At 46.2% G+C, this 71,654-nt stretch overlaps 1 protein-coding gene across 1 annotated transcript; it reads right to left on the bottom strand.

Moving 5' to 3' along the window:
• Window positions 1–24,092: 24,092 nt before the first annotated feature.
• TTC9 (tetratricopeptide repeat domain 9) lies at window positions 24,093–54,771 on the bottom strand. The gene is made up of 3 exons (XM_042987765.1): window positions 54,351–54,771; window positions 27,568–27,750; window positions 24,093–25,583 (listed from the first exon to the last, which is right to left on the bottom strand). Exons 1-3 carry the CDS (start codon window positions 54,769–54,771, stop codon window positions 25,504–25,506), a joined length of 684 nt encoding a protein of 227 aa, XP_042843699.1. The 3' UTR covers window positions 24,093–25,503.
• Window positions 54,772–71,654: the final 16,883 nt, after the last annotated feature.

The following is a 71,654-nucleotide window of genomic DNA, read 5'->3' as shown; positions in this document are numbered from 1 at the left end:
GGCCCCTATTAGCCCTCTCTTAAATGTCAAGGAAATTAAGTTTCAGAGAAGCTACATCACTGACCCAAGGGAACACAGTAAGTGACAGAGTCAGGATTTGAATCTGGGTCAGTGGTTCTTAACCAGAGGCAATTTTGTCCCTCAGGAGACATTTGGCTGCAGAAATGTTTGATTGTCACAAGTGGTGGAGGAGGGCGGGTAGGGATGTGATACTGGGTAGCAGGAATGCTGCTAAATATCCAACAACGCACAGGACAGGTCCTCCCCCTCCAAATAAAGAATTATCTGCCTCAAATGTTGATAGTGCTGAGGTTGAGAACCCCGGAGGTCTATTCTACAAAGGCTCACATTCCTTCCATTACACCAAACTGGGGAGGCGGGGAGGGGAGGGGAGGTTGAAGAGGGGTTTATGAAGCATGTCATGAAAACATTGTTTTGGGGATGTAAACCTAGAGTGGTGAAAAGAGTTGGAAAAACTGAGAACACCTGAGATGGGAGAAACTGAAGCTAAGAGACGAATGGACACCACTGACATGGTCCAGATGAGAGGGAGGGCTTGAGGGGCTGGGATGGGGGGGGGGGTGGCCAAAAAAGGGAAGAGAATTGAAGTGTCAGGGCAAGAACTTGTTGACCGGGAGTGTCTAGAGAATGGAAGAGTCAGGGAGAAGTGAAGACAGACTAGTCGACGGATGATTCCATTTCTCCCCATCTCTTTCCCTCTCCCCACACCCTCCCCTCCCCGTCTCCTGCTTCCTTACCCATCTCACCCTCTTCCTCTCTTTTCCCTGCAGTCTCCTCCCCTGTCTGCCTCTGCTTCTCTCCACCTTCCTTCCTACTAACCCCTTTCTCTACGGGTGTACTCTGTTTTCCTCTGAAGCCCAGTTCTAAGCCGTGGGTCTAAGCTCCCCCATCCAGTGCAATGCGGAAAGATCTGTGTTTCCTCAGCTTCTCCCCTTGACAAGAACCGGCAAGCTCCTGCAGTGACAGCAACAGATTCTGACGTGTCTTTTCAGTCTTGCTTCCTTCACCATTTCCTGTTTGCAGGGAGGATTAAAAACTTTGACCAGTGTCTAGGATTGTTGTAAGGACAGACACATGGCTCCTGAAAGATGCCCCGAAGGAATTTCTGACATGCCAAAGGAGGAAGGAAATCCTTTGTCTCATTTTTGCTGTTTTTTCTGGAGTGGTTTCCAAAAACAACTGGCCTGCTGACAAGATCTTCTGAGGGACCTGGGTGACCTTCCTCCTTTACCTCACCCCTGGCCCGTGCCTGTCATGGCATCGCCTGGCAGGCCCTGAGCCCTGCTGGCAGAAGCTTTAGTGTTTGGCCTCTGGGTCTGCTTCCCTGGCCCTTTCCTCCCCAGCACTTGGGGAGCCCTAGGGAGAGGCCACTGACATCTCATGCCTTTGGAAAAACTTGGTCAATGAGAAGGCTGCCATGACAAACAGAATGCTTTCACACCTTACAACTAAAGTCAGAGGCTGCACGGGCTGGCCCTGAATCAGGCATCGTCCAGAGGGGTCAGCACCTAGGGGGATGCCAGTCCTCCAGCCCCCGCTCCCATCATGCTTCTGTGGGACGACCCTTGGTTCAGCCTGCGTGCATCCCTCGCCCTTAGGCCCCCTCTGCTCACTCGCCTTCCGCTTCCTTGGTTTCCTCTCCTTCTTACTCCCACCCCACGCAGTACCTTCTGCCAGGAGAACCAGGTCAGAAAACAGGGAGAGGGAAGCCCCTTTCTTCTGTGGCCTTAGGCCCCAGTCACCTCTCCTCCTACCCACCCATCACATCACCGCCTGACCCTCTGAGGAAAGGACTGGGTGTCGGTTGTCTATACCATTGGTGGCCTCATGGCGTGACGGTTTTGATCATGCGTCCACCCCGCAGTTGGACATGTGGGCTGGAACTCAGGTTCTGTTCCCCACATGCAGGGTATGTGACCAAACCTTTACGTTCCCATTTCTTCCCGTTTCTTCAGTCCAGAAGTCAGGGATAACGGTAGCACTGACCTCGAGCCGTTGTGAGGGTTCAATAAGCGATGTGTGTAAACACTTTGGACGGCGCCTGGCACCTGAGAAGTTCTATAAAAAGTAGATGCTTTGGGGATGCCGAGGTGGCTCAGTCAGTTCTTCGGCTCAGGTCGTGATCTTGAGGTTTCTGAGTTCGAGCCCCACATCAGGCTCTGCTGACGGTGTGGAGCCTGCTTGGGATTCTCTCTCTCCCTCTCTTTCTGCCCCTCCTCCCCTCACATGTGTGCTCTCTCTCCCCCTGTCTCTCTCAAAAATAAATAAATACTTTTTTAAAAATTAAGTGTTCTCTTCACAAATATAGATTGATGTTCTATAGCTCAGTAAAAGCTCCATGTATAGGTCAGACCCCCTTCCAGCCATGAAGGGCCAGGGCCATCATGGGGTGACCGGGCTTATTGGAATGGCCAGGCCAACACTGGTGATGCCCAGGATGGGCTGAGCCACATCCCCTGTCAGTACAGTGGGCTTGAGACTTGGCAGGCCTTATGGAGAAGAGGAGAGGAGGGAGGGAATGGAAAATGGTGGGATTACATCATGCTAACAGTCACTGGACTCGGGGGTAAGCATCAGGCCAGCGGTGGTCAGAACAGGGAGCATCTGCCACTGCAGCAGGGAGACTCGAATGGCTAAAATGAAACTGTTTCCCTAGGATCTCTCTGGGGACAAGTAGGCGGGACCCACTGCATGGGGAAGGTTGAGGGCTGATGGCCAGTAAAGAGCCCCTCGCTCCATTTCCTGTGCCCTTTCTCCCTTGTTCCAGTCCTCGGTGCCATTCGTGGTCTCTCCTTTCTCTCCTGGGAGAGGCCCCTTGGAAAAAGCTTCTGATAGCAGCCACCCCTGAGGGTGAATGAGTTAAGGTTGTCTATGTGGCAGGCCCTGACTTTTATTAAAGAAAAAATATCAGGGGCGCCTGGGTGGCTCAGTCAGTTAAGCATCCGTTGGTTCATTAGGAAGAGAAATGACTGAGCCAAAGCTGCCAAGAGGCAACTCTTTAGAATTGTTTTTTTCTGGCACCTTCCACGGCATTGCCAAACTCATGGAGGGATCAGGGATATCCGATGCTGGGAGCAACAGGAAAACTGGGAGCCCTCAAGGCAAACGGACATGTGTGTGCCTGTGTGGTGGCAGTGTTCTATGTCCCGATGAGGTCCCCTGTGGTCTCCCTGAACTCAGGAAGGGGCTCTTATAGGGTCAGTACCTCCAGACTCCCAAATCACACGCAGCCGCGTGGCCGGGCAGGGCTGCTGCCCCATGACTCAGCAGGAAGAGAGTTCCAGGCAATGCTTACTCTCTTCTGCAGGGATCTTGCCCTGAGGAATATCTTAGGCCAGTGTCCAGTGGTCGGGTTGGCTGGCTTTTCAACACTCTCCAACAACCGCCCTGCCTACCACCCCCCCGCCCCCATTCACTGATACAATTTTGTTGTGTTTTTCCATCTAAAGAAAAATGTTGTGCAAGAGCATCTTCGAGCCAAGTCCCCCAGCCCCAGGGGTGATTTTCAAGAGTGCCAGACATTAGTCCTTTTATAGCATGTCAGGGAGGTTCAGGGGTTCAGGCAAAGGAGCCTTGAGTGGCTCAGAGCAGTGCCACTTACCAGCTGGAAGGAAAGCACTTTATTATATTTGGGGGTGGGGGGTGATATTCTTTTTTTTTTTTTTTTTTACTTTACTATAAAAAACATGTAACATTAAATTTACCATCTTAACCTTTTTTAAGAGTACAGTTCAGGGGTGCCTGGGTGTCTCAGTTGGTGAAGCGTTCGACTTTGGCTCAGGTCATGATCTTGTGGTTCGCCAGTCTGAGCCCCGCATCAGGCTCTGTGCTGGTAGCTTGGAGCTTGGAGCCTGCTTCGGATTCTGTGTCTCCCTCTCTCTGCCCCTCCCCTGCTTACGCTCTGACTCTGTCTCTCTCAAAAATAAATAGACATTAAAAATAAATTTTAAAAAAAGAGCACAGTTCAGTAGTGTTAAGTTTATTCACATTGTTGTATAACAGATCTCTAGAACTTTCTCATCTTGCAAAACTGAGACTCTATTCCCACTAAACACTAATTCCCTTCTTACCCTCCCCTCAGCCCTTGGCAACCACCTTTCTGCTTTCTACTTGTATGATTTTGATTACTTTAGATGCTTTATAGGAGTGGAATCATCCAGTATTTGTCCTTTTGTGACTGGCTTATTTCGCTCAGCACAATGTCCTCAAGGTTCAAAACCCTTTAATATTTTAACAACCTGTATTCATGCACTTGCGTTGGCTGAATGTCAGCCCTGCCTCACCTCTATCTCAAACATGGGCCCTATTGTGCAGGAGTTCTGGAAGTTACTCATGCCTGGATATTAAAGAAATCCCATTCCACATCCCCAAATCCTTCCTATGGTTCTTTTCCTAGTGTGAGTTTCAGGAGACTCTCGGAGTGTGAGAAGTCTCTCTGCTTGGGTCGGTTTTTTTGGCCAAGGCCTCATTTGTCAAAGCCCACGTGTCTCCTTCCTTTCTAGTTCATTCCCAAGTACTTCCTCTTATATGCCACACACCACCTCAATGTAACTTAATGCTATTTTTTTCCTAAACACAACCTGAATATCCCCATCTTCATGACTTTGCTTTTCTACTTTTTCCTTGATATAGGGAATCTTTTTCTCTTTTCTCAGCTTGCACCCATCTGCTAAGGCTGCTCGAATGGCACCATCGTCATGAAAGGCTCCAACTATTCCCTTGTTCAGAAGTGATTTCTCTTCCCTCTGTCACCCTAAAACACCCTGTAAGGTGGCAGGAAGGTGGTTGCCAGGGGCTGAGGGGAGGGAGAGAGGGGAATTAGTGTTTAGTGGATATAGTTTCAGTTGTGCAACTTCTTCTGAAACTTCAGGATGGCACTTAATATTTCATCCTCCTTGGAGCGCCTGGGTGGCTCAGGCAGTTAAGCGTCCAGCTTCGGCTCAGGTCATGATCTCGTGGTTCCCGAGCTTGAGCCCCGCATCAGGCTCTCTGCTGTCAGCCCAGAGCCCACTTTGGATCCTCTGTCCCCCTCTCTCTCTGCCCCTTCTCCTCTTATACACACACACATTCTCTCTCTCTCTCTCTCAAAAATAAATAAACATTTAAAAAAATTTTCATCCTCCTCCTCCTCCTCATCTGGTAGCATTTATTGAGAATCTACCGTGCGTCACAAAAATATTCTGTGCTTCACATCAGCATCTGCTTTTCTATCTTGCAAGATAGTCATTTATGCACGTTTTCTTCCTTTCTAGGTTGTAATAATAAAGTAATTGGGATTTGACATCAACTGGACTTGGGCTTGGACCCCTTCTGTTACTGTAGGTAGGACTTTGGGCAAATGACTTGGCCTCTCCAGCTCTCAGCTTTCATGTTGGCGAAACACAGATATTAGAACTTTATATCAGGTAGTTGTATTGCATGAAATAATGCAATGCTATGACTATAGCTAGCATTTACTGAATGCTTATGATGTGCCGGGCAGTGCTCCCAGCACCTTTTCTGTATCATCTTATTTAATAATGTAAACCCTTACAACAACCCCATGAGATACGTTTACAGAGGGAGAATCTAAAGCGAGGAAGGTTTTTTTTTTTCAACGTTTTTTTATTTATTTTTTTTGGGACAGAGAGAGACCGAGCATGAACGGGGGAGGGGCAGAGAGAGGGGAAGACACAGAATCGGAAACAGGCTCCAGGCTCCGAGCCATCAGCCCAGAGCCCGACGCGGGGCTCGAACTCACGGACCGCGAGATCGTGACCTGGCTGAAGTCGGACGCTCAACCGACTGCGCCACCCAGGCGCCCCTAAAGCGAGGAAGGTTTAATCCAGTAGACGGAAGAGCCAGAATAAAGTCTTTGACCTCAGGATCCTTACTCTTCGTTATTACCAACAACTGCCTCCCAAGGGTGGGCGCTGTGCGGCGCAGGCTGGATAATATCTGGATAATTCTTAGCTCAGCCCTGGCAAATGTGTCCAAAGTGGCAGCTGTTATTCTCATTCCCATTCCTGTCGTGGGGGCCTGGGTCTGTCCGTGCGTCTTTGTTTCTCCGGGGCGCCTCCCGGAAGAAATAGATGGCATTTGTTAAGCATTTTCCACGAATTTGCATTTGCCAGGAATTGTGCTAAGTCTCTAGCCCCAGCACAATTAGCGGGTGGGTGATCGAACAGGCGAGTGCATGAAAACTGGGGACACAAGCTCTGGAACAGAGGGCAAAGGCTGTCTGAAGAGAGGGGGGGCCTCCCAGCCAGGTTGTTGGCCGGGCAAGAAGACACTGCCATGAGGAGAGGCCTCCCAGAGTCTGACTCGGGCCCAGGATTCATCAGTGTTTTCATTAACGACTCAAACGATGGAGTGCAGAGAATGCTAATCAAATTGGTGAAGCCTGCGAGGCAGGACAGAAGCTGAGCAGTTAGGAGGCGAGCTCGAGCTTGCAGACAGTACTTGACAAATTAGAGAAATAAACAGAGTCAATAAACAGAGCTCCAGGAGCTGCAGACTTCAAGTGGCACCAAGGGAGCAGCTACCTCTAATGGATCCGCCCAGAGAAGCTTTTGGCCCACTTTTCTTTGGGCCTCACCTGGCTTGATTGCATATTTGGGGCAAGTCTAAATGCAGTCCCTTGATGAGAGATTTGGGCCTGGAGGCCTCATGGACAAAGTCCCTGCTCCAGAGGCTACGCTGTCCCCATACCCCTTCCTGGCCTCCTCCCTCCTCGCCCCAGCCATTGGTTTTGCTGGTGCTCATGGAGGGAAGGACATGGCTCCACCTGCTCCCTCAAAGACCTGAGGCTTGGCAAAAACATAAACTCAGCCACGATGCCCCATCCCTACCCACCAAAATGGTGCTGCCTTTCTCTATTTCCTGCACATTCTCATCACTGAGCTGCTTCTTTTCCCATTGGAGGCTGCCCTGGAGGTTACTGTGACCTCAGTTTTCCGTGGGCAAGTGTACCGGGTGTGAAAGGAGGGACAAGGACACAGCGTGATCTGGTAGGGAGCGCCCTACCTCTTCCCTGCCTGCCTCTGGGAGGAAGATGACGTCTGGGTGGTTTGGCAGAGATGTGCAGGCTTTGGAGCTCCAGCTGCATCCTTCTGGGGCTATGTAGCATCAGTAAGTTATTTACCTTCTCTGAGTCAAGTCCCTTTGGCTATAAATAATTGAAAACCAGTCAGTTTGTCTTCATCAAAATGGAGTACTCAGTGGGAAGAACAGGAGAGAGGCCCAGAAAACCTGGGCACTGATGGAAGAGCCGCTGTGGGACCACGGCGTGACCTCTCTCTTCCTCTTTCTCCTTCTCTGGAGTTGCAAAGTTCTCTGCTCCTGCTTTTCTCAGCACATCTGATCCCTTCCTTCCTTCTTTCCTTCCTTCTTTCCTTCCTTCCTTCCTCCCTCCCTCCCTCCCTCCTTCCCTCCTTCCCTCCCTCCTTCCTTTCCATCCTTCTTCCTTCCTTCCTTCCTTCCTTCCTTCCTTCCTTCCTTCCTTTCTCTTTCTCTTTCTCTTTCTTTCTCTTTCCCTTCCCTTCCTTTCTCTTTCTTTCTCTTTCTCTTTCTCTTTCTCTTTCCCTTCCCTTCCTTTCTCTTTCTTGCTTTTTTTTTAAAAATAATCTCTACACCCAAATGGGGCTTGAACTTACCAACCCTGAGATCAAGAGTTGCATGCTCTACTGACTGAGGCAGCCCAGCGTTCCTCCTTCTTCATTCTTCATTGGCCTTCATGGTACCTGTGAACGCACACTGATTCCCCGGTCCTGGCTTTAGAAGGGCCTGGGAGTGAGGACAAATATCGAATCCTCATTTCTAGGGAAAAGAAACTAACCTGCCCCACTAGGGTCAAGTTTCTACCCTTGCCCAAGGAGTTGCTGGGGTTTTCTTGGTATCAACATGCCGGTAGGAGTCCACACTTGTGGGTAGGTAGAAGGCTCTCAAAGAAGAGAAAAAGGGAGGGTGTGCAGTCTCTCAGCTTCATTTTTCTCATGTGAAAATGGAAATAATATTGCCGACCTCCTAAGGATGAAGTGCTCTACATAAAACACTTAGCATCATGGCTGACACATGGTAAGTTCTGTCACTTGTTGAACAATTGCTTTTATTCAAGGTAGGTTCTCTGGACTTGGCAGGAGGGTCTCTGAGCTGGGATGGGCCTGGATGGGGAAGGATGCTCAGAAGGGACAGGCTGAGGAGGAGTGAGTATGGGGAATGTATCTCCGTTCACCCTCTATTTGGGGAGACAGAATTGCAAAAAGCTGAGGAGGCGGATGCTTAAATGTTCTTGTTTCAGGAGGCCCGACTCCTAATTCCCAGCTGGAAGGCAAGTCAGCACTACCATGTCATGAGCTTAAGCTCTCAAACCACGCTTTCATTCATTCTCTCATTTAACCGATGTTAGCTGAATACCTACTGTGTGCCAGGTACTGTTCTGTCTGCTGGAGATATAGCAGTGATCCCTCACGGTGTTTGTGTTCTAGTGGGAGAAGACAGGAAAGAAGATAAATGTTATGGGCAAGTGTTAAAGAGAAGAAATAAAACGGGAAAGAGATATGTGAAATGTCAGGTAGGTGGAGTGAGAGTTAACGTTTTAAATGGAAGTAGTCAGGGAGGGCCTCACTCAGAAGGTATCTTTTGATTAAAGACCTTGAAAGAAGTGATAGAGCTAGCCATGTTATGGGATGGGGGACAGGATCCCAGATAGAGGGTACAGCCACTGCAAAGGCCCTGAGGTGGGAGTCTGCCTGCTATATTTATACTGTAATTAATACTTTAATTAAAGTATTACAGGACCAGATCTTGTCGATCATGTAGTTCATAGTAAGGACTTGAGCTTTTACTCTGAGTGAGAGGGAAGCCATCGGAGGGATGTAAGCAGAGGAGTAACATGATCATAACCAAGTTTTAGCAGAATCACTTTGGAAAAGACTGAGGAGGTCTAGGATAGAAGTAGTGAATCTAGTTAGAGTATTGCTAGGAGAGCTAGAGCTGATATCTTAGACTAGAGTGGTCACAGTAGGAGTGGAAAGAAGTGGTCAGATTCCAGATATATTTTGAAAGTAACACTGATAGGATTTACCCAGCTTAACTACTGCTTTGTTCTGCAGTGACGTAAATTCCAGGTCTGAGCCCCCAAATATAACTTAGCACATGGTCCTTCTTCCTGACAGCCAATCCTTGCAGGGCATGTCTCTGCAGACATGTTCATGGGTCACCCATTTCCATGGAGACCCAAGGCTTAGAGGACCTATTAAGACCTCTACGGTCACAACCATGGCTCCTGAGGTCAGAAAGCTCTAAACCCAAGTCCTCAAAGAGGAGGCATGAAGAATTTTTATTGTGGTGGCAACTTTCTTTCTTTAGTGACGTGACAGGGAAGTCCCAAAAGTCTTCTTCCTTCTCTTGTTAGTTTTGAGGTACACTTTTAGGGATCCCAGAATTGAGTTTCCAACCCTGGAAACAAATTGCCACTTGAGCAAAGCATGGAAGAATTAGTGCCATTCAGAAGTACTGAACTTGAACTCCAAAGGAAATGGATTTGAGTCCCAACCCTGTCACTATGGGCCTCAGTCTCTTTAGAAGGGGGTTCCGTTAGATGAGCTCCTTTCAAGCTCTAAGGGCCCATGAAGTTTGTGCATTTTGTTTGCCTGAGATATTTACTTCTGTGGATTTAGCTTCTTCAGTGTCCTCATCCTTTTAAATTTAACCTTTTCAATTTAACTATAAATCAAGAGAGATAGGTGAATTACATTTTTGAAAAATGGCCTGATGACAGAGAGGATGTCTTTGAGCTAGAGGACCTGGCCCAGGCCTGGAAAGCTCATCACCCTTCTGTCAATGGGCCTCATTCAAGAGCCTGAGCTAAAGATGCTCGGCTCTGAAGGGCGAAGGAGTGAGTCAGCAGAAACGAGGGGTAAGAGAAGGTGACACCTGCAGAGTTTAGTTTCCTTGTTCCCAGTTGTTTTTATTCTCATGTTTCCTGTGAGTTGTCTTTCAGAAAGCAAATGAAACTTCTCTGTAAGCTCCAGGGCTATATGGATGACATATAGGTGACAAAAGGGTAGCTTTTTCTTGCCAAGAAGCAGACCCATCCATTTCTGGGGTGTCACCATGCCCTCACTAGCTCTGTTGGGGGTCATCAGCATTTCAGGAGGGGCTGTAGAGAAAGAATTTAAGCTCTCCTTGCTTTGGACAGGGGGGAATCTCTGTTTTGTGGCAACATAGGGTCTGCCAGCCTGGGAGCTACTCCTTCGAGCCAGTGATGTGAAAGCCCAAATTCTCCCAATGATCTTCCTGAACTGGTCGGCATCACCCTTAAGACTATGTTTCCTAAATGACCCCTGAACAAGTGACACTGATTTGCTCTATGGAGTTATCGGGGAGTCATACACCGTACAGTTGGTTTGTCCCAACTGAGACTCAGTGACCAAACTGTGTTGAGAATTGTAGCTCACTTGGGAATTCTTTGCTTTGGGTGCAAAAGCTGCAATGCTAGGCAACAATGAGATGGGTAAAATGCAAAGCAAGAGCAGCAGAGGCTGAGGAAAAGCTGGATTTTCATCAGGGCAAATGTAGGGCATAGGTCTTCCCTTGCCTTAAACTTTGTGCAGAAGTAGGTATCACAGAAGTAGTTCTATTTAACTTCTTTTTCTTGTCCTTGATCTTTACCGTAGACTGTTTCCCCCAGGCTATTAATCGCTGAGAGGCCAGTGGGTTACCAACACTATTACATGCCTACCACCAAGAATGCAAAAGTAAGCCAGACTCATGGTCTTTACTCTTAAGGAACTTGTGTCTAATAGGAGAGGTAAGCATGGAGACTAATATCTCAGTGATCATTTCACTAAATAGCTGGAGATTGCTTTAAGATATTCAACCTGGCTGTGTCTAGAATAAGCTAGTTCTTTTCCAGGTCACTGTCCAAACATCCTGTGAATGAGAACCTGTCTTTTGTTTTTCTAGCAAGATGCTCTAGTGGTTAAAAGACTTGGTTCAAATACTTACGATGCTCTTGTCTTATACTTGTTCAGACCTTTCCTTCTAAATGTCCATGCTAACACATTCATCTTGCTCTTTGTTCTCATACATAGGCTTTTACTGGTCAAGTGGCCCTGGTTCCCAACCCAAGAGATGGTGGAGATGTTTCAGAGGATGATAAGAAGGGAGCTGGCTATTTGTCTGAGCCCTTATTCCTTGGCCCATACATGTGATCCTAGGGCAGCCCCAAATTCCCATTCCTTACATTTCTATCTTCTATTCTATTCTAGCTTAACACACTTCTACTCAGGGGTGAAAAGGCATTAACTAATCCTGGATCCCTCTAGCTGCCTGAAAGGCACCCCAGGGCTGACTTTGCTACTGTCTTCTTGCTTGCTTCTCTCTTAGAGGAGCAGCCATAGGTCCCCATAACTCAGATAAGTCAAGGGGTTGGACAGTGAAGCCAAGAAAAATGAGGGGGTGCCTGGGTGGCTCTGTCGGTTGAGTGTCCGACTTCGGCTCAGGTCATAATCTCACAGTTCGTGGGTTCGAGCCCCGCACTGGGCTCTGTGCTGACCTCTTGCTCAGAGCCTGGAGCCTGCTTCAGATTCTGTGTCTCCTTCTCTCTCTGCCCCTCCCCCTCTCACGCTTTGTCTCACTCTGTTTCTCAAAAATAAATGTAAAAAAAAATTTTTTTTTAAAAAGGAAAGAAAGAAAAATGAGCCACACAAAGAAAGTGGGTGGTACTCTCAAGTGACACACTGGGTTGATGTGTGGCCTCCCCAGAAGAGCTCTAGGTTCTGGTTCCCATTCCTGACAGGGTCCCAGAGGTCAGAGACCAGACTCCAAATGACTATGCAGCTATCCTAGAAAAAACTATATAGAGCCTTAAATGACTGAATGAGCCACTGGGAGGGTGAGGGAAGCAACACCACCTTGTTCTGTCAAAATAAGTACTTTTCAGTTGGAAGTCATAGATTTCCTCTTCCTTAAGTGGTACCTGGTAGAATTATTATTTTATTTTTGAAATATTCAATTAAGGGAAAAATCAGCCTATATTGCCAGGTGAAGAGGGAAGACACTATTTTTAAGAGGGTTTTTTTTTGTCCAACTCTTCCTCTTAGACTTGGACAAAAGGCCCAGGAGCAGACGCTAGGGTTTTTGCAAGAAGATCTCTCCCTGATCCCAGTGGACAAAAATGTGTCATTTTCTTCCTCAGTGTCTCATCAACAGACATTTATTGAGTAATGACGATATGTAAGAATAGATCATCCTGTCTAGAATGCCTTTCTTTCTTCCATTTTCCTTTCCAGCCAGGGTATAATGGATAATCATTTATCCTTTAGACCTAAGCTCCCCAAGAGTTTTCTCCCTTCATTAAATGATAAGGCTTAAAATGCAGAATGCCTCAAACAACTCATACATGTGGGGTCACTAATAAGTGTTTTCACATCTTTCTCTAAAAGCCACTTTTGAAGTGGAAGGAAAGGAGGGTAGAGAACAAAGGAAGACAGAAGCTCCTGAAGAGAGTGGAGGAGGGGCCACAAGATGGTCCCTTGGAGGATAGTGGGGAGGCTCAGTGAGGGGAGGCTACGGGTCTCAGAGATCACTCTAGCCAACTTCTCATGTGCTGAAGATGCTTGAAGGTTAAGCCAGACCTTTATCCTGGATATTCAGCACCTAATGCCATTTCATTCCAGGCTAAGGCAGGATGAAAGTACCAAAGTGGGTTGGGACCACATACAATCAGGCAGAGAAGAAGATGTGAGAGCCCTTGAGATTCCAGGGAGAATGGACTGTTCACCCTCCCAGGATAACTTCCCACATCACAGTGGCCAAGAACTTGGGCTTTGGAGTCAGAGGGTCAGGTTCACATCTTGGCGCTTATGAATTGCATGACCTTGGCAATTTATTTAACCTGAGACTTTTCTGGGTCTCAAATTCCTCATTAATAAAATGGATGTTGTTATAATCATAACTACCTCATAACTGGGTTACAAACCCAGTAAGGATCGCAAAACACAATTCTGGTGTATAGAGGTCAACCTGTTATTGGGTTGGCTTATTCTGGAGGGAGGAAAATGGGGAGTGTATAGGTTTAGAAGTATAAATTATAAGGGGTGGATTGGGGTGCCTGTGCAAAGAAGGACCTAGGGGTTAGCAGAAGGGGTTGGAGGTAGAGGTGGGGTGTGGGGTTCTTCACCTGATTCCCAAGACGCTCAGAGTGGAGGGAATACTCAAAAGTCTCAGTGACACTCAAGAATACAGTAGTTTTTTTTTTAATAAATAATATGTGGCTAGATAAAGATATGGTCAGAGAGAGTATCTGGATACAGGGTAGGAAACTGGCTTCCTCTGCTCAGGAGTGAGGCTCCTCTGTTCTCTCCCTACTCAGAGTGTGGTCCACACACTGGCTTCATAGCATCACCTGCAATCTTGTTAGAACAGCAGAATCTGGGGCCCTACTCCAGCCCTACTGAATCAGAATCTGCCTTTTAGCAAGATCCCCAGGTGATCTGTGGGCACATTACAGCATGAGAAGCACTAATGTTCGCAATCACCCATTTCCGTCCCAAGCTGTTCTCAGGGGGATATGTGAGCTGCTGGGACTTTTAAACTCCTTGTGACAGGATGCGATGCTAAGACCCAGATTACATTTTATAATTTTTTAAAATATTTATTTAGTTTGGAGAGAGAGAGAGACAGAGAACGAGCAGGGGAGGGTCAGAGAGAGAGGAAGACATAGAATCCAAAGCAAGCTCCAGACTGTCAGAGCCTGTTGCGGGGCTCGAACTCATGAGCTGTGAGATCATGACCTAAACCGAAGCCAGACGCTTAACCAACTGACCCACCTAGGCACCCTGAAACAGATTACCTTTTAAACTTAAATTAACTTTATGCTTTAGTGGGTTCATCTTTAAATGAAGTCTTTCTATATAGACCAACAGCAAGAGGTAACCATACCACCAATATGCCTTGACATATCAAACATTCCTGCCTTGGCATCTATACACAAGTTAACATCAGCAGTGTTCAGTATGAGCTTTTAAAAAAATCACTAGACACAATTTCTCTATTAGTGGATTCATTAGACATTCCCTCATGGATAACTTCTATTAACAGACTTATTTAAAATTCACCTATTGCCACCTGCCAGGGAACACAGGAAATCAATTCAGTCAACCTCCAGCAACCCTGAAGGGAAACCTTGAGGTCTCCATGCAGCGAATCCCTGAAGGAGCAAAGGCCAAGTAGGCAATGTTCTTGCTAGGACACACCCCTGCTCTGTGCCTCAGTTTCTCACCTGCAAAATGATCAACATGATTGACAAAAAGAGCTCAATGAACAGCTCTCAGCTCCTTTCTTCCTTTTTCTGGAGCTCAGGACATGATTCAACTAAGACCTCAGGTTCTTTTAACTAGAAGCTGGTGCAAACCCAAGCAGGGGCAAGATGAGACCCAGGCCAGGACAGCGGGGCTTAGTGGCTCAAAACGAAGCTGTGGTCACAAGGAGTGGAAGGGAAATGGAGGAAGCTAAGGAATTTTGCCCTTCTACAAGCTCAGGGTTAGCTCTGATGGTACCCAAGAGCTCTGAGTTACCTCGAAGTTTACACAGTCCGGTCCATTGGTGATGATGTGTCAGCACCTTGCTTACACTGAATTATGTGCCCAATGGGGGCATTGGCAATGCCTTTTTAATCTCTTCATTTGCTTGCCATAGAAATTTCCATCAACTGTCACTCTACCATGCCTGATGGTCAGTCACCCGTGTCTTTATTTCTACCCCTCTATGTTCTCTCAATCTTCTCTATTAAAAAAAAAAAAAAAAAAAAAAAACGCCTTTCCAATCTTTGATTAACATTCTCATTGATTCAAGCAAATACATGAAATAAATGCATGGATCAGAAAGGACCAATTCTATTTGGGATTAGCTAAGATATCCTACCACAGACTTATAGAATACTAACCCAATGAACCAATATCAGAACTACAGTTTTAAAAAAGTGCAATTTCCTGAACCCCACCATCTATTTTTTTACGCTGACTGGGTGATTCTGAGCCCCAGAGAGATTTCTGACCCACCTCTGCCCATTTATAGATGAGCATGAGGTGGGGAGGCTCCCCTCAGACTCAGGGTCCCATGGCCAGGGATGGCAGAGTGAGTGGGGTGCAGGTTTCCTCAGTCACAGGTCTGTGCTTATCTGCATTTCTAAGCCTACATGTTGTGTGTCAAAGAAACAGGAGGCTTATAATGCTGAACCCAAAGAATGAAAAAGTAAAAAGGCAAGCGACATTTTGGTAAGGGGAGCTTCACTGTGGGAGAGTTGTCCCCTGACTGAAAGATGAAAAGAACCAACACATTCCTCTGTCCTTCCCCCCAGGCCCACCCTCAGCCTGCACAGCCTGTCCCCCAAGCCTCACTCACTGTTTTTCAGTTGAGGGAGTGGGAGAAGAGACCAAGAGCCCTCTGTGATTTAACAATTTCAGCAGATTCCAAATCCAGGAAAATAATTCTCCTTGTAAGCCGCCAGACTCCACTTAGGATTTAACAAAACAAACATAACAAAACTGAAAACCAGAACTACCAATAACTTGAGCTCAGGACTCCTGAGACGCCCATGGAAAACTTCATGGCCCTCTCGCTCCAGGTGACTGACTGGTCCTGGGGTCTCCCCCGCTGGGAGCTCTTTTCCCCCTTCCATTTCAGCACTGTTGGCCAGTGCTTCTATAATGCTTTCCATCTCCTAAGCTTGAAAATTGAAGGGTTTCTAGTTTAGTACTGCTGCACTCTCCGTCTTTGTTCTAGTTTTATTTTGGATTAAGGACAGAAGGAATCATAGTCAAATCTGTAGATGGCACGAAGTTGGGGAAATTAGCAGATATGGGTGTGATGGAATCAAGATGAAAATGCTCACCATAAGCTGTAAAGATCGAAAACAATGTGATTAAATTTAATAGCTGTGCATTAAGGTAAAAATACAATCTTACAATACTGTACTATTCCATTTATATGAATTTCAAAAACAAGTTTTGTTTTTGCAAAACTTAAATGTGGGGCTAGGAATCAGAATAGTGGTCACCTCTAGGGTTTTAGGATGGAAACTGATGGGAAAGAGACATGAGAGAACTTTCCAGGGTGAAGGCAATGTTTTATATTATGACTGTTGTGTTGATTACAGGAGTGTATTCATTTTTAGGACTTATCTATTGACACGAGATCTGCACATTTTATAGTACAGAATTATAACTAAATAATAAATGCTTTGTTTTTTTAAGTGTTTATTTATTTATTTTGAGACAGGGGGAGCATGGAGAGAGAGGGAGAGAGAGAGAATCCCAAGCAGGCTCCACACTGCCAGCGCAGAGCCTGATGTGGGGCTCGAACTCAGGGACCATGAAATCACGACCTGAGCCAAAGCTGGACGTTTAACCGACTGAGCCACCTGAGCACCCCCAAAATAAAAATTTTAACATCAGCGGTATAAGTAGAAGACGGGGCCACACATATACTTCAAGCCAGCTGCGAAATGATCTGATAAAAAAAGCTGGGCACCTTTGCAGTCTGGATGTAGAGAGACAATGAGGGTCTCCTGTTTTCTGTGCTGGCCATTATGGTTCTGTGTGTCACATTTTAAGAGGAACATGAATAGACTGAAAAGCAAGGGCCAGAACTAGAAAACCTGTGAGGGAGGACTAGTTGAAGGAATTGGAACATATAGACCAGAAAATAGAAGACTTTAGAGAGTCCAGACAGGTGAATGTCATGTTGAAGAGAAGACTGGTTGGCCCTGAAGAGGGCCAAAGGCAGGTCATGGATGGAAGCTACTGGAGGATAGGTCCTAGTTCAATTTAAGAAGGCAGATTCTAACAAGTATTACTACCTAAAATGGAATGGGGTATCTTTGATATAGGACTTCTTTTCGAGTACTCAGGCAGAGAACCACCTGTTGGGGATATCATAGCTTCCAGTGTAGACAGCTATGGTTTCCTGAGTATGTGCTGTGTGCCAGGCCCTCTGCTAAATCCTAGAGACAAGATTAAGAATAACAATTTTCCATGGTGCCTGGGTGGCTCAGTCGGTTAAGCGTCTGACTTTGGCTCAGGTCATGATCTCACAGTTCGTGAGTTCCAGCCCCGCATCGGGCTCTGTGCTGACAGCTCAGAGCCTGGAGCCTGCTTCGGATTCTGTGTTTCCCTCTCTCTCTGCCCCTCTCCTACTCATGCTCTGTCTCTGTCTCTCTCTCAAAAATAAATAAAAACATTTTAAAATTTAAGAAAATGTGTATGTCAGTGACTTTTAGTATATTCACAGTGATGTGAATATATATTCTTAATTACAAATACCAGATATATGATTGCAAAAGATGGAAGAGTCTCTCCCATTTTGTGAGTTACCATTTTGCTTGATGGTGTCCTTTGAAGCACAAAAAGTTTTTAATGTTGGTAGATAAAAAGTTCATTTTATCTATTTTTTTTTTCTTTTATTGTTTGTGCTTTCCATGTCCAGGAAAACATCACCTAATCACAGATCAGAAAGATTTACACCTACATCCTCTTCTAAGAGTTTTAAAGTTGTAGCACTTGAATTTAGGTTTTTAATCCATTCGAGTAAATTTTTTTGTGCGTATAATGTAAGCTAGTGGTCCAGCTTCATTCTTTGGCATGTGACTGTCCACTTGTCTCAGCATCATTTGTTGAAAAGACTCTTTTTTTCCTCCGCTGAAATATCTTAGTTTCCTTGTTGGAAATCAATCTGCCACAAATGTGAGGGCCTATTTCTGGACTATCATTTCTATTCCATTGATCTCTTGTCTACCTTTATGCTAGCACAGTCTTGACTATTGCAGTTTTGTTGTGAGTTTTAAACTCTGGAACTGTGGGTCCCCCAACTTTGCTCTTCTTTTTTAAGGTTGTTTTGGCTATTCTGGGTCCCTTGAATTTCCAAATGAAGTTTAAGATCAGTTTGTAGATTTCTGCAAAGAGGTCAGTTGGGGTATTGGTAAAGATTATGTTGAATCTATAGATTAATTTGGGAAGTAGTAACATATTAACATCTTAACAATATTAAATCTTCCAATTCATGAACATGGGCTATCTTTCCATCTATTTAAGTCTTCTTTAATTTCTTTCAATAACGTTTCGTGGTCTTTAGAATTGAAGCTTTGCACTTCTTTCGTTAACTTTACTCCCGAGTATTTTATTCTTTCTGGTTATTTTCTTAACTTTATTTTTATTTAGGATATGTTATTAAAAGTATTTTTTCTGTTTACATTTACTTTTTTGAGTGTGGCTTCTGGAAAATTTTAAATTTTATTTCAAAGAGTGGCACACATTTTATTTCAAATAGTGCTGTTCTAGAATAAAAAGGCTGAGATTAGAGAAAACAAAGGAACAAGAAACATGACTCTGGAGCTACATTTGTGAAACTGGGTACAGAATTTTTGCCTATTAGGGAAATCACAAGTCTGGAAGAGCTTCCGGTTGCCCTCAGAAACAACACATGCAGCCATTTGTCCCTGTTCTACATGGAGGGGATTTAATCAGCTGTAACCTTCAAGGCCTTCTGCGACTTCTCAGCCCATGGGCCTACGCAGGCGGTAAAAGTGACATTGCCTGAGCCCAGGCTTGAAAAACCAGGAAAAGCATAAGCAAAGATAGCTCATGAGGATGGTCTCAAATCCCTTCGTATGATATCCAAGAAAAGGAGCAAGAGAGCCTTGCCATTGACCCTGAAGTTCACTCATCTCTCACCAGTTCTCCTCCACCAGTGGGTACCCACAAAGGAAAATCTTTACTGATCCTCCAGGATTGGTAAAAATGCCCCTTCCGTGCATGCCCTTGGTGTTTTGTAACATTTATTACACAGATTTGAAGTTGCCTGCTTATTTTTCTTTCTTCTCTATAGACTATAAGCTTCTCAAGCAGAGAACATACCTTGTTAATCATTGAACCACTAGAATGAAGTGACTGGAATGATAACTATTGGGTGAGGCACTGGATGAATGAATGTGTACTATGTTCCTTCTTTCTCTAGAAGAGAATTTGGTTTTTGAGTTTATTTATTTTGAAGGAGGAGGGGCAGAAAGAGAGGGAGAGAGAGAAACCCAAGCAGGCTCCATGCTGCCACTGCAGAGCCCAATGTGGGGCTCGATCTCATGACCTGAGCTGAAATCAAGAGTCAGATGCTTAACCCACTGAGCTGCCCAGGCTCCCCTCGAGGAGAATAATTTTACAGCATTACTTTCTTTTTTTTTTTTAAGACAGGTGCTGTCTATATAAGTGCATTTTGGTTCAGTGAACAGAATCTTAAATTTGTTGTCAGAAAACTGACCTAGTTCCAGTTCTGGCTTTGTTACTGACTAGCTGTGTGACCTTGAATAGTCACTTACCTTCCCTGGACTTGATCCGTCGGCTGTCAGATGAAAGGCTAAACTGGTGAGATTTAAGACTACTCCCAGCCCTAATATTCTGTGAGATGTTAGAAAAAAAAGGCTAACCGGCTTTCAGTTGCAGGCTTGCTTCCAGACAAGCAATTCAGTTGAACAGCTGAGATCCCCGACCTTTTGCAGGGGCCTCTGCCTCCTCCCCCTCCTCCATGTCTTAGCAAATATTAATAGCCAAGGGCCTCACTGAGTGTGGTTTTTAATAGAATCCAATTTCAGTCCATTTAGAGTGGGACTTTTCATGCTGACTTGGTAATTTGAACTCTGTCATGCCTGATGGGCTGAATGCACTTTCCCTGTCTGTGCAGGGGGCGGTGGGGGGGGGGGGGTCTCTCCTGCCCTGAGGCATGTGAGTAGGATCCCAGGGCATTGGAAGGAAACAGGCAAGGACTACTCTCTTTCCTGATGGTCGCCATCCTCTTACAGCCCAGAAGCCACTGGCCTCTGGGTGGAACCACAGGGAAAAAACTGGATTGATCTTTGGATGGGACTGGAAGATACTTGGTTCTGAAAACCAGCAGAATTATTCCAACTGATTACTGTGCAGTCTCTGATATTTTGGGAGAGGGCATGTGAGAAAGTAAGTGGCTTCCTCTGCACTCCTCTCTACCCCACCCCCACCCCCACCAAGTACGTGTCCTATTTGATTAGAGAGTAATCTGAGAGCCTATTGGGAGTTCCTTCCTTCTAGAGTGCAGTGTGGGAAAATGGAGGATGAACATACCGGTATTAGCCATACCATAACTGAGGAAACTGGGGCTCACAAGGTGGAGGGAAGAAAATGAATGTTTATTCCACGCTTAGCCTGTACTGGTCACTGGGCTAGGAGACGCCTGCTTCTTAATCCTACTGATAACATTTTAAGGGACATAAAATTATCCCCATATATAGGGGAGGAAAATGAGGATCAGAAAAGTCAAGCAACTGCCCCAAGGTCACACAGCGAGTGGGTGTCAAAACTGGTATTCAAACAAAGCTCCGTGTGTCTGGGTGCTCTGATTTGTCTGCTGGTCTAGCTCACAGCGCTCCTTCACCAGGCTGGTCATTGGAAGCACCTCAGGATATTTTTTAAAAACTATAGTATCCTGAGCATTATCCCCAGGCGTCTGATTCAATGGGTCTAAGGCAGAGGCTGAGATTATGTATTTTTAAAAAGCTACTTCAAGTGATTCTGATGTTTTGGGAAGCACAGCACTGGGGAACGTGGCTTCTCTTCCAACCTGAGCCTCCTACAGTTCCTCAGTTTTCAGAAGCACAGATCCAGTCCAGGCCTGCATTTACCCCAAGTAACATTTGCCACTGAATCCATTAACCGTTCATTCCAGGCTCAGGGCTCAGTATTTATTGAGCACTTACTGTTTGCCAGGCATTGTGCTCAGCATTCTGGCTGCAAAGGTGAATAAACCATAGCACCTGTCTTGAGGAACGTGCAGGGAGTGAGCGAGACAAACATCAGTAGGAAGGTCCAATTCTTTGTAGCAAATGGTACACACAGGTAGGCTTATGTTGCTTTAGAAGTACAGACCACGGGGTCAGGGAAAGCTTTTGAGCAGTGATGCCTTGGTGGAGTCCTATAGGAGTTAGCAAGACAAAGAGGGGATTGGAGGGCTGAGGCGTGGCCAACTAGGCAGAAGGAACAGCATGGAAAGGCCCAGAGACCCAAAGCAGTGAGTTTGGAGAATCACAAGGGGCTGTGTGACTGTGGAACATAGGATACCTTTGGAAGAGGACCGGGGGGGAGCCTGGAAGAGTCAGTGGGAGAAATTACCTAGGGAACCTTGTGTGCTATGCTTAAGATTTTTAAGCTGTGGAATGACATAATCAGACCGTGTTCTGGAAGAGGAACTCTCACAGAAATGACAGGGTGGACCGCAGGCAGAAGGAGGTGGCAACAGAGAAACAAATTAGTTGCAGAATTAAGAATTTATGTGTGTCAAAAAGCACCATAAACAAAATTTGAAAGCAAAGCACTTGGAAAGCCTATTTGGGATGTTTCTTGACAAAAATAACGTTCTTAATAAAATTACAAATTGGTAATAAAGATAAACATAGCAATATCAAATAAATAGAAAAATCACAAAGAAACAAGTACAAATGGTCAGTAGGCATTTGAAGATGTTATTCACTAATGATTGAAGAAGCGTGAGTTCAAATAACACTGACATACCGTTATTTTCCTACCGAACTGGGAAAGGTTTGATAAGCGACAATACCCACTATTAGTGAGGGTGAGGGGAACAGGGCACTCTCAGGTCTGCAGATAGGAGAGTGCAAAGTTTAGTACAAACTTTCTGGAGGGCAGTTGGCAACATATAACAAAATTCTTAAAGGTAGCCAAGCAATTTCCTTCTTGGATTTTATCCCAAGGAAATGGCCATAGGTGTATGCAAAATTTAGCTACAAGAATGTCTGCTGCAACATTTATTTACAGTCAAGATTGAGAACAAATGAAAATAATCGCTATTAGGGGATTGGTTACCAGATGAGAGCCCATCCACATAACGTAGATGCTGTTGAAAAAGTTGGAGAGACGTACAAAAAATGTTTCGTCCATGGTATAGGAAGTGAAGGAGTACAAAGTGCAAAACAGTGTGTCTGATGTGCTACCATTTGTGTGTGACAAAAGAATATATACGCATATATTTGAAAATGCATAAGTGTTTTTGGAAGGATATACAGTACAAGTAATTGGAGGGAACTAGATGCTGGCAGACAGGGTGGAAAGGAGATTTACTTCTTGCTGTAGAGCTTTCTGCCCTTTTTGAATTTTGTATCTGTGCATGTATTACATATTCCGAAATAGAAATACACATTTTGAAAAGTAAGTTACTAAAGAGTATATACACTGTACTCCAGTTTTTGTCTTTAAAAAAAGAAACAACCCTGCACGGGCACGTCTACATTTATACCAAAAAGAACTTAACGATGAGTCCAAAAGGATAGCTATGTTTGTCTTGGGTGGTAGGATGACGGGTTGGAGTTTGTCTCCCCCGCCCTCCCTAAATTTTCCACAATACACACGTGAGGCTTTCCTAGCAATAACAAGAAAAGTACAATTCCCCGCCCCCACCCCCCAAAGAGTCTATCACAAAAGTCCAAGCAGGATGATGAAGCAGGTCAGATCCAGGTTTAGTGCTCCAGGTCTAGTTCAGGGACATCTGCAAACAAAGCATGTGATCACAGTCCCTGCTTGGGGGAGGGATGGGAGAAGGAAGCTGAAGGTCTGCTAAGGTGAATAGACCTGATTTTGCTTACTCGCTCTCTTAAGTCTCTGTTGGACAAAGACACAGCAAACTCAATCCCTCCGCCCCAAACATCAAACAACACCGCCAAGGCAGCTTTTTACTTTGGGATCACTTATCTTTGGGTCACAGTGAATGGACTCCAGTAAGCACGTATGTGTGAATCACCAGACAATCTGGTTTTCCACATTTCTCTTTAGAAGGATGGCAACAGTCTTATCCTCAACTGTCCAGCCCTGCCCCAACTTACTGGATGAGGCAAGACCCTCTCTCCTGCTCCGTGTTGGAGCAGTTAAGTCCAAATCCTTCCTGATGGCACGAGGGAGCAAAGGATGACCGTGCTGCTTGGAACTGGTTCTGCAGTCCACCTCTGACCTCATCCTCAACCTTCAGACCCTGACAAGCAGTTGGCCAACTCACAAGCCTTCTGGGCTGGAAGCTTGGGAACAGGGGAGTTTTACACACGTGCCTATGTTGCGTATGCTGCGGGATGGCTCTGAGCTGAGAACATGTGAGACCACCCTGGAAGAAGAGGGCAGAGGCAAGGATATGGTAGGTGTGGGGGAGAACGTGGCAGCTTCTCCTCTTCCCCAGAGGTGAGCTACCTGCAAGCAACTGCGAACCCCCCTAGAGATTCCTAGCACCTTCTCGAACCCTGGCCGGAAGACTTTCAGGAGCTGTGTGAATATAACCTGGGCTTCTGGCTCCGGGGCCCCTCAGCAGTGATTAGATCCTTTAGTGGTAGAGTCTCTGATTACACAAATAACCCATAATTACCTTTGTGTTTCCTTTCAAGCTCTACCTATAATTGTGAATCTTCCCCGATGGCTGGGGGAATGCTAGGTGGGTTGGGATATGTGCTGACATCAGAAAATAGAATGAACGATACGCAGAAATAACTGCTAGGTCTCAGATGTCTTTTCCTGGCCCGTCCCCGCCCGGACCACTGGGGAGCCTAGTGTTAGGGACCTTTTTTTAACCTTGAGCTAAATACAAGAGGCAGCCCACGTGTGGTACCTACTATACCATTGGCACAGTCAAGGCTTTTCAACCTAATACACACTGTCCTGCTCTCGACTGGTTGTAACCGCTCAATATAATACTTTGTAGAGCACCTACTACCGACTACAGAGTAGTTAGTAGCTAGAGCTCTGGAGTCAGACAGACCTGGTTCAAATCCTAGCTATGCCACTTGAGGCCATGTAACCTTGGGATAGTTACTGTGTCTGGTTTTCAGTTTCCTTCTCCACCTAATGGAAATAGTGTCTCGTGGGGTAACTGCATGAAAGAAATGAGATTATACATGTAAAGATCTGAGGACAGTGCATTTAATAAATGCTAACTATTAACATTATTGCATCTGTATATATTTTAATTTGTACAATGTTGTCTCACTAGTCACACAAAAAAATACACGAAAGTGCTTTGAAAAATTTAAAGCGTCATATAAATGAAAGGTGTCAGTGGTGATCATCTCATAGGAGTATTTCTCAACTCTTCCACCTCCTTAAAGACTGGGACTACATCCTATGTCCCACAGTGTATTGCACGACGATGGGCAAACAGTAAGCCCTCAGTAAATGCTTCTTATTTGACTGGAGCAACATGGCATAGCGTAAAGAGCGTAGATATCGGGAGACTAGGCTGGGATAAAATTCGTTTAAGGCAGGAGGGAGCCAGTCTGCAGTCATAATTTATTCATTCAACAAATATTTGTTGAACACATTCTATGTGCTAGATATTGAGTCCAGATAATTTCATCACAAGGAGGCCGTGCAAGTTCCCACAAAGCCAAGTCCCCGGGCAGTCTCCACGACACCAGCCCACTCTACTGCACAAAGGCGGCGGCCAACATTGTTCACCACCGGACAAACGGCCCATTGCTGTGGGGGAAGCCAGTCCTGCCCGGCTGGAAGTAGCTCTGAGAGTTGGGAGAGGGAGGGACAGTGAGAGAGTGGGCCGCTTCCAACAGAAATGACAGGAACTGCTGCCCGTTAATGTATCTTTATTTACACTCGGTCCACAGTTCGATCCCCAGTCCATACAATGCTCCTTCCCCTGGACGTCAGCTCCCCTCCCCTCCGTCACCTATGCGGTCGGCCCCGGGCCCACTTCACCCTGCCCCTCTGATGTCACAGCTGCCTGCTGGGTGGGAGTATGGCAGAATGGTATGTGTGGTCACCAGAGGGCACTGAGAGTGGGCTTCAGTGGCATGTGAAACCTGGCAGAGTCTCAGATCCCCAAGCGGGGAGAGAAGAAAGCCGAGACAACAAGTGAGGGAGGGAGGCAGGGGCTGAGGTTACGGGGGGTCGGGGTGGGGAATCCAGTGTACAAATTCAGGGTCTGTTGGCTTAACCGATGCTTCTGGTGTTTGTCTCATCCCCGCATTCGACACGGTTGCCTGGAGATGCTCTGGCGTGTCGGGAAAGTGTGGAGGGGTCCAGCCCGTGGTCTCCGTGCCTGCTGCCTCTGGGACGACGGTACACCTACCAGGCTCTGCCTGCGTCAGAAGCACTGGCCAAAGTCAAGGCTGCAACAGCATTCCCAGCCCGTAAGAGTCCTCTCCAGCTGTCCCCGAAGAAGTGAGGTCCCTCTCAGTAGCTGACCTACTAGAGAAGGGGACTCTCCATTGCAGGCAACCGACCAGATTCCCAAACTGCGTGTCTCCTTCTCTTCACACCGGGAGCAGACAGATTGTGGAGGAGTAGCAGGAGGAAGGAGGGGGAGCCGGAAGAAGTGGGGAGAAGGGAACAAAACCCAGGAGGGGCTCTTCATCGGGCTCTTCGCCTGAAGTCCCAGGTCTGGCGCAGGTGCAGCTCTAGGGAGGTGCTCTGGTTACATGGCTTCCTTCTCTCTCTGGGAACACCTGCTGAGTTTCATCTCTGTCAGCTGGATATACCGGATCACGTTGGTGTCTGCGAGGACAAAAGCACACCTTAGGGAACGCGTGGTGGGGGAACTGTGGGGTCTCTACGCAGATTCAGGCCAAAGCTGTGTCTGCAGATCACGGAGCCTGAGGGGGCGACCAGGAGTCCGGCCTCCCCTCCACCGCCCCTACCAAATGTGGACGGGTCACTGGGACCCAGGGGGCAGACGGGAAGGAGAGGAGAGCGGGGGGACTCCCTCCACTTACTCCCAGGCAGCAGCACATCCCAGTGGTGCTGAGTCAGCACAGCTGGTGGAGACTCTGGAGTTTCACCTCAGGCAAGTTACCAACTTCTCTGAGCCTCCTGTCTCATCCGCAGGAAACAGCCTCCGTTTTTCAAATGCCTACTTTGGGCCGCGCTTGCTACCTTCATTATCCATTTAACCCTCATTACAATCATCTCGAGTACCTGGCATCATCCTCACCGTGACAAAAGGGAGAGCTGAGCCCTGGAGAGATTAAGACGCCCAAGGAGACGTGCGGTAAGTGGTGCACCTGACTCGGCAGCCTGCCTCCCCTGGGGATCATGGTGCCTTCTTCATAAAATTGTTGCGAGGACCAAAATAGGTAAGTCTAAAAGCGCTTCATCCAATGAGCGATACATATTGAGGGAATGTAAACGTTTTCCAATCGAAGAGTTTAAAATGACTCTGCTTCCATTGTCTTATATTTGTCTTGATCAGTAAGGTCAGGCACCACCTCGCCACAAATGGGGCATTTCCCCCCCCAATGTCAGGCATTGAATTAGTGACTGGGGCATGGCAGGGAACAGCCACCTAGCTCTACGCGCACCGCGATACAAGGGCTTCGGGGCTGCCTGGGATGCGACACTTCAGGAAGCAGAAATGGATGTCGTCTACTACTCAAAAATGCCAGCGGTAGCATCTAGAACGGTGCTGGCATATAGAAGCGTCCAAGAAAATTCTGTTAAACGAGTCTGGTTCTTCGTCCTCACGTCTCCCTTAGTCTGCGCTATAGAACACAATTTATATGCAGAAAACAAATCAACAGCACATAAAAGGAAAGATATGGGTGTTCTTTCGAACTATGGGGAGAAAAGTATACATTTGGATGTTGGCAAACTGGTCCTGAGGTTCTTAAAGACTTTTTGAAGGAGAATTGCATTTTTTAAAAAATCAGCCACATGAACGACCATGGCAACATCAAGTCAAACTCAAGGCAAACATAGTAATGCCACCGGTTACCTCCTCAAAGAGGCTCTTCCTGACGACCCGGCCTAAAACAGCACCCCCTTTACTCCTGATTCTTTTACGCTGCTTTATTGTCTTCCTAGCACTTACCACTACTAAATATTACATTATCTGTCCATTTGTTTACTGTCCATCTTCCTGTCATAACGTAAGAAACTCCTTGAAGGTAGCAGCTTCCTTTGGTTCGCTATCTATGCAATACTTCCTGACCCATTGGACCCGCTCAATAAATATCCGTGGAATGAATGCATGGCTGAGCTGGTGGATATGAATTTAAGTGGGTAGTCCAGGTAATGCAGGCTCTAAGAAACGGCACTTGACCAGAGAAGTCAGAGCACACTTCCCGTAAGATGCCGAGCCTAGCGCCAAGAGCATCCATTCGTATTCTGTCTCGCCAAGTGGAGCGTGAGATCCTCACAAGGTGGGACTATACCTTCTCAGTCACATCCCTGGCGCCCAGCACAAACTGTGGCACGCACTAAAAATTCAGTATGTATTTATTGAGTAAGTGAAAAGAGCTGGATCCTGGGTTGGGAAAAAAAAAAAAAACCCAAAGAATTCCATATTCTATTTGAAAGAGGTGCCCAAGCTCCCTGGAACCCAGACCCCAGGCAAATGCACGGACTGTTTACTCTCCTCATTCCAGGTCCTGGCCCACACTGGGCTGTGCTAGCCAGGGAACTGAGCACCGCCAAGAGAAGGCCTCAGGAGCTGCCAGTGGGGCTGACGGTAAGAAAACAAAGCAATTGTCGCCTTCCTTACCTGTTGGCTGTCGGGTCCTTGCTTCTTTCAGGTAGTAGAGGGCTTTGTCATAGTCTCCAAGGTGGTAGAAGGCCACACCAGACCGGTAAAGGGCCTTGAAGTTCTCTCCTTCTTTCTTCAGGACTTTGAGGCAATACTCTTTGACTCGCTCATAGTTTACCAGCTCGGCCTGGAGCAGGCAGGCTACAGAGGAAGAGAGAAAGGAAGGGGAAAGTTATCAACACAGCAGACTCAATGTCTCTCTTTGGTTCTTTCTCCCTGCCCAGAAAAGGTTTAGTCGTGTTGGGGCTTCACATGGGATTTGTCATCAAATAATCCAGGGTCCTTGGACTCAGTTTCATGACCAGCAAGCTGTGTGACCTTAAGTGAGTTACCTGGCGTGGCATTATGGGTCGAATTGTGTCCCCTCCAAAAAGATATGTTGGAGTCCTATCCTAATTCCCAGTACATCAGAATGTGACTTATTCGGAAATAGGACCTTTACAAAAAAGGTAATCAAGTTAAAGTAAGGTCGTTGGAGTGGGTCCTAATCCAATATGACCGGAGTCTTCATAAAAAAACACACTATAGACTGAATGTCTATGTTTCCCCCCCCAAATTCATGTGTTGAAAACCAGTCCCCGGTGAGATGGTATTTGGAGGTGGCTAGGTCATGAGGGTTGTGCTCTTCGAAGAGACCTTAGAGAGCTCCCTTGCCCCTTCTGCCACGTGAGGACACAGCGAGAAGATGGCCGTCTGTGAACTAGGAAGCAGACTCTCACCAGACACCAAATCTACTACCTTGATCTTGGACTTCCCAGCCTTCAGAACTGTGAGGAATAATTGTGTTGTTAGAGCCACCTGGTCCATGCTGTTGTTACAGCAGCCCAAACAGACTAAGACAAGGGGAAGTTCGGACACAGACACAGAAACACACGGAGCTCAGACGACATGAAGCGACACAGGGAAAACATGGCCATCTGTTAGCCAAGGAATGCTTGAGGTCACCAGGAAGTAGGAGAGAAGCATGGGGCAGATTCTCCCTCACAGCCCTCACCTTGATCTGGAACTCTGACGCGAGAAATTTCCAGCGTTTAAGCCGCCAGTTTACGAGACTTGTTGTGGCAGCCCTAGGAATAAGCTCCAAGAAGCAATAACAATACTAACTGTGGTTAATACTTGTCAAGTGCTCACCTTGTGCGGGGCGCTTGTGTCACTGCTTGTATTCCCTGACATGATCCTCGGGATACCACGAGATAGGTCCTACTCTTCTTCCCATTTTACAGATGAGGAAGCTGAGGCCCAGAAAGATCAGGTCATTTCCCAAGGTCACATAACATGAGAGAGGCAAGGCTGAAATTCAGATCTAAGCTGCCAGGCTCCACAGCCCAAGTTCTTTATTGAGTTGGTGAGGGGGATTTTCTAAAATAATGGCCATAAAGTATTTAACACAGGGCTTGGTACACAGCAAGTACCCAAGGTGTTATTTAATATTCTTACAATTCTTTTCAACCCTGCACCCCTTCAGGGACAACTGCCTCTGACTTTCTTCAAGTTCCCTTTCATACGAATTTGTCTTTGCAGTTCCTGGGAGCAGGGACCTTTTGATGGGCCAGTTCCCAGATTGTACAGGGCACACCTCTGGACCCGCGAGGCCCCGTGTCCCTGCTGAGGCTGGCAGGTACCCATGGTGGGGCCCGTTCCTATACTCTATCAGCCATCTCTGAGTAAATCATCTCTCCTTGAAACTTTCTCTCACCAGAAATCAGCCAGAGGGCCAGGGTCAGGGTCAGGGTCAGGGTCAGGAAGCGCGTGAGAACCTAGAGAGTGATGCCCTCTTTCCTCGTGTGCCCAGGGGCCTCCCTGCCTCACCCTACTCCCAGCCCTGCTGAGCTAGCTACCTCCCCCTCCGTGCGATCACTCAAATGTTTAGTAGGCATTGAGCAAAGATTGTCTTACACGTGACGGAGGGATTGCCAAAAAATGGGATGCAGGGCAGGGAAAGACACCTGTCTGCTTCTTTGAAGTGAATAAAGAGAGAATAAAAAGAGACGTAGGAAACAAAAGTGCTCTTCCCGCCAAGACCAGACTGGGTGGTGGTGGGAGAATGCAGACCTCCAGGCCTTGTGCTCCCATTTATCCTACATGAGACGAAGTATGTAGGTCTCTTTGGGATGGAGACAAGTCAGTGATTTAAATCTTCAGGGGTCTAACTTTAGCTGTTTTGATCCTTTAAACAACCTCCCAGGGGTCAGAATTGCTGAGTAGGAGACCTAATGCCCTTTCACTGGGCATTCTGGGCAAAAATAAGACCCCAAACCAAAAAACCCACATCCCTCTTGTAGGCTGAGGGGGAGGGGCACCACACAGTCTCTCTCGGGTTGAAAGTGTGAGAACCAGGAAGTGGAAAGAGAGTCAGCCTAGATCTAGAAACTGACCCATCAGGTTCCACAGGCCCCCCCCCCCCCCAGCAGAAAGCCAAAGGAGTTGACAGAAGTGACAGGCCTGCTAGTCCCTTGGGAGTGGGCGGCTTGGGTCACAGAGAACCAGGATGGCTGGTGGCCAGGGGTCCATCCGGAGGAGCTCCTGCCACCAGCCTCCTCCTCTCCTCCATCAGCTGTGGGGACCCCTGTTGGAGTCCGCCCTGCTGCTCACAGGGCTCTGTGGACAGGGAGGGGTTTCTCTCAAGGGGGTTCCTGTGCATGGCTACCCGTGTGGGACCCGGCTCCCACACCTGCTCCCAGAGCTAAAGGATTTCCTGTCTGGGCTCCCACGTGCCTCATTTGGCATTCTCACTGCCCGGGCGGGGCCGCCCTCTTCCCATCTAGCCGTCCATCTTCAGATGGACACTTCTGTTTGCTGACCTGAGCAGCGTAGGAAGTGGACCTTTGTCTCTTTTAGAAACAGCTTTTGAATGTCTAAAATGAGGGTGGGGTGTTGGGGAAAGGAAGCAAAGAGGGCTGGGAATGGAAAAGATCCTCCTCCTCCGGGGCAAAAGGAAGGATAGCAATCAAATTCTGGGAATTGTTCCATGCAAATGTTGCAAATTCCCCTGCAGAGCCAGATCCGGTGGGAACTGTGATACCTGACTGTGGACCAGGGTTCAGACCGGGTGGGAGGTGGGGCCAGGCTGGTAAGGGGGTGGGGCCCCAGCTGGCACCACAGGCAGAGCCCAGGAAGACAGAGAAAGCTAGAGTTGGGTCTAAATGGGCTGCCGTCTGAAGGCTGGCCAGAGAGGTGGGATCCAGAGGAGAAACCTGGGGTGCCAGGCCAGAGCTCTTAAGAGGGTCCAGGAGGGAGGGGGAAAGAGGCAGTCTGGAAAGCTGCCTGCAGCCCTACCTATAGGTGATTTTTAGGTACCCCTCTAGTTTGGTGGGGAGCTATTTAAGGTTCATACAACCAGCCCAAGGGAGAGGTAAGAGGGGATGTTTGTAGGCACACTCTAAGGAGTGGAGAGAGTTCAGGAGAGGTTGATCGGCAGTCTCCTGGTGTTCCTTCCACGTCGCTATGCCCACCACCCAGGGCCTGGGGATTATAGTGGACTTTTAGAATGGGTCACGTTATCCCAAGGCCCTTTCTTCCTCTTAGTGGTTAATCCCTTACCCCATGTCAGAGATGGCGCTCAGTACCTTACATATACCACACCTTTTCAACTTCACAGTAACCATGAAGCAGGTTCTATTTTTATGCTTCTTTTACAAATGATGAAACCCAGTTCCAGAGAAATTAAGTAACTTACTGAAAGTCACTCAACTAGGAGGTGGTAGAATTATGATATTTACCCACTTCTGCCAGGATCCCCAGACTGTGCTCTTGACCATGGGTATCTGTGGGTCTGTGTTTGAAGCCCTCCAAAACCCAAGTAAGCCCTGGTAAAAGCCACGTCACCTGCGTAAACCACCTTTCTCTGTGTGGTAGGGTCAATAAGGCAAAAAGCAATCCCTAACTGCACTGGGCACTGGGATCAGTAGTGAACCAAACACCTACTCTGTCCTGGAGCTAATGGGCTGGTAGGGAAGGCACGGGTTCCATGATCTCAGATACTCCCAGGTGCCAAGATGGAGAAGGAGAAGGGAAGAGTGGAAACACACTGAGGGGGAAGGGACCTCAACCAATATACAGTATCATGGGAGGACTTCATGGAAGAAGTGGTATTTAAGTGAAGCTCTGAAGACTGTTCCTCAACTTAACACTAAAACATCTTAGGCTGGATAATTTTCTGTCGTGGGGGAATGCCCTGTCCGTTGTATGATGTTTAGCAACATCCCTGGCTTCTACCCACTGGATGCCAGTTGTGAGAACAAAACAATGTCTCCAGATATTGCAAAATGTCCTGTGGGGGGTAAAATTCCCCCCTGTTGGAGAACCAGTGATCTCGGTGGTGGAAAGGAGAAAAAGCTTTCTAGGCAGAATCTTTTCCTTCTTCTTTTCTTTCTAGGCAGAACTTTTTCTTTTCTCTGTTAGAGAAAGAGATGGTGGTAGGGGGCAAATGACTTATTTGAGGAGTTCTGGGGAACCACGCCTGGTTGGAATAGAGAGATGGAAAGGATGGGTAAAAGGAAGGAAAGGTGAGGGCACCTGGGTGCCTCAGTCAGTTGAGCGTCGTACTTCCGCTCAGGTCATGATCTCCTGGTGCGTGGGTTCAAGCCCCCCCTCAGGATCTGTGTGGAAAGTGCAGAACCTGTTCAGATTGTCTGTCACCTTCTCTCTGTCCCTCGCCCCACTCATGTATGCACATGCTCTCTCTCTCTCTCTCAAAAATAAAAACATTTTTCTAAAAAAGCTGGAAAAGTAAGATGAAACCAGGACACCCAGACCCTTCTGGACTGTGTTTAGGATCTGGGACTTTGTTATTAGTCACCCTGGGATGAAGAAATGGTTTGACTAGGTTGGCTCAAGTGGAGGCAGAAAGACAGGGGAGGGGGATCAGTTTAAGAGGCAACCAGGAGATAGAACATTAGGGGACCTCTGAAATATTTTCCCTCTGCTGTCACATTCGTGTGGTTAAAGCCCTTCATCCAGGAGGGCGAAGACTGTCATTTTGGGTTCACTGATGATTCAGAAGTATTCTTCCACGTTGTTGTAACCTGGTCTCCATGTGAATTAAAGTTTACAATACGACAGTCTAAGTGCTCTGCTATATGGAATGGGCCAATATTTTAGAGTACTGGGCTGGGGATCAGAAAAACTGGATTCTAGTCCCACTTTTGCCATTAGCCAACAGTATGAAAATCACTTTCCCTTTCTGGGCCTCAGTTTCCTATCTGTAAAGGGAGGGGCCTCCACTTGGCTGAATAATCTGTGCTCTCCATTGCAGTCTAACAGCCTATGATTGTCACTTAATGGTTGTCACTTAACAGAAAGATGCCATTGTTTCATTGGTTCCTCTTCGAAAGGAATTCTGTCTCCCTGTGACTTATGGTGAGGTATCTTCTGTTGGGGATGGCACTCAGGAGTGGTAGGGCAGAGATCAAAAGGGCTTCTGTAAGACAAATCTCCCTCTATGTGGAGATTTTTTTTTTTCCACATAGAGATTGGATTATGTGGTCTCCCAAGGCCATGGACCGGGGCAGGATCTTCCCTGAAGGGAGTAAGTTCAGCCACCATCAGTCAGTCTCAGCAGAGGAGGCTGTGAACTTGGGAAGGCAGGCCTCATGCTGGATGGAGAGGAAGCTTGTTCCCGTCTGTGGCCTCCACTCTGAGTATATATTTGGATCCAAAGATGTAGTCATGTGGTGGCAGAGGGGGTGCAAAGTGGGAAGCCGTGTCCACGGTGGACATGTAAAGATAGCCCTGAGTTCCCAGACAATCACACCCGGAAACCCTTTTGAAAGAAATGTTATTAACCTTCCGGTCTCTGAGTTTTCTGACATGTTTAAACAAATGCTGCAGCCCTGCATCAACCAAGCTGTGGAGAATTAAGACAAGTTTCTAATGGTTGGGAAGAAGTTCTAGAAGAGAAAAGCCTTCCCCAAGCCCATAATGGTGACAGAAGTTGTAGACAGTGCAAGTTACAAGAGAAAGGTAAATTGGGGGGACAAAAATTGGGCTATAAATGTCCAACCATCCCTTGTATGTGGAGATTCCTCTTCCACTGCCAACCTTGGGTGGTTAGAGTATGCTTTTATAAAAGGAGCTGGCAGGCTTTCTTTACTCCACAAAGGGGTCTGTGGTAGGAAAAAGAGAATCGGCAACCGAAAGAACCCCATGGCCCAGCCGTGCACTCAAACAGAGGAAATCATATGTTTGATGTTCTCCAAAGCAACCACACTGAGACCTCAGGCTAAAACATGTCAGGTTCTCCTGGCTCTGGCACCTGTTTTGTTTTTGTTTTTCCTGGTGCACGCAGGGCATAGTGACTGCCTGGGCAAAGTGCCACTCACTGGCATGAGATGAAGGGAAGCTGGATGAGAGAAGGAAGAACAAGTTCATGAAGTCATTGGTTTTCTTCTTACAACTGATCTGCTATAGTTTGTCCTTACCAGCTGCCCAGAAGGGAAGCATGGACTGGATAGGAGGGAAGGAAAGACCGGATTGGGGCCGGGAGTGAGGAGAAGGAGGTTGCCCCACTTTATGGGTTGAATTGTGACTTCTCCAAAAGATAAGTCCTCATCCTCAATACCTTAGAATATGATCCTATTTGGAGAAAGGGTCTCTACAGAGGTAATCAAGTCAACATGAGGTCACTAGGATGGGCCCTAATTCAAGACAGGGCCCATCAATACAGGGTTCTGGTGTCTCTAGAAAAAGGAGAAATTTGGACACAGAGACAGACACACATATGGGAAAGACGATGTGAAAAGACATAGGTAGAAGGCGGCCATCTACAAGCCAAGAAACCTAGGCCACAAGAAGCTAGGAGAGAGAAATGGAACTGACTCTCCCTCAGAGCTCTCAGAAAGAACCAACGTGAGCAACACTTTGGCCTTGCCCTCCTAGCTTCCAGAACTGTGACAAGACTTCTGTTATCTTAAGCCACACTTTGTGCTGCTTTGTGATGGCGACCTTAGGAAACTAATACACCTTACTGCTCATCCCTTTGAGACGTGGGCTCAGGGAGTGGCCATTGCATTAGTGGGGGGAAATCTCCCAAAAGTGGACCACATTATTTGGTTTTCGAATTTATTTTTAAGGGGTCACGGCATAGCCGTAAAGTGGATGGAGTCTGGATCGGGACGGAGGTGACATTCGGAATATTTAACGACCGGGATAGGTCATAACCTATCCGGATAGGCATATAGTATCGTGCCGTTGTGCCAGTTCTGGGGTGTCCTGGCTGAACATCAATTGCTCGATCTGGAGATCCAGGACTGGGCTGCAATCCAAGCTCTGCCACCTAGTAGCCCAGGCCCTTGAGCATGTTACTTAATCTCCCTCGGCCTCATTCTTCTTATGTATTAAGTGGAGATAATAATATCTATTTTGTGGGAACACTTTGAGGAGAAAATGAGAAAATTAACGTATGGTATGTGCTTCACACGGTGCTGGGCACAGAAACCGATTCTCATAAGCGCCAGCTCTTTAGGAAGCCATTTGTCAAACATGGTTTCCCCAGCAACGTGTACATTCGTCAGAGAACATTTCCATTTTGAGTCCTACACACAGGGTATGACACATACACACCCAGAGCTCAAGCCGGATTTAAAGCAAATTTTCAATATGGGTCAGAGACATTCTGGAGGGTGATTTAGAGGGTCTTTCTATGACAGAGCCGTGAGAATGCGGCCTGGGCAGTGAAACGATGGAAACTTTACGCGTGTGGCTCCGTATCCAGGACTGGAATGACCAACCCCACCCCCACCCCAGTTCCACCTCTCCATGAAAGCGCTGATTTTCTCCTCTACATACACAAATGCTGGAGTTCAGAGTTCTGAAAACCCTGATTTCTTTTGATTTCTCGGTTTTGCTTCATGGCCTGGATGTATATAAACTCACACGTGCCCCCACTGCTCCCCAAACCCAGGTCTGAGGCTTGGTCTTCCCTGCCGGTTTTCCTTTCAGAGGTGGGTCTTCTCTACTGGGAGTGGATGGGTATATGCAGAGAACATTCCAAAAGTAGCTTTGCAGTCAGAAAAGGGGGCTTAAGGGAATGAATGGAGTGGGGCTCCGGGCCTATTTTCTCCTCGCTTACACCCGGGACAGCCTCTGAGTCAACAGGTGGTTCTAACCCTCTACACACCCAACCGCAAATAGTAGTGCCGTCTGCACCTGCTCCCTCACCGAGGATGGATGAGCAGGTTCCATAGTCAGTATCTGGCTGACAGCTTTATGGATGGCGTGGGGCTGGACCCAAAGTCACTGAGCTCCTCTGCAGCCCCAATAATCCAGGAGAGCTAGGAGCTCTAAATGCCAGCGTGGCAGGAAAATTAATAAGTCAGCTCCTGACTCTATACAGCAATAGAGAGTCTGGCAGGTGGGGGGGTGGGGGAAGCAGGGAAGTCGGAAGTGTTTTTAGCAGACAAGTTGCTGGTCAGTTTCAGTGCCTCTGAGTTAGTTGATGCGACGGTGTTCCCAGCAGTGGCATTCACGCGTGTGTCCTTGGGTTAAAATGCGTCACCTCTCAGGGTCTCAACTTTGAAGTGGGTAAACATAAAGATAATTGTGGTTGCTATCTACCTTTTCCTTAAAAAAAATTTTTTTTTCAACGTTTATTTATTTTGAGAGAGAGAGAGCCCGTGAGAGCAGAGCGTGAGTGGGGAAAAGGGCAAAGACAGAGGGAGCCGCGCCAAAGCAGGTTCCAGGCTCTGAGCTGTCAGCACAGAGCCCGACAAGGGGCTCAAACTCGCAGGCTGTGAGATCATGACCTGAGCCAAAGCCGGATGCTTAACCCACTAAGCCACCCAGGCACCCCGCTATCCACCTTTTCCTTGAAGGCTTGCTGGCAGGATGAAAAAAAGTCTGACATCTGACGAGAACCCCACAGACAAATGTTTCTCATTAAATCATCCGTGGAAACTTGTTTACCGTGGAGATCCTAGACCCCATGCCCAGTGATGTGGATTCCCAAGGGCTAGGCCCAGTAACACACATTTTTAGTAAGTCCCCAGCAGGTGCCTGCAGGTGGCCTTCACCTTCTGAGCTGGTACTTTATATACTAGCATTTTGGATGTATGTTTCTTAGGGATCAACCAGTTGGTTAAACCTTGAGAGCCCAGGACAGCAGGGAGGAGCTCCAGGATTACCCACGAGGGCAAACACGTCCCAGATGGCCAATCCTAGAGCTAGAAAAACCTGCACGTGTGGGAAAACAATTGTTCTCGGGCAGATGATCAGCTTGTGACACTTTGGGTTCTTCTCTTCTTAGAGTCTAGAGACTTCTCGCTGGAGAACAGGAGCTCAGGCCAGGGAAATGGGGAAACAGGGCAGAAGGCTGAAATGGTCCATAATAAGCTCAAGAGAATCTAGCCCTGTACCAGGAGGAAGTGTCCATCCATCCTTCCGGAAGGGTAGTTAAATTAAGAGCAGATAACTTCTATTAAGTATGAATGGGCCAAGCACTGTTGTAAGCATTAACTCATTTCATCTGGATAACAACCTAAGGCTCTAGTACTTCTCTAGATGGGGAAACTGAGGCCCAGGGAAGTTCATTCACTTTGCCCAGGGTCACAAACAACTAAGTGTCAGGGCCAGGATTTGAACCTGAGCCACCTGGCCCCCGAGACTGTGCTCCCAAGTGTTACACACACTGCCTTCCCAGGATGCTCAACTGCCTATAACGAATTTTAACTCGTTTCCTTCATTGGACAGATTTGAGGCCTGAGTTCTGCTTCTTGTGAGGCATAAGTGTGAAGCCCTGAACAGTGCCAAACTGCCCGCTCTTTATGTATACTTCTCATCTGGAAGCTTCCTGTATAACTCTCTAGGTCCCTCTCTGCATCAAAGAGGAAAACAAACAAACAAACAAACAAAACCAAGTGCAGAGTTTCCACCAAGCCTTTTTTTTTTTTTTTTAAACTTCTAAAACCACCACCATCTCCAATTCCATCCAGAGTCTACTGTTATCCTCCTAGGGCTGACATGATCTGTCTCTGGTTTCTTCCTGAAACAACCCCTACCTTAGCTGGTGCTTGTAAAACCAACCCCCTTAGTATTATTTTTTAACAGAAATTTTTGTTGAGGTAACTGTAGATTCACATGCAGGTGTAAGAAATCATCCATAAAGCTCCCCTGCACCCTTGACCCAGTCTCCCCCAAATGGTAACATCTTATAAAACTATAGCATAATGTGTTGGCCATAAGACTGACACTAACACAATCCTCAGATTGATTTTTGCAGCTTTACTTGTACTCGTGTGTGTATGTCTAGTTATATGCCATTTTATCACTTATGTAGATTCCTCTATCTACCTTCAAAGTTACAAAACAGTTCCACTGCCATCAGGATCCCTCCTATTGCCCTTTAATAACTGCATCTCTACCCCTCCTGTATCCCCAACTCCTCTTTAACCCGTGACAACCACTAGTCAATTTTTCCTTACTAAAATTTTGTCATCTCAAAGCATCACATAAAAGGAACCATACAGTAAGAAGCCTCTGGGAGTTGGCTTTTTTTCACTCAGCATAATCCCCTTGAGACGCATCCAAGTTGTCGCATGGATCAACAGTTCGTCCCTTTTACTGCTGAGTAGTATTCCACGGTGTGGATGTACCATCATCTGACCATTTCATCTGATGAAGGACATCTGAGCTGTTCTTGGTGTTTCGGTGATTGTGAATAACGCTGCTGTGAACAGTCACAGACAGCTTTCATTTGTCTAGGACAAATGCCCAAGGGTGCACTGGGTCATGAGGGAAAACATTCAATCTGTCATCATGTAGCATGGTGTTAGCTTTAGTTGTTTGGTAGAAACTATCAAGATCAGGTAATTTCCTTCTATTTCTAACTTGCTGGGAAATCATTGTTTCTACTACCTGATGGTAATGGTTTCCTGTTGGGTACTCTTTTTTTTCCAATGAGGTCAGATCTATAGGTATAATCATCAAGTGGACCCTTTAGTTTAACCGAGAATAAAATGATTTTTCACAGCCATATACTCAGATCATGCCCATCGTTGCAATTATTCATGAAACATGTCTTCTTTGCCCTTCCAGACAAGCATTCTGTAGGGCATCTTTAAATCCTCCCACAGCAAAATCACATCATTGTGATTTGCATACATTGTATGCTTGATAAGTAGCAATACCTAACGTTAGTATCTTGTTTCACAACTCCCTTGACCTTCAAGATGACTGTAGGAAATAGGTATTATTCGTCCTGTTTCCAGAAGCTGAGGCTTAAGGAAGTTAAGTGGCTTGCTGAGCCCATCTGACTTGTAAGGAAAGAGCCAGAGTCATCTAAACCCAAGTCCCATATTGGTTCCACTCCAGCTGACCTGGAAACCTGGACTCCATGATCTCTAAAGGTCTCTTCCAAGTCCAAGGCACTGGGAAACTATAAGAGCAGGAAGATGGCTGTATCTGTTCACACCAGCCTTGCCCTGCCTGGTGCCCAGACAAGAGCTCTCCCGCCAGTGATGCTGCAGCTCCCACTGCCAGGAGTGTGTGGCTTTGTCCAGTGGGTTCAGTCTCCTCTGGGGCCATTCACATTCATTTCTGGCCTTCTGTTTTCCAATCCAGCACATGCTCGCATTTGATTTGAACACACACTGCCAATGGCTTCCTTTGCTTTCTTTGTTTTAGCAAAACTGTCTTTGAAGATCCCTACTTTGCACCAGGACCCAGCTGCTCTTTGTTTCCCCACCCTTTGAGTTTTTCACTTGGATGTCCCCAACGTTCAAGAGCTGCTTGAACAAGGGATGCTGCTCTCACCATCGCCACACAATTTGGGCAGGGCCTCTTAGTAAACTTATTTGAAAAAGATATATTCGGGGCACCTGCGTGGCTCAGTCAGTTAAGTGTCTGACTGTTGGTTTCAGCTCAGGTCATGATCTTATGGTCTGTGGGTTCAAGCCCCACTTCAGGCTCAGCGCTGATAGGGTGGAGCCTGCTTAGGATCCTCTCTCTCTCTCCCTTGCTCTCTGCCCCTCCCCAACTCACTCGTGCTCTCTCTCTCTCTCTCTCAAAATAAATAAACTTAAAAAAAAATTATTCAGGGGGGCCTGGGGGGGCTCAGTTGGCTGAGCGTCCAACTTTAGCTCAGGTCATGATCTCACAGCTTGTGGGTTCGAGCCCCACATTAGGCTCTGTGCTGATGGCTCAGAGCCTGGAGCCTGCTTCGGATTCTGTGTCTCCCTCTCTCTCTGCCCTTCCCCCACTCACGCTCTGTCTCTCTCTGTCTCAAAAATAAACAAACATTAAAAGAATTTTAAAAAATTATTCATCACGGCCTATGCCCAGGGCTTCATAAGAAAAATGGACAGCGTTGAAAAGACAGTGGTACCTTCAAGGAGCTGACACTCTTCTTTTTCAGCCTTTCTTGGCCAGCACTTGGGTGTTAACATGGCAGGTGAGAGAGTTAAGGTGAAAAACCCATCTAAAATCCTTTACGTTGAAGGCTCATGTTGGTAGTCCTTTAAGAGATGTCAGAGTCTGCTCAACAGAGTGTAATGCCAAAGCCTGAGGTCAGTTCAGCTTTTTGGTGCCTTCCACATACCCCTGTTCATGAGGGAACCACTCAGGTGCTATGGTGGCATACTGACAAGCTATCTCCCTGTGGCCCCTAACTCTCATTCTTGACCTCACTGTGGTAGACACACAGGATAAGAGTGGGTGGTAGGACAGGATTAATGCTTATTGGAGTCTTCATTAACATCCCTTTCTTGGGTTGGAAGTGGGAATGGTGGGGGGAGCAGCTGGGCCATTTGGAATGTGATGATAAGTATATACCTAGCAATAGAAGAAACCCATCGCCTGAAATTATGTTTACCTTGCTGGCTCTGGCCAAGACACATGGCATGCTTAGTGTCAGGAATTCTGAGTCAGGATGAAGGGAAATCTCAGAAGCCAAAATCCCATCCTATTCTCCTTTTGGACTTTAAAGAAGGCTTTTCCTGGTCTGATGACCTCGCCCACCATCCCTTTAGGACCCCAGCATCCTCTCTCCTATTCCTGTTGCCTTCCCCACAATCCTTCCATGGCACCTGTGCCAACATCACGTCACCAGATATTTTGGGGGTAAGTTAATTAACAGCACATATGTAACAGAGCACTTCTGTGGCCTCTCTATGGCAGCACTGTATATATTAGCCAAGTGTTGGAAATAACCAAACTATCTACCAGTAGAAGACTGGTTAAATAAATAATGGGACATGGGTATAATGGAACATGACAGACATGAAAATCATGCTGTAGAAAAATACTTCATGACACTGAAAAGACATTTTTAGTGGAAAACATTGGTGGAAAAATAAAGGTTGTAAACATTTGCGCAGTACAATGCGAATCTTGTGAAAAATAACCATGTGTGTGTGTGTATGTATCAGGGTGGAGAATTTGCAATAGCAGTCATCAGAGTTCCTCTTAGGGAAGAAATTACCCTTTTTTAAGAATACTCTCATCAGGGGCTCCTGGGTGGCTCAGTCGGTTAAGCATCCAACTTCGGCTCAGGTCATGATCTCATGGTTCGTGGGTTCGAGCCCCGCATTGAGCTCTGTGCTGACAGCTCAGAGCTCTGGAGTCCAGATTCTGTGTCTCCCTCTCTCCCTGCCCCTCCCCTTGCACTCTTTCTCTCTCTCTCTCTCAAAACAAATAAACATTAAAAAAAAAAAAAAAAAAGAATACCCTCACCAACTGCTCTAGTGGGTAAGGTGAAACTTAGAGATGAGTTGGAGGCAAATAAGGCAGATAAAAAGATGAGCAAACTGCTCTGTCTGTGAAACGACCTGAATGTGAAAGTGGGAGAATCTAAGAAACAGAAGGCTTGTAGGGGAGAAAAGAATCTGGGAAACATGGTAGGATGTTGGAACCTGCCCAAAAAAAGTTAAGCGGTCGGGGCACCTGGGTGGCTCAGTCAATTGATCACCCAACTCTTGATTTCAGCTCAGGTCATAATCCCATGGTCATTGGCTCGAGCCCTGCAGTGGGTTCTGCACTGAGCATGGAGCCCACTTAGGATTCTCTCTCTTCCCCTTTGCTCCTCTCTCCAGCTTTTGTGTGCATTCTCTCTCCCTCTCTCTCCCTAAAATTAAAAAAAAAAAAGTTAAGAGGTCAATAAGAGACTCCTGGTAGTCTGATAGCCAAATGAGTTTTAAGAAAAAGAATTTTGAAGGGGGCACCTGGGTGGCTCAGTCGGTTAAGCGTCCAACTCTTGATTTCAGCTCAGGTCATGATCTCATGGTTCGTGACATCGAGCCCCACATTGGGCTCCATGCTGATGGTGTGGAGACTGCTTGGGATTCTCTCTCTCTCCCTCACTCTCTGCCTCTCCCCTGCTTGCACGTGCTCTCTTTCTTTCTCTCTCTCAAAATAAATAAACATTTTTTTTAAAAAAGAAAAAGAATTTTGAATATTCAGTTTTTGAGATGTAAACCCTTTTGGATCCCGCAACCTTCAGTAACTGTACAGCCTGATGGGGTGGTAGCACAGGACGGGAAAGGGAAGAGGCCACAAAGGGAAGAAGTGCCCCCTGGCTGACACCCGGGGAGAGTGAGCGGCATCCTGCAGGGACAGGGTAAGGAAGTCAGGGGTCCCCGGGGGCAGCCCCAGCACAAATGAGACAAACCCCTTCCTTCCTAAATAAACTGGAGAAAGGTGGACCTTGAAGTGGGCTAGCTGATACATGTTTATATGGACACAGAAGAAAGACTGGGAGGAAATCAACCCAAACAGAAAAGAGTTGACAGGATGGCTGGATGACAAGTGAGTTGTTGCCTCTTCTTTGAATTTCTTTTATTTGCAGCATCTTCTACAATTACGGCGTTTCACTTTTGTAATTGGAAAACTATGTTAAAAATCACCTCCGCCCATTATGTCTTCAAAGAGAGCAGGGGTAGAACTCCAAAGAAGAGTGCAGAGAAGGCTTCTGAAGGGTGTCCTGAGTGGAAAGCACTGCCTGTTCCCGGGGCCCTGACTTGGGAAGACCTGGGGCCAAGAGAGGGCCCTGGGCATCATGGCGGAGGCACGCCTGCAAGGGGGGATTACCAGGAGAGTCCAAGGGACACGCCTGCTAGTGTGTTCACTCTCAGGATGCCTGTGCAAGCCAAGGGCCTTCCTCGTGGAACGCCAGGAGGGAAGCTTGGGAAGCTGGCACCAGCATGTGGCACAACAGAGCACACAGAGCAGGCCTGAGGCTACCGGCCTCACAGCCTCTCCCTCAGATGTCTTCCTCTCAAGGAGGCCTTGCCTTCCTCCGTGTCCCCTTCCCGCCAGTAAGCTTTCTTGCTCATTAGGCTCCCCAGGGAACCCAACTGATCACAGCATGCGTCTTCTCTCCCTGGCAAATCCTACACTCTGCTCTCAGACTCTGAACTGGTCTGACTTGTGAGAGAGCCCAGGTTCTAACCCCACTCATTCAGTTCAAAGAGACGGTCAGAGGATCCTGAGGTAGAGGATGGAAAATGGCAGAGAATGGACTCTAACCAAAGCTTATTTGCTGATATAGTTTCATGCCGAAACACGTCTGCCTAGAGCCCAGCAGTTTCTGTCTCCTGGACCAACCTGTATCCCGAGAAGCTGCAAGTAGGCACAGACCCCAAGTCCCGGCGGCCCTTGCTTCTGGCTCTGCTGCCCTTCAGAGGAAGCCTGATGGGTTACCTGTTCACTCAGCCTCCTGGGCCCAGGAACGCACCAGGTTCGAAACACCCACACAGAAGGCTGTTAGTTTACACCTTGGTCACTTCTCCTGCCCTAAAGCTACTGGCCTCTCTTTTGACCTCCTCTGTTTGCTCACTTGCTTCCCCTACGCACCCATAACCTCCTTTGCAGGGTCCTTTGTCCCTCCCGTCTCACATACTTTCCCGTCCTGGTCCCTACCGGAGTAGGGGTTAGATTTACACAAGCCATCATTTATTAATGACGCCTGCTGTGTCATTTCATTTCAATCACCATCACAGTCCTGTGTGCTGCATATTATCACTCCCATACTATAAAGGAAACAAGCTCAGAGAGGTCAGGACCTGCCTGGGGTTAATGGAGGAGTCCACAGGAAGTCAGGATTCAAACCTAGATCCTGTCATACTAAGTAAAGTTCTCTCCCATGAGGCCACACTGCCCTGTGTCTGTCCCTCTGTGTTCTCTCTCTTCCCTCCCATCCTCATTGGCACACACAGGGCTACAGCCCTTCTTCCCTATAATGGCGTAAAGAAGAGTCTACACGAGTTCCCAATGACCCAGCGGCCTCCACAGCCTGAGGGTGCAGATCCATTTGAGCAAGGAGCTCATTTCTGACTCAGGGTGAGCATGAGGCCCAGAACCATATCCCCAAATGCTTGGCTGTACCCCAGACTCCTGAGGGATCTTTAGCTTTGGGCCAAGGGCAGCAACTGTCTGAGACGCTATTAACTTAGCCAGCAACTGTTGCCTGCTCCAAATCGAAGTCTGAATTTTGAAATAATCTGGGAAGATAGAGCAGTAACAGGTGATATTTTGTGACATCCATTAAGAGTCCAGGGGCCAGATGGCATTTTAAATAGGCTTCCAACACTTACCCTGGTTTCTGGCAGAGACCCTCTGTCTGACTCTATCATCCTGGGAGGCTGTGAGGTCCCTTATTTCGGTTTACTCCCATATTTGCAAGGGTTGCCTTGGAAATCTTAGTCGAGATCTTTTCATGGCTATTTGTCAGCACATACCAGTAAACTAGAATAAAAGAGAGCTTGTTTCTTGTCTCCTTCCTAAATCTGCTCCCAGAAAGAGAGGCTGGGACACGGGTGGGGGGAGTCGCCGAAAGGCCTTCAAAATCCTAGACAGTCCAGCACTTGTGAGGGCACTGGCCCAACCCCCACTGTTTACATTTGGGGAAACGGAGGCTTAGAGTGCTGTGACTTGTCCACAGTCACGGAGCAAGTGAGCAGCAGACCCTAGACTAGAACCCTAGTTCCCACTGCCCCCGTGCCATGTTTGGAGGAGAACAGAGAAGATTTCGATTTGCACAGTGAACAGTAAAGATTCAATGAATGAGTGAGTTTCCTTCTAATACTCAGTCTGCTGCGTCTGAGCTACCAATACACGTGGTCAGGATTTCTGAGATTCAGGGGCCAAATAAGAATCTGGAGCACTGAGTACACACGCCGTCCCTTCCTCAACACCAGAGGCACATTGCTAACGTTCAGGACGAATTCATATCACTTAAAACGACAATTTATACTTCTAATGCTTTGTAGGCTAGGAAGCACATTCACATACATTATCTTCTTGCTCCTCGCCCTCACCTTGTGAGTCAAGCCAGCCTGACCACACCCATTTAATGAGTGAGGAAAATCAAGGTCAGGGATTTTGCGAACAGGTTAAGTTCACATATGTGGCGAATGTGCCCCCAGCTGTCATGCGGGTCTACCTCAGTTAGTGTTGCACTAGACACAGGGCCAGCTGGTCTCCTTAGTGCTGGCTTTGGGGCTTCTTTGTTTTTGTTTCTTGGGAGATGACATTTGGACCCACAAAGTCAGAACCTAGTACCAGCCGATCATAAAGACACTAACCAAAAAATAAATAGTACTTTCCGGGATGTTAGGATTGCAAATGCCCCACACTGCACGGAATAAATAATACATGGCCAACCTCACTCGGTACTAAAACTGAAACATATTTTAAAAAGATGGTATCATCCCTCTCATGACATTAAAACTGACCAGGTCTAGAGTAATGCATTTGGATAATTCCAGATGCTATTCATCTAGTGGGTCATTTCTCACTGTGTCCGCAAAGTGATTACTGAGACGGTAATGGCTGAAATGAATTTCCGCTCTTAACCCTTCCACTTAAATTTCTCAGGACCTCCTAACTGGAGCAAGGGGGACAGAAAAGAGGAGGACGTATGGGTGGGGCTTCTGCAGTCTTTAGGCTCACTGGAAATTATGCCTCACTGGCTCCTCACACCTCTCTGTCCATACAAATTCAGGTCATCTTCCTAATGACAAAAGACCCAGGCAAATTCTGACCTGGTTACAGAATGCAGGCCACTTGCCTCTTCACCACCCGGGATGGTCACGGAATGGAAATCCTAATCACAGAAGGCACAATCACAACAAAAGGATGTTTGACCTACAGAACATAAGACTGGAAGATGAGCAAGTGAGTTGCCTTAAAAATGCCAAGGCTTGTGGCGCCAGGGTGGCTCAGTCGGTTAAGCGTCCGACTTCGGCTCAGGACATGATCTCACGGTCCGTGAGTTTGAGCCCCGCGTCGGGCTCTGTGCTGACAGCTCAGAGCCCGGAGCCTGCTTCGGATTCTGTGTCTCCCTCTCTCTCTGACCCTCCCCCGTTCATGCTCTGTCTCTCTCTGTCTCAAAAATAAATAAACGTTTAAAAAAAATGTTTTTTTTTAAATGCCAAGGCTTGTCCTTACTACAAAGGTGAAGAGATGTAGTCTATGTGAGATGTCTATGTTGCCTCCAAGGGTAGACAGAATATGGATGGATTTCAAGGAGACAAATTTTAGTAGTTAAGGAAGAAACTCCTAAAAATGGAGGCTGTGAGGTGAACGGTTAGGACTATGGGCTTTGGAATTACAGAGTGGCAGATGAGAAACCCCAGCTTGCCACATACTACTATGTGACCACAGATAAGTGACATAGCTATTCCAAGTTTAAGTTTTCTGTCTCACAAAGGGAGATCAAATGAAATTATATATATTAAAAACATAAATATACTTATAATATAAATGTGTAAATTATATGTAATTTACATATGTTTATATACATGTAGGTGGTATACATACACACACACACACACACACACACACACACACACACACACAAGGTGGAGGACCTTGTCCTTCATGTTTATTCCTGTATACTCAGGCCCCACGCCCTGGGTCTAGTACATATTAAATGCTCAATTAATATTAATGGAATGATTGAATTTACTGTATCCTTAATATGAGACAGCTGCTGGAATAAGCATTGTCACTTATTTCATACACATTCTCTTTTTTTTGTTTTTTGAGAGAGACAGACAGAGTGAGTGCACACGTGTGCACTTGAGCGGGGTGAGGGGGGACATAGGGAGTGACAGAATCCCAAGCAGGTTCCACACCCAGTGCAGAGCCTGCCACGGGGCTTGATCTCACTACCATGAGATCCTGACTTCAGCCAAAATCAAGAGTCGGATCACTTAACTGACTGAGCCGCCAGGACACTCCTCAAACACATTCTTAAAACATCAACCTGGTGCTAGGAATTGGGCTTGTCATGGTAGTCTTTAGCTCCATGATTGTTACTAAAATTTTATTATTGTAGTTGTTATTTTGTGGTGGTGGTGAGTATCTCTATTGTTGGAAGTACCTAAGTTTATACTAGATGCCAGGTTGGTCAGGCTGACAAGGGAATTCACACACGTAAGTAAGGTTTGGGGTCCCAACCAAATCTGAAATCATAATTCTGGTTTTACATAACTCTCAAGATAGCTAGTTAGCACCACTTCTCAATTTTTGTTCTTTATATACAGAAACACCATGGAAGGGAAACATTTGCCCTATGAGCTTCCTCCATGTAAACCTTGTCTGTAACTTGAGCGCTATTTTATTCATTCGTTCGTCCGTTCGTGCATCCATTCATTCATAGTAGGCTTCACACCCAGCAGGGAGCTCAACGCCAGGCTTGAACTCACAACCTGAGGTCAAGACCTCAGCTGAGATCAAGAGTCAGATGCTTAACCGACCGAGCCACCCAGATATCCCTTGAGTACTCTTTGAATGTCCTTTTGGCAGAAAGGGAAGGGAAGGTCCACTTGGATCCATTTCAACTTGAGATGCTTTTAGTTCAAGTCAACCTTCCTTGGCACTACACATCCTGCTTCGTTTTCAAAAATATCTGGGAAGTGTTGGTTTGGATCCTACTAGACGTTGGCATCATTTTATTGCTGACATGAAAATGTCTATGTATAAGAGAAAGGGAATGAGTTTTACATTGCTAATGAATGATTTCAAGGTCACGTGAATACCAGCAAGAAGGCTAAACTCCTTTCATCTTTTGTAGCATTATCTTTGGCTTTTTTATGTCTGGTACCACTGTCAGTGCTAGAGGTTGTGGCTATGTAGTTGGGACAGGACTAACCATTTTGGTGAAAATGGAAAACTCTGTTCCCGACATGAACATCTGACTTCCCAAAGTCACTGGGGAAACCGGAAGTTGATGGCGGGTTGGTTGAAACACTTCGTTTTTATCCGGGCTTTTTGGAGTAGACATAGGCTGGTGGTGAAAGAGATAGGCTGTAAGAAGGGAATATCCCATCTGGAGGTCACTCACAACTTGTAAAGCTCCTGGAGCAACTTTTGGATGCTCCAGATCTTGGCCTTCCTGTCCTCACTGCAGCTGAGTCCCCTTGCCTTGGATGGGACACTCCCATGTATTTTTGCTGTAGGGACTTTGACTTTAAGGTGTCCTAAAGAGTTTCCGGCAAAAAGCCACCCAACTCATTTCCCTTGCTGGTAAACTAAGGACCTTCAGAGTCTACTTTATTTTATTTTTATTTTCTAAATGTTTACTTATTTTTGAAAGAGAAAGAGAGAGAGGGAGAGAACACGGGGAAGGGCAGAGAGAGGGGGACAGAGGATCTGAAGCAGAGAGCCTGACGCAGGGCTCGAACTCATGAACCATGAGGTCATGACCTGAGCCAAAGTCAGACACTTAACCGACTGAGCCACCCAGGTGCCCCCAGAATCCACTCTTGAAACTCAGCCCAAAGTCTACATTCAGAACGTTCTTTCCTTGAAAGCATCCTACAAGTTTCAATTCTCCCATCTTCTCCTGGAACACGATCTTAGAAGCCACATTTACAGGCAAAGATTTATTGGCAAAGATGCTGCCCAAGGAACAGCTTTGGACCAGCAATGGCTTGGCCGGTCAAGCTCTCCTGTCCAGATGGCAAGCTCTTGGCTGAGCATCTCAGCATGAAAACCCCTCTTCTTTCCCCTTCCTTTGACCAATCCTTAACCCCAAAACTCATCTTCTGGCTACTGAGGTACACGTTGACTCTAGCTCATCATCTCCCTTTTTACCACTGAATTCTTGCATTTGTAATCCATCCATCTTTATATTTGGTTCTCTGGCTCCACATCAATTTCTGTTGAGTGCCCTTTGTCTTACAACCTGCCTCAGAGTCTATATCTAATTTTTTCCACCTTAGATGTATCCACCCAGTCAGTCATCTTCTGGTATTCCACTGAGGGGGGTTTCAAGGGTGGGTGACTCATGCAATCACACAGGACTTGTGCTCAGAAGGGCCCTGCACTGGGCTTAATGCTCTGCTGTTGCTTCCTGGAAATTCCTAACAACTTTATCTTTGGAGTTGTGTCTTGTAAGTGAAGTTCGATGGGAATGAAGCACAAATGTGAGCAGAGGAGACAGGCACAGCCATTCTTTGCAGCCCCACTTGCATAGAGCAGTCATGATGCCCCATGAGCACAGAATTCCAGCGGGCCCACAGTGCGTTAAGAGTTCATCAAGACCCAGCTCGAGTACAAGGTAAGACTGTCAAGGATGTAACTAAGTCAGCAGGCAGACCAGCTAACAGCCCCAAGAGGTATGCTTCTCATTCAACCCAGAAATTGCTACACATGCAGAAAGAAAGCAGTGAGAAGCACAAATGACCTCAAGTCCCCTCATATCCTTTCTTACTTATGTCACTTCCCTGGATACTAGCCAACCACTTGTGCTGAAAGTGATGACACAGAAGCAAAGAGTAGGGTAAGAGTAGGGAATAGTTCCTGTTCCTTTCCCTAGTCAGTAGAAAGCCAAACTTGGTGGAAAGTGCACACATGATGAATGTATATAAAGAGGGGTGCCTGGGTGGCTCAGTCGGTTGAGCGTCTGACTCTGGATTTCGGCTCAGGTCGGGATCCCAAGGTCGTGGGATCAAGCTCCAGGTCAGGCTCCCCACTGAGTTCGGAGCCTCCTTAGGGTTCTCTCTCCCTCTCCCTCTGCCCCGCTCCCCAGATCGTTTTCTCTCTCTCCAAAGAAAAAATAATAATCTTAGAAAAAAAGCATTAAAAAAAAAAGAATGCATACAAAGAAATGAAATAAAGCCAGTTGATTTTGCTTTGTCAGCATCTCCACTGTTCTAGCAAGAATAAACTACATATGCCTGTATAAGCTACAAAATGTGAATTGTGTAATTTATGTGATTTCACGCACAACATAAGTGCTTTCACATTTGCGCTTAAAACTAGCATCACACAATATAAAGATGAACAGTGACATTCATGCCAATAATTTAAAATTTCAACTTTCTTATAATGACATTAAATAGCAAATAAAAGCACCATGTCAAGTCAAGAGAGAGAGAAAGACAGATCCTGAAAGTAAGAAAAAAGCTTTATCTCTTAACACCTTTAATGATACTTTCTCCCTGCTTCTGGAACAAGGAGTTCCACATTTTCATTTTGCACTAGGCTCCATAAATTATGTAGCCAGCTCTGGTCTCGTGGCTTTAAGGCACGTCCATCCCAGGCCTTTACCCAGTGTGACTCCTCTAGGCCTTGTCACACCCCTGTCCTGGGGCTTCAGTTGGGATCAGTGGATATTATCTGTCCCTTTGGCAAAATAAAAAAATGAAAAAACCCTCTGAAACATAGCTCTAAATCGATGGGAAAATGGGTAAAATGACATGGTATGGGCTTAACCAACGTCCCAGGGTATGTCAGTGATAGAGGCACAAGCTGACTCTCATCTAGCTTTCAGATCCAATGCCATGGCCTGTTGGCACTCATCTTTACCACTGGCATTTGAGTCTCGAATATCATTTGAAAATACCAACAAAGTCATTACATGTTGCAACCTTTTGATCACACCCCAGCTGGGGCCACCACAGCCCCACAGGAATCATGTAGAGCTAAAGGCCCTGCCTTTCAAGAGATTCTGCACAAAACATTCCAAGGCCCCAGGGGAGTCTTGTGTCTTGTTCAAGGTCAACAGGAGTCGATCACCAGGCCAACACAGGCTTCCTTGGCAGCTTTGGTAAGGATTGGATTCCTGTGTCTCCCCAGGCAGGTCAGAAGATCTTTTCAATCACTGTGTCAAAGTCATTTGAAATTCTGAAAGAACAGGATGCTTCCCATCTTTTTTTTTTTTTTTTTTTTTTTTTTTAATTCCTTGAAGAATAAGACAGGTAAAATCAAATCCAGGGGTCTTGAGGCACTGGCCAGATCCCTCCTAATCAGGAGGGACTCCAAGCCAGAATGGACCACAACTATGGGCACGTTGATAACTGCTCTCACACCCTTCATGCGACCTCCTCGAGTCATCTAAGTGGATTTTTAGACTAGCATTTCTTAGCACATTCTAGCTGCCCTCTTGTTATTCTCTTAGAGCCTTCCATGAAGAGTACCAGGGTTCATCAGACCTAAGTTTTCTCCAGAAGCCTCACCGCAGCATTTTATTTGGTGCGAAGACGCCCTCGGCAACAGAGCCTAATCCTCTAGGTACTTCTGGGCTAGTCCAAGTTCCCAAACATCTCCCTCTATGGACAGCTGATGTCCATAGGACATCATAGGAGGATAGATCCTTGTGGGCACGAACATCTTCAGGCTGCTTCCACCAGGAGCTGGCTGGGCCACTCAGCAGGCACTGTGGCCCAGATGGAGGGGTCAGTTGCCTTTCTGCCAGAAAGAATGTGCAGCTGCTGTCTCCTTCCTATTAGCAGGCGTGAGGGAGACAGGGTACATTATGGGCGACACTGCACTGTTGTGTCACTGACAACAATAACAGTGATCTTTTCTTCCCTTGCCATCCGATGATAATTGTAAACCCACACTTAAAATGTTCATGTTCCCATTTCGAACAATCTTCACAACAATATTTTAATGAAACGTAACAGTGTTCCTGGCATAATGGTAAGTGGAAATAAAAAGGAGGTCCTTGCTTTGCGAGCAGTTTACGTTTATGTGTAGGAAAAAAAACACAGGGAGAAAATACATCACAAGGAATGCCTTTAGGTGGTGGGATTAAAGGTAATTTGGTATTTTCTTCTTTAAACTTTTTGATATTTTCTAAAAGAAAAAAACACTTTATAGGTACAGATTACTTTTGTAATCTGACAAGAAAGGATACTTTCCTATTAGCTAGAATTTCTGAGATTGTAGTAACAGATTTAATGCATTATCCCAAAGGAAACCAACATCAGGCTTCTCCCTCTCCAGGTGACTTCCAGGATCCCCTCTCCCAGCTGAATTTTCTATACAGTATACAGATTTTGGCTTTGACATGACTGCTCAGCTTGTAATTACTCTTCTTTTCTTTTTCATTAAAACTTGAAAATATTTAGAAATAGCCCTATCAGGTTTTTGAATTAAGGTACTGTATGACTTCCTCCTGGTTACCAGGGCTCAGATCCCCCAACAGAATTTTTCAAGGGTAGGGCTCTAAAGCCCACCTGACCCTGGATTCAGGGAGACAGAGGCCTAGAGACACTGACTTTGTGCATCAAGGTGTGACGACAAGTACATTGATTTTGAACTTGAATGGCTCTGGAACCTGGGGTTGTTTTTTGTTTTGTTTTGTTTTGTTTCTCTACAATCTCTTAGCAAGTTGGTGTAAAGATTAAAAAGTGCATTGGAGTGTCTGGGTGGCTCAGCCGGTTAGCTGTCCGACTTGGGCTCAGGTCATGATCTCGTAGTCCGTGAGTTTGAGCCCCCGAGTAGGGCTCTGTGCTGATAGCTCAGAGCCTGGCGCCTGCTTCGGATTCTGTAGGTCTCTCTTTCTCTCTGCCCCTCCTCCACTCGCGCCCTGTCTCTCTCTGTCTCCCTCTCTCTCTCTAAGATAAATAAACATTAAAAAAAAAAAAAATTAAAAAGCACATTGTGCATGAAGTGCCCAGCGCAGTGCACACAATAAAGTATTAATATGAAGAGTGGTGAGTGCTGGAGAAGGCAGCAGTGGGGAAATCTGCTCCTGTACTCCCCGTTCTCCCACCACAGAAGTTTTCCAAAGTGCCTGGGGCGCGGGTGGGGGGTGGGGGTGGGGAGGGTGGGGAGGAGCTGGCGGGACCTGAGCCCCACCCTGACTGGGCTCGCCTGACCCAGGACACGTCTTTGGTTTCACCATGGAAATGTAACCACTTCTGTGGTAGGAGATGGGCAGTCCTAGCCACAGGCCAGCAGCCAAAAGCGTGGGGTGAGGGGCAAGCCTAGAATGCCCATGGACAACACTAAATATTAAGACTCCATTACCACTCTGAAACCGCCGCATTAGTGATCCAGAGTGCCTCTTCCTCCACCCACGGCCACTCTGCCCTTTAACTATTCATCAGGCGGAAGCAAGGATGCCAGAGACTTACAGGAAATAAAGAGAATCAAGCTGTACGTTACGATGGACCAAGAGAGTCCATCTGGCTATACCACTACTTTATCTGCCCCCATCACTGCTAGCACCACCATTTTTACGGCCGCTACTACCACCAGTCTATTAATCCTTTACATTTGCAAACTACAATTCATAAAGTGGCTGGGTTTTGCCTGGGTCGGGATGATCCTGGACATGGCATCACGGGAAGACAGAGGCAGGCTGGCACTAGCAACCTCAAAGGGAACAGAGCAGAATCACTGCCAGGTTTTTTTCATGCCCCGACCGCCTGCACCCCAGACACATCCACCATCCCCAGCCACACCCAGTCACTCTCGCAAAGTGACTCTGCTCCAACTGTCCGGAGCTAGTTTTAGGCAACTTCAAGGGTTAGGAACTAGGAGGAATGGCCTTTTACTTGGCCAGAGGAGCTGGACCATGCCCAAATCCCATCAAATGGGGTGAGAGAGGAGTAGAGAGTGCCTTTCAAATATAAGGTCATTGCGTCTGCCAACATCTCCCACCTTCTCACAGGAAGGCCCTGGAAAGACCCAGACTCTTCCTTTTGTTTTTGTTGTTGTTGTTTGTGAGGTTTTACATTTTCCTGTGGCAAAGTTAAATTTTTAAAAATGTCTGACTTTGACCTAAATCCCCAAAGTGAACTCTGGAATGTATATCTCACCTTCTCATCCCAACAGAAGGGTCCCCTTTTTCCAAATCAGGCCCAGCAGCCAGCTGGGGAGAGGACCAGCGCTACAGGGAGGGAGGATGTTACACACAGCTCAAGCTCAACCATGAACTAGCTTCCCTTTGAGATCGCTCTCTTCACCTGGCAACCGGGGGCCCCAGCAGAGCTGAGAGAGAAGAAAGTGGCATTTTGGAATCCATTTTGCTCAAGATGCTGAAGGCTCGTGGCAAACTGCCCTTTGCTACCGAGGCCAAGGGAACTTGGGGAAGGACCTTAGCCTTTGGGATGCGGTCAGTTGAGGGCAAGGTGAGGGCGAGCTCTGGTGCCAATGATACCCGAGGAGAGCAGCCACTGGGCATGCGGTGGGTGCGGGTGCCCACCCTGGGCGCCACTTCCCGCATTTGGACCCAGGTCCACTGGTGAGCGGTAGCAGCAGCGATCGCCACCAGGCCAGCTGGGTCCCCTTCTGTGTGTCCAGTTATTTTTAGGTGAGATTTACGACGGACGAGGGGGAAGGGACACGGGATGACAACGAGTTTTGGACGGTATAATCCTAAAAGTCACTTTTTCCAAAGCGCCCCCCTCCCGGGTTCTCCTTCCCGGAGCAGCACGGTGCCAGCGGGGAAGCGGGCAGCGCGGGCGCGCCGCAGCGGTAGGCTCGGACCCGAGAGCCGATGGGGGGGCCCCTGCACCCGGCGCCGGGCGGGGGGCGGACGGGCAGGGGAGGAGGGGCGCGGCGCAGCTCACCTGCCAGGCTGTTGTAGCAGTCGATCTCGATGGCTTCCACCGTCTTGCTCTGCTCCTCCGAGAGGCGGCCAGGGTTGGGGGCCCCTGCCGGGGAGGCCGCGCGCGAGTCCCGCTCCTGCTCCGCGGGCGCCGGCAGCAGCCCCTTCAGCTCCAGCAACGCCCTGTGGTATTTGCCTATGGCTTCGCGGAATTTCTTGTCCTTGTAGCACTGCGCCCCTTGGCTCTTGAACTCGTGCGCCCGCCGGATGAACTCGGCGGGCTCGGCCGCCGCCCCAACCTGGCCGCGCGTCGGGACCCCGCCGCCGCCGCCGCCACCACCACCGCCCGGGACGCACAGTGGCGGCGGCGGCCGCTGCGCCTCGCCAGCCGCGGGCGGGCTCGGGTTCCCCTTGGCCGCGGCCGCCGAGCCCTTCCTCTCCATCCGGCCGCCGCCCGGCGCCCCGCGCGCGCCGCGATCCGCCCGCCGCCGCCGCCGCCGCCGCGCCCTCCCGGCTTTAAAAGCGGCGGGCGCCTGCTCCGCGCCTGCCGAGCTCGGCCGCGGCCGTGACACCCCGCGGCGGTCTGGCGCCCCGCACTCCCATTCTCCTCGCCAGCTGCGGGAGGCTGCTCTCTCCTCCTCCTCCTCCTCGGATTGCCGTCCCCTCCCTCCCTCCTTCCCTCCCCCTCTCCCGCGCCGCCCGCCCTTCTCCTCCTCCTCCTCCTCGCCCTCCTCCCCTCCCGCAACCTGCGGGCGGTGGCGACCTGGCCCTCGCGCGCACGGGACTAGCGGGATGGGGGACCGCGGGCCTGATTGGGGTGGCGGTGATTGTCGCTGACCCGGAAGAAGCTTGGCTCGCCCGAAGGAGGGGAGGATTAATGACAAAGACGGCCCCGTTCTTTCCCATTCAACCCAACCCTCGGAGACGCGCCTTGTCTGCAAGAGACCGATGGGGGAAGGAGAGTGTGTGTGTGTGTGTGTGTGTGTGTGTGTGTGTGTGTGTGCGCGCGCGCGCGCGTGTGTGTGTGTGTGTGTGTGTGTGTGTTTAGGGAGGGGGTCCGCCAGCAACCAGACGCATGCAGACTCACCCTCAATAGATTACTTGAAAACTAGAAAGGAAGGTGCGGCGAGGAGCAAGGGGCGTAGGCACAAGCCACCGAGCTTCTTGTTCTTTGCAGTCAGGCAGTAATATTTTTTTAAGGTGGCAGGGCCTCTTTTTTTTTTTTTTTTTTTTTTTTTTTTTTTTTTTGTGGATCCAGGTTGTCGCCGAGGTGTGTCTCCCTCTGTGGCCGCCCAGGCGCCCGGAACCCTGTGCACTTCGGCGTGTGGGGCGCGGTATTCCAGGAGCCGCTGACACCTCTGTGTGCCCGCAGCTGTGCAGAATGAATCACAGATCAGAGATGGAAAACACCTGTTACTGCTGGTCATCGGGCTGGGCGTGCATGCGTTCCAGTTTCCATCGACAGTGCCCTTTCCCGGGAGGTTCCATTCCTTCGGTTGCTCTTCCAGCCTGTCTGAGTGTCGGCTGTCTGCTGGGAACTGGCTGCCGTGAAGGGACAAAGATATTAGAGTGTGAGAAGCACTGCCCTAGACGATTCGCAAAGTCCAGAAACGTATACACCCAGATATACTCTGCTAATATTTTGGTGTAATTCCCACCCTTTGTGTTCTACATCCTTATTTGTACAAAGTACTCTTTTAACCACCATGAGTGGTAGGGAGTGTTATATACAGCTTCCTGGTCTATTTATGTTCAATTGTATGTGATTAAATAGTCTTTTAAAGCCTGTGATGAATGAGAACTGTATATTGAGTGGACTGGGGTATCTTGAATCATAAGGGTGGACATTTGTTACACACAGAGCTGCCATTTGTATAGTATTGAGGGCTTTTATTTGGGCAGGATCTTAATATACTAAATTAAACCTTGTATGTTACAGTATCTTACTTTTCCAAGTGCGTTAACATCTTTAATCTCATTTAAAACTCACATTAGCCCCAGAGAAGAAAAATAATTCTTTAGTCACTCAGTGAGTTTGCATTGTTTTCTGATAAGTAAAATACCATATTATTGTAGTGGTTGAGAGGCTTTGGACTTCAGGTGCATGCTGGGTTTCTGTATTTGCTGCTTCTGGGTGAGTTATTTGACATTTGAAAACGTCAAATTCCCTCACTTGTTAAATAGCAATGAATACGACTTCCTTCACAGAATTGTTGTGAAGTACATTGTAAGTGTGCATTTAATCATGCGTCATTAAATCCTGTCATTATTGGATCCCCTGATAATTTAAAAAAATTTTTTAATCTTTATTTATTTTTGAAAGAGAGACAGAGAGACAGAGTGTGAGAGACAGAGAGACAGAGTGTGAGCAGGGGAGGAACAGAAAGAGAGGGAGACACAGAATCTGAAGCAGGCTCCAGGCTCTGAGCTGTCAGCACAGAGCCCCACGAGGGTAGGAGAGCGTGGGGGGGGGGGGCTCAAACTCACGTGAGATCATGACCTGAGTGGAAGTCAGATGCTTAACCGATTGAGCCACCCAGGCGCTCCAGATCCCCTAATAATTATGGTAGACTCTTGTTTATCCATACATATTTGCCAGCCTCTGGCCCTTTTTACTATGAGGTATTCTATCAGGTAGAGCGAAGAGAAGAAATTGGGGGTGGGGTGCTCTGAGTTTTTGTCATTAACTTCCTACTCAAGCAAGTGGAGATCCAGGCCCGGCTCCGAAATAAGATATGAATTGGGTCGTGACAGTCACAACTATGTAAAGGTGAGAAACACTGATGTGCCGATTTGCTTTTTGTCATCCTCCCATGTCCTGGCTTAGTGGTGCAGCATATCGTTCTCAGATTTTGAGCTTGAAGACAGGGCTGCAAGAGACATGTAATCCACGTGGTACTATCCTGTGTCTGAAACAGAGCTGACGCAAGAGCTTAATAGTAGCTTGGGTGAAGGAGAGCATGAGTGAGGGAGAGAATATTATGGGTGGGGGGGATGGAGCGAGAGATTTACTATGCCCATCTGTCCTGCTCGGCAGAGCCGTGTGTGTATGTCTAGAACTATTCTGTTTGCTTGTTTTCAGTGTGCTTCTGTCTCCCAGCCACTCATTGGTAATGTGTGCTGGCTTCTCAGAAGTGATCTCCTTCCTTCACATGGAATTAAATAGACGCCAAAGAGAATTTCTCAAACACCCTTTCATTAACGATTGACCATATGCAGAGCACTATTTTGGGAAGCAAGCAGAGATTGAAATGACAGTTTGGGCATGAATTTAGGATTCAGAAACTCAGTACTTCTCAAACTTTAATGTGCATGTCAATCCCTTGGAGATCTTGTTAAAACGCAGTTCCCTCAGTCTGTTCATCTAGGGTGGGGCCCAAGATTGTGCATTTCTAACAAGCTGCTAGGTGATGTCGATACCGCTGGTCGAGGGCCCACATTTCGGGGAGCAAGTATTTAGAGAAAAGGGAAGGTTCATCTCTCCCCTTCTCTCCTGGCCTTTGCCTTCTCCCAGAGAGGACCTGTTCATCGGATCGTTCAGATTCCAGGAAATTAATTGGGCCACATTTAACAAGGGCAGGGTTAGGAACCTCCATCAGCCTTTCCTTCTAGCTCATGCAGCAGGAGTAGGTATGCTGAGCGAAGGCCTCCTCTTGGGATCTGGCCATCTTGTTTTCTCTTCCTCAGATGCATAGCCAAACATACTTTTTATTGCTGCGGTTTCTGGTCCCGTGTGGCAGGGCAGAGGGTGGGAAGAGGTCGGTGTGTGTAGGAGAGGCTCAGGTGGGCCCTCCCCGTCAGCTGCTTGCTCCAGCCTTGTCTTCACAAGAGAGCTCTGCACTAAGAGACTGAGCATTTATTCAAGTGAAAATAAAGTCGTATTTTGATTTCTCACCCGTTGATGGCTCTTGAATGTATTGCTTGTTCATGAACCTCACAGGGGAGAGAGATGATCGAGCCACAGTAGGTCCTTTGACTCAAACCAAAACCTCTCCTTTTATTCCTAATAGGCGAGTGCTGGGCACGGGCAATCCTACGGATGACCTCACCACTAATGGAATAACTCATTACTGCTGAGATACATGGGGAGGTTTCTTAGAGAAGGTGTATGTGGAACTATTTTGATGGAAAGGACTTGGCGTGGTACACAGCAGAAGGCACCGTGCTCCTGCTGGCTTTATGGGTCTCAGACGCTCTGTCTGCCCTGCCTTCTGACCTTGCTTGGTTCCCTGAGCCTGTGCCCTTCTCCCTGCCTACTGGTCTTAAAAGACGAAAGCCCCCTTTCCTTCCAAGCTCACTCTGGAGCTTGCACACCTCCTAAACAGATGGCGTGTGCTGTTTTCCCCTTCCTTCAGCTCAGTTTCTTAAGCATGTGCGAAAGACATGCATTTGAATCTCTTTTATACTAATCTCAGCTGTTCAGGGTTTGGTTACATGCCAACCAAACCAAAGCTATTTGGGGGATGTTTTTCTAATCGCATTCAACTTCACAATTTACCTGAGAAAATTACAGCATTTCCAGTACAAGTTTTTATCCATATTCAACCTTCAATCCTCCCTCCATGGAAAAGTGGGAGGTTTTTAACCATTTCCTGCGCAGATGTAGCATTAGCTGTATGAGGGCTAACGTAGGCTTCATATTTTCACTCATCTCGCATCTGTCCACTCACCTCCAACCCAACAACAAACTTCTTTATAATTCCAGGGTCCAGTTCAGTCTAGCCTTATTTAGAAAAATAAGGCCTCTCTGCCTATCCTTACCCTCGGCTACTACTCAATCCACTCTGCACCCCCCAACCTTCTCATCTCCAGTATCAGTTATGGCCCTCAGTGGGAGCCATGATACCAGCTATCTGGATCTGCTAGCATCCCTTCCTTAGGGGATTCTTCCTTCCCCTAGTCCATGTGATCCTGGCGAGCTGTCAATCATGGCTGAGGTTTCCCCCTCCCTCACTTGCTATAGCACCTATTCTGGGCTTGGCCAATCACATTATTCCATCACCCTATCCCGCAGTGATTGGTTGGGGGGGGGGGGGCACATGACGCAAATAGAGCCAATCAGAAATTTCCATGAGATTTATAAACGAGCCTTGGGAGAGAAAAGTTCTTTAAGTTGGGAGGATTTGAGGTGGAGGCTATCAATGGCCATCTTGCTCACCCCCTAGAGGAGTATCTCAACAATGAAACTGAACAGAGGCCAAAAGGATATGGGGAGAGACAGAGCTCCCGTGGTATCAATTAAATTCTTGGATCCCGTAGGTTTATTTTAAGTTTACTTATTTGTTTTGAGAGACAGACAGAGTGAGCAGGGGAGGGGCAGAGAGGGAGAGGGAGAGACAGAGAATCCTAAGCAGGCTCCACAGTGTCAGCGCTGGGCCACATACGGGTCTTCATCCTACAAACTGTGAGATCATGACCTGAGCTGAAACCAAGAGTCAGTCACTTAACTGACTGAGCCACCCAGCTGCCCCAGATCCGGTAGTTTTTAATGCCAGAGACAGTCTGTACTCCCCAGTATGTGAACCAATGAATTCCCTTTTATACTTGAGCTATTTTGAGTTGTCATTTACAGTTAAAAAAACGATGCATTTATATATTCCTTGTCAGGTATTTACCTCTTCACCCACCACTATTGCCATCCGAGCTGGGCTGCTGTTACATGTGGCTGGTAACTATAACCATGCCCCCCTGCCTAGAACACATTCATTTTTAAAATTCTTTTACACTTATTGAAAATAGTTTATCCATGTACCCTGAAGTTTGTCTTATGGAAAATTTTAAACCTAGAGAAAGAACGGTATAACAAGTCTTCAAGAACCCACCACCCAGCCAGCACAAACAATTATCAGCAACCAATATTTATTACCATATGTTCAGTTTTCCATATGTTCCATTCTCTTACATCTCTCTCTATGCCTTTGGACTCAAGTTTCTTGTGTGTTTCCTTTTTCTGTATTTCTCATTTGCTTGTTCTTAACAACATTAGGTCCTTTAGCCAAAGCCACCTGATTTGCTTCAAGTTTAAGTACGAGGTGTCACCCCTCCTGTAGAGCCTTACTGACCTCCATATACAAGTTCGATGTTCCTTTTATGCTTTGTTCTGGTAGCTCATTTGTCATGCTTTTCTATTACATAGCAATTATTCATCCAGCAAACATCCACTGAAAAATTTCACCATTTCCGGCATTGGAGATCTATCAATGAACAGAGTAGGCAAAAATCCTTATCCTTACGGAGTGGAGGGAGTCTGACAATAAACATCATAAATAAATAAGTTATATAGGATGTTAGAATGTGGTAAGTGCAACAAGAAAAGGGGGGGGAGGTTGTGTGTGTGTCTTCAAATTTTAAATGAGAAAAATCAGATAGGCCACACTTAACTACACTGCATAATGCTTATCTGCTTGCTTTTTGTCTCTGCAGCTAGACTGGCTAGTCGAAAGCAGGGATGTATCTTAATTTTTTTGTAGCCCCAATACCTATTATAGTAGTAAACACTTTATAATAGTTGTGGAATGGATGGGATAAGCAGCAGAATACAAGACACTGACTGGAAAGACTGTTGGTGTCAAGGGAGTTTTTTTGGTTTTCTTTTATTTTTTTTTTAATTTTTTTTAATGTTTATTTATTTTTGAGACAGAGAGAGACAGAGCATGAACGGGGGAGGGTCAGAGAGAGGGAGACACAGAGTCTGAAACAGGCTCCAGGCTCTGAGCTGTCAGCACAGAGCCCGAGAGCCCGATGCGGGGCTCGAACTCACCGACCGAGAGATCATGACCTGAGCCAAAGTCGGCCGCTCAACCGACTGAGCCACCCAGGCGCCCCTGGTTTTCTTTTAAAGATCGTACCTATAAGTGGAAAAAATCCCAACAGTACTCTCTATAAAAGAGCATATAATAGGGGTGACTGGGTGGTTAAGAATCTGACGTTGGATTTCGGCTCAGGTCATGATCTCACAGTTTGTGGGTTTGAGCCCTGTGTGGGGTTTTGTGCTGACAGCATAGAGACTGCTTGGGATTTTCTGTCTCCCCCTCTCTCTCTGCCCCTCCCCTGCTCACATGTGTGTGTGTGCATGCGCTTACTCTCTAAACAAACAAACAAACAAACAAACAAACTTTTTAAAAAAAGAAAAAAAAAGAGCAGATAATAAAAAAAAAAATTCCCTTCTACCCTGGACTCATTCCTTCAAAATTCTTCCCAATGGGCATTCACTGTGACTTGTTTCTCATGCATCACTCCGGTTTGTTTATCTATCTATCTACCTACCTATCTATATTAAATTCTAAGTATTATAAGTCTCCTCATCTCTGCACTTAATATTTAATTTCACCATAACCCTATTAGGTTATTATGGCACTCACTTTACAAAACAGAAACCTGCGATTTGGGGGAGGTTAGGTAATTTGCCCAAGGTCACACAGCTCAGAAGCAGGGAGAGGGCCTGCTTGACTCCAGAAGCTATGCTTTTTGCCACCTTTGGAGTTTTTGGATGTCTGCTAGGGGTGAGATAAAGAGGATTTACACAGACTGGTGGACTGTCTTAGATAATCTTTAAGAGTCTTTAGGAATCTGGAAATGTGGGGCGCCTGGGTGGCTCAGTCAGTTAAGCATCCGACTTTGGCTCAGGTCATGATATCACGGTTTGTGGGTTCGAGCCCTGTGTCAGGCTCTGTACTGACAGCTCGGAGCCTGGAGCCTGCTTCGGATTCTGTGTCTTCCCCCTCTCTCCCTCTGCCCCTCCTCCACTTGTGCGCTCTCTCTCTCTCTCTCTCTCTCTCTCTCTCATTCTCAAAAATAAATAAACATTAAAAAAATAACACTATAAAGAAAAAGAATCTGAAAATGCTCTAATGCTGTGCCACCCCACCATCCATCCTCTGCCCTTTTCTGTCTAGCTTTGTACCCTGGGAAACTGACCTGTGCATCAACTGGGCTCTTTTGCCCTCCTGCTGCTGGTCAGCTTTGCCCAAAGGAAAGCACCAACATGATGGGACTGGAGGATGGGAGTGGAGAAAGATTAATACATTTCTTTCCCACTCGCTCCCTGCTTTGGCACCATGGTTTTGGGGTGGCTGTGTCCCGTCATTACAATAGGTATGACTGGGTGCCCCCTACTCCTTGGGCTCACCTGTCAGTGGACTCTGGTAACACAATTTCTGCCTTTTGCCCAAATATCTTCTCTAGCTCGCTAGTCTCTGGAAGCTTCAACATTCTTCTTGGTTCCTATAACCATTCCCACACTTCTGTAAAGAGTCTCCATGTGAAAAGTCTCCTTAGATGAATCATTAGAGTTAGATTTTGTTTCTTGTCATGACCTTATCATAAATGCTATTTTCAGACGTTGTGCCTTCCAGGAGATTCTCAAAGACCTGATACTACAAGACCCAATGACATTTATCTTTCCTGGTAAAACTTCAGGTTAGTAGGGTTAGCTATTTGGAGCTAATCTGGCAGCAGTCTATTGGCCAAGGACTGAGACCTGTTCTGCTGTTGGTATGTGAGATTATGAGTATGTGCATTTTGGGGTCATTGTTCCATTTCTCATAATTGTGTGTGTGTGTGTGTCACCAGGTGTTCAACATTTTAACACACACACACACACACACACACACACACACACACCCCTTTCCCTTACAGAATGGCTGGAGAGATGTATTGGTTATATACAGCTACCTAACAAATTATCTCCAAATTCAACAGCTTAAAATATCATTTATTATTTTTAAATGTTTCTGTGGGAGCATCTTAGTTGGGTGTTTCTGACTCAAGGTGTTTTAGGAAGTTGCAGTCAAGCTATTGGCTGGCACTGAAGTTATTGTCTGAAGGCTATATTGGACATGCTTCCAGTTCCAAGCTTACCCACATCCTTGTCGGAAGACCTCCATTGTCTGCTGGCTGCTGGTTGGACACCTTAGTTCCTTATCAGGTAGGTCTCTCTATAGGATTCCGGAGTATCCCCATGACACAGTACCTAGCTTCCCCAGAGCAAGAGATCTCAGAGATCCATAGTCTTTTAAAATCTAATCTTGAAGGTGATATACCATCACTTGCTGCCATATTCTATTGGTCACACAGGCTAACCTTGGTACCAAGTGGCAGGGACTACACAGGATGTGAATGTTAGGGGAACATTTTGGAAACTGGCTGTCTCAAGAGAGTAGGTATTATTATTTTTTTATTGTACCTAGCTACAACTTACAGGGTACCTGCTAGAACTTAAGAGGGTCTTTATATGATGTTTTTTAAAAAATGAGGTAGGCTGACTATGGATCACAATATGTATAAAAGCATGCGTTCTTATTATAAAAGTCAGATGGAATTCAGGGCACTGAAAGGAATTTAAAACTACAAGCCCTTTAGATTTTTTGTGGGGGCTTTTTCTGTAAATTTAACTTCCTGATTGAAACATATTATCTATGCATCTTTAAGGTGTTACAATATCATTGGTTTCTGGAACATTGCTTTGGAGGGACAGAGAGAGAGGTAGACACAGAATCCAAAGCAGGCTCCAGGCTCTGAGCTGTCAGCACAGAGCTTGGCACGGGGCTCGAACTCACAAACCGTGAGATCATGACCTGGGCCGAAGTTGGATGCTAAACCAACTGAGCCACCCAGGCGCACCTTTTGAAATATTTTTTAATGTTATTTATTCTTGAGAGAGAGAGAGACATAGCGTGTGAGCAGGGGAGAGGCAGAGAGAGAGGGAGACACAGAATCTGAAGCAGGCTCCAGACTCTGAGCTGTCAGCACAGAGCCTGATGCGGGGCTCAAACCAACAAACAGCGAGATCATGACTTGAGCCAAAGTCGGAGGCTGACCCGACTGAGCCACCCAGGGCCCCCCAACATTTTGCTTATTTCTACTGGCAAATCTTTGGGAATATTATGTCATGGATTCTGAATGTGCTATGCCAGGGAAAGTGGAACACAATTTAGATTGAAGTGAATTCATTGATATTTATTGGTTACTTTGGATTTAGTGGGGTTTTTTTTAATTCTGGGAAAATACATGAAACATAATATTTACCATCTTAACTATTTTTATGTATACATTTCAGTGGCGTTAAATACATGCACATTGTTATGCAACCATCACCACTATCCATCTTCAGAACTCTGTTCATCTTGCAAAACTGAAACTGTACCCATTAAACACTAACTCTCCCATTTTTTTTCCGTTGTGGTAAAAAATATAAAATGTACCCTCTTAATCATTTTAAAGTCTATTTTCAGTTGTGTTAAGTATATTCACATTGCTTTGAGGCAGATCTCCAGAACTTGCTCATCTTGCAAATCTGAAAGTCTATACTCATTAAAAACCTCACCTCCCTCCCTTCCCAGTCCTTGGTAACCACCTTTCCACTTTCACTTTTTATGAATTTGACTAGATATCTCACATAATGTTTTCTCTGTGGCCATTAAAATTACATAAGACATCTTAAAGTTACAGCAGTCTATTTTAAACTGATAACTTCTTTGGATGTATATAAAAACTCCACTCCTTTACAGCATTACCCCTCCACTTTGTTAATATGTCACAACATGTATATGTAGGTGCATATATATATATATATATATTTTTTTTTTTTTTTTTTTTTTTTAAGTAAGTTTCATGCCAAGGGTGGAGCCCAACACAGGGCTTGAACTCATGCCCCTGAGATCAAGACCTGAGCTGATATCAAGAGCTGGATGTTTAACTAACTGAGCTACTTAGGCACCCCCACAACTTATATTTTTATATATTGTATATCTGTTAACATAAATTTATAGTTATTTTAAATGTTTTTGTTATATATAGTCTATGTACCAAATTACAATAGTACAAGTTACTGTATTTGTCTACATATTTACTTTACTAGAGAGTCTTATATTTCCATAAATCTTTGTGTTGCAGTCTACTCTACTTTGGTTTCAACTCAAAGACTCTTTCTAAAAAAAAAAAAAAAGTTTATTTATTTTGAGAGAGAGAGAGAGAGAGCAGGGGAGGGACAGAGAGAGAACAGAGAGAGAATCCCAAGCAGGCTCCACAGAGCACATTACAGAGCTCAAACCCACAAATTGTGAGATCGTGACCTGAGCCGAAACCAAGAGTCTGATGCTTAACCAACTGAGGCACCCAGGTGCTCCTCTAAGACTCTTTACTTTTTAAAATTTTTTAAATGTTTATTTAATTTTGAGAGATACAGAGACAGAGCATGAGCAGGGGAGGGGCAAAGAGACAGGGAGACACAGTCTCCAGGCTCCAGCTGTCAGCACAGAGCCTGACATGGGGCTCAAACTCACGAACCACGAGATCATGACCTGAGCTGAAGTCAGACGCTTAACTGACTAAGCCACCCAGGTGCCCAAAAGACTCTCTCTCTTTTTTTTTAATGTTTATTTATTTTTGAGAGAGACAGAGACAGAATGCGAGTGGGTTAGGGGCAGAGAGAGAGGGAGACACAGAATCTGAAGCAGGCTCCAGTCTCTGAGCTGTCAGCACAGGGACCGACGTGGGGCTCAAACCCACAAGCTGCGAGATTATGACCTGAGCAGAAGTTGGACGCTCAACCAATTGAGCCACCCAGGTGCCCCAAGACTCTTTTTTTAAAGTTTTTATTTATTTAAGTAATTTCTACACCCCACATGGGTGATCTCACGACCCTGTGGTCAAGAGTTGCACACTCTTCCAATGAGCCAGCCAGGTGCCATAATTCAAAGACTCTTTTTAATAATTCTTGTAGAGCAGGTGTATTAGTGATAAATTCGCTCAGCTTTTGTTTATCTGAGAAAGTTTTAGTTTCTCCTTCAGTTTTGAAGGACAGTTTTGCTGAATACAGTATTCTTGGTTGACAGTTGTTTTTTTTAGTTTCAGCACTTTGGATATATCAGGTCACTCTATTCTGGCCTGCAAAGTGTCAGCAGAGAAATCCACTGAAAATCTTACTGAAACTCCCTTCTTCATTACAAATTATTTTTCTGTTGCTGCTTTTAAAATGATCTATTTATCTTTGACTTTAAACAGTTTGACTGTAATGTGTCTCAGAGTGGTTCTCTTTGGATTTATCATAGTTGGATTCTCTAAGTTTCTTGAATCTGTATGTCTATTTCTTTCCTCAGATTGGGAGAGTTTGGGCCATTATTTCTTCAAGTAAGCTCTCAACCCCTTTTTCTCTCTCTTCTTCTGGATTCCCTAATATGTATATTATTTCTCTATACATATTGTTAAAGGTTTTGAGGGGAGAGAAAGACTAGTCCCATGCATACCTTATGTTCTCTTTGCTTTTCTTTATTCTTTTTTTTTTACTTCTCTGACTCAATGATGAGTCAGAGGAGTAAGTCATGTCCAAATGATTTATCTTCAAGTTCACAGATCCTTTCTTTGCCTTACAAAGTCTGTTGTTGAACTCCCTCAATGAATTTTTCAGTACTGTTATTGTATTTTTAAGCTCCATCTCTTCTGTTTGGTTATTTTTTATAGTTTATATCTCTTTGTTGATATTCTTATTTTGTTCATTTTCCTGCATCATCTTATTGATTTCATTTAGTTGTCTGTGTTCTCTTATAGCTCATTGACCATCTTCATGACAGTTATTTTAAATTCTTTGTCAGACAGCTCAGAGATCTGTGATTTTTAAAACTTTATTTATTTTGAGAGAGAGAGAGGAAGAGAAAAAATCCCAAGCAGGCTCCAATCTGTCAGCGCAGAGTCCCATGGGGCAGGGGGGACTTGAACTCACGAACTGTGACATTATGACCTGAGCTGAGCTCAAGAGTCAGACGCTTAACTGACTGAGCCACCCAGGCACTCCAGATCTGTGGTTTTTTAGGGTCAGTTTCTGGGGTTTTATTTTTGTTCCTTAATTGGCCCGTGTTTCTTGTTTGCCTTGTAATCTTTTACTGGATTTGAGCATCTGAAGAAACAACCACCTTTCCCAGCAGTATTGGTCTTTGTGTGCTAGCTTTGCGCAGGGGAAGACCTTCACCAATCAATTCAGCTGCAGGTTCTAGGACATCTCAAACCTTTTCTGATCTGTTGCTCCCCCTGGTGTCTACCTGGGGTTCTGCAGCTCTGACTTGCTCACCTCTGTTTTCAAAGGCTTCCAAACTCTGGTACCAGTTTCTTAGATGGTCCCAGTCAGGCAGGATAGAAACCAGTCATTCAGACAACCCCAGACAAAATAGAATGTTGGGCACATGGCCCATTCTTTTGCTAACATCCTGATGGAGAGCCCCTGGTCTGAGGGATCACCTCCCAGTTGCTCCATACTATTCTGCATGAGAAAATACTGAACATTTCCTACCCTTTTTGTTGGAATCCTTTCTTGGTTTTACAATGCCTTGAGTGCTGTAGCTTCTTGACTGGTCTCTAGGGTTCTCACAGGGGTATTCTCATCAGTATATTGTTAACATGGCATCTCTGGAGAAGGAAGGCCTATAGCTTCTTAGTCCATCATCTTGCTGTTGTCTTTCTCTCCCCTCAAAACCTTTAACAAATCTTTCCTCTACTCAAATCAGTTGAATTTGAGTACCTGTCTTATACAATATTGTTCCCCTGGTGCCATAATGTTAGAACTAGAGAACTATTAATTTTTGATGAATAAACGGGACATTTCAGGCTGAGGGAGTGTAAGAGAGAGCTTTTTTTGAGCAGGTAGCTGTTTTCATGCACCTTTTGGTGGATTGGATTACACTTTTGACGACCACAAATGTTTGGACGTGTGGGCCCACTCTGGTTGCCTTATGATAACTGTGAAGTGTGGGCTCATAGTTATAGAGCTGCTGAAGGCAGCCAGCGTTTCTTTGCTTTCTCTTGTACTGAAGATCTCTTAAAATCTGCAGAACTGCATCTAAACTCCTGCAGATTCTGCTGCTGTTGTAACAATATGTCACCAGCCAAACTTATCATCCATTATTTATTTCCTTTCCTTACATTCTGCTCCAACCCTCCCGCTCACAGGCTGCAGAGGCTTTGTCAGTAAATTCCGGGCTGAAGTAAGAGCCTGGGAGGGAGGTATTTGAACATACGGTGGGTAGGGTGGAGAAAAAGAATGAGGATGATCATACAGCTTCAACTACACTTGCTTCCAAGATAATCATATGCTGGGAGTGTAAAATATCTGGCCTACCAAGAACAGAGATTCAGGGCTCTCTGAGCTTTCTCAGTAAATCAAAGTTCAGGCTCACTGGTGGGGATTAAGGAAGCTTCCTAAGACTAATATTAAGAGAGAAACATGTGAAAACACATGTTCTATCACATAGAGGAGTTTATTAATAGGTTTTTTTTCTTCACCTCTTTCCTTTTTCTTTTCTTCCAATCTTCGTTTACATCTATTTTCTAGCAACTAAGTTGCATTATAATTGATACATTTGTTCTATAATCATCAAGTACCTTTCTATGCTGAGAAGGTAAGGCACTACATCCTTTCGAGTTGGCTATTATTGGCAAAGTACTAGCTTTAACAGGCCACCTTAGCAGGACTGAGAAGAGGGGGAAGGTGTGGAGAAGAGTTCAGAATCAACACAGACAGACCTGAATGGAAGGGCAGGACAGGAGTATCATGGGAATGGAGGACGATCAGACAGCTAGGGTACAAGTTCAAAAAAGCATGACAAATGTACATTTCCAAGTCTAGTGCATTAGCTTAGAGACTTTGGGGGCGACCATGCTCAGGATTTATTTTTTAAAGTTTTTGTTATGTTTTAGTTGCCTGTTACCAATCCTCTTTCAGTTAAAAAAATAAAGCCAGAAAAAGGTAAAATGTTGTTATATATATATATATATATATATATATATATATATATATATATATATCCCCCCCCAACCCCGGTAAATCGGGGCTCTAGAGTTCCTTCTGAGCACTGAGAACAAAATCCAGCCAGCCTCCTGTTTCTGGATCCAAAAGAAGAGCCAATAGGATATTGTTTTGTGAAGCAGAGACCCCTACTGGCAAGGATGGCTTCCACTGTATGGGGAGGCACTAGGCTCTCCCAAGCTGTGAAGTGGAAGACCAATTCAGTCCTTTCTCTGCACCTTCAAGGTTGAAAAATAAATCTCTCTACCTCAACTTGGCCCTGGGCCAATCTGTGATTGGCTCTACCTACTTCTTCCTGACCTACTTCCAATGCTTAAGCTAGACAAAAAAATTTGTTAAACCAGATAAGCTCAACACAACCACTCAAAACCATACTTTTCATGATATAACTTATGTGAAGTCTCCGGAGTACAGAAATAAATCACCGAATCTTTGAACAGGTGGCACCAGGGGGTTGGGTGGTGGGAGAAGGTCCTCAGAGGTCCCCCCAACCAAAGTGTATTTGATTACAATGAGGTCAGTCTTTTGTGTTCAAATCCTGGTTCTGCCACTGGTCACCTGCATGCATTCAGCAGGTGATAACTTCTCTAGGCTTTAGAATCCACATCTTAGAAGTGGAAACGATAGTACCTCATAAAACTGTTGTGGAGATTAAATGCCAAAAATCTATGTCAAGTGTTTTCATTGAGTTTAGGGGGCATAATAAATGCTCAATACATGTTCATCATTTTTGTGGAAATTATTCTTACCATCAAGATTAAGATATCGGATAGCAAATGGGAACCAACATAGCACTGTTGCTAACGAATGTGGGCTCTCTGACCTTGGGAAAATGATTTAACCTTTCTCAGCCCCAGTGCCCTCTCAAGGATTGTGGTGAGGTAAGGAAAAATGTTGTCTCTCCTTAGCTCATTATCTGAACAACTGAGATATAAACTGAGATATAGAAAGGTTTGTTGGCAAACTAGAAAAACACTTCAATAATCCTTAAAAGGGAGGGGTGTAGCAGAGGTTGGGGTTTTAAAAAGCTCACTGAAGTTTGAATTCGAAGGTCTAATATGTTTCTTAAGCTATACAAGTCAACCTAACTTATGTTTCAGCAAGAACTACCCTCATTCTAGTCTAGGCTGGACCCTACCTGGAAGAACACCTAAGTCTTTGCAGCAATGAGTTAGAGTTCGTTTGAGGAGGCAGTTGGCGGAGTTATTTCTGTGTCTGTAGGCAGCTGTAAAGGTGTTAGGCATCACCCTGTTCCAAACACTTAAAAAGTTAGTTGTCATTGTGTTGATTCCAATAAGCAATGTGAACTCCATTGCTACCCTCTTTGAGTCCCTTCTTTGAAATGTAGCCCAGGTAGCTGCCTGGAAAGAAAGGATCTGGATTTTAGCTGTTGGAATCTGCTTTATAACAAACACCAGGTTTTGAGGTCCTTATTCAACAAATACGGCCAGGAAGCCAGAACAGAAAATTAAACCAATGTAAGCCTATGATGGAGGAATAAAAAATATCCACCAAACCAGTTAGCTTCCTTTAATATGTTTGCCACAGCCCCAATATTCTACCATTTACTCAGTGGCCGCTGGACCTCCTAAGTTTACATAGAAGACTCAGAGATTTTCCTGAGTTTTATCTGCCCAGTACACATCTTCACCGTATAATTTCACCAGCACTTCAAACACACACAACTAAAATAAAACCCACTATTCTACCCCCTTCCCCAAATTGCTCTTCTGTGTGTATCCTATCTCAGTAAATCATTCACCCAACTGCCAAGCTAAGTTTCTTGAATTCTCCCTGTCCTCACCCGGGCTCGTCACCAATCCTTATCAATTGCACCTCCTAAATATAGTTCATTTCTTACTGTCATTAGCTTAGTATAGGTCATCATCTTTTCAGGCTCAGATTATGATAACACACTTCTAAATCCAAATCTGACTTTGTCACTTTCTTCCTTAAAATTCTTCCTTTAGGGGCACCTGGGTGGCTCAGTCAGTTAAGCATCTGACTCTTGGTTTCAGCTGAGGTCATGTTCCCATGGTTCACGAGTTCGTGCCCTGAATCAGGCTCCACACTGACAGTGCAGAGCTGCTTGGGATTCTCTCTCTCCTTCTCTCTCTCTCTCTCTCTCTCAAAATAAATAAATAAACTTAAAAAAATTTTTTTTAATGTTCCTTTAGTATCCCACTGCTCGGAACTCCTTGATGTGGTGTTTAATAATCTTGCCCCTGAATTCTGCTATAACCTTATCTCTCCCAATCTTTCATATATTCTGTGCTCTAGTCATTCTGAACATTTTTCACTTTCTTGTTCTCTCTTGCCTCTTGGTTTTGGTTCATGCCCTACCTTCTGCCTTGCGTTTTCTTACCTCTCTTGTTCAGTTGGCGAACTCCTACTCCTCTTTCTTGTCTCTGTTTAGATATCCTGTCCTCCAAGAAGCCTTCCTCCATCTCCCTCACGCGTTTTATACCCTCTTTTCATGCTCTCAGACTCCTTTGTTTCCTCCATCATAGTTCCAATTACAATGAAGTTTAA

The sequence above is a fragment of the Panthera tigris genome, chromosome B3 (assembly GCF_018350195.1).
Source record: "Panthera tigris isolate Pti1 chromosome B3, P.tigris_Pti1_mat1.1, whole genome shotgun sequence".
In the NCBI taxonomy this organism is placed as follows: Eukaryota; Metazoa; Chordata; class Mammalia; order Carnivora; family Felidae; genus Panthera; species Panthera tigris.
Note: the sequence above shows the minus strand (reverse complement) of the source record. Positions and strands in the feature narration are given on the sequence as shown.

Coding starts and splice junctions, on each gene's coding strand:
- TTC9 (XM_042987765.1), bottom strand. CDS start 54,771: ATGGAGAGGAAGGGCTCGGCGGCCGCGGCCAAGGGGAACCCGAGCCCG. Junction 27,751..54,350: donor CTGCTACAACAGCCTGGCAG/GTGAGCTGCGCC, acceptor CTTCCTCTGTAG/CCTGCCTGCTCCAGGCCGAG. Junction 25,584..27,567: donor AAGGACCCGACAGCCAACAG/GTAAGGAAGGCG, acceptor TTGTCCTCGCAG/ACACCAACGTGATCCGGTAT.